The sequence below is a fragment of the Bufo gargarizans genome, unplaced genomic scaffold (assembly GCF_014858855.1).
Source record: "Bufo gargarizans isolate SCDJY-AF-19 unplaced genomic scaffold, ASM1485885v1 original_scaffold_2166_pilon, whole genome shotgun sequence".
Taxonomy (NCBI): domain Eukaryota; kingdom Metazoa; phylum Chordata; class Amphibia; order Anura; family Bufonidae; genus Bufo; species Bufo gargarizans.
The window spans coordinates 1-58937 of NW_025334670.1; the positions used below are offsets into that span (position 1 = coordinate 1).

General features: G+C 48.1%; 1 protein-coding gene across 1 annotated transcript; it reads right to left on the reverse strand.

Annotated features, from left to right (window-relative positions):
• Positions 1-7361: 7361 nt before the first annotated feature.
• Positions 7362-44395, reverse strand: LOC122924040 (microtubule-actin cross-linking factor 1-like; the record flags this gene model as incomplete). Its single annotated transcript, XM_044274957.1, has 17 exons — positions 7362-7681; positions 10089-10209; positions 10324-10502; positions 10828-10945; positions 12938-13012; positions 13090-13244; positions 20486-20648; positions 20724-20893; positions 24416-24527; positions 24667-24855; positions 24934-25077; positions 25146-25271; positions 25353-25550; positions 25999-26158; positions 26230-26399; positions 43915-44037; positions 44189-44395. Coding segments are annotated over 17 exons (2436 nt in total), but the record flags the coding sequence as incomplete, so codon positions are not given.
• Between the last annotated feature and the right edge of the window lie 14542 nt (positions 44396-58937).

A 58937-nucleotide genomic window follows, 5' to 3' on the forward strand; every position in this document is an offset into this window, starting at 1 on the left:
GTTTAATCAATACTAAAGACGGCCCTGCAGCCCCCTGTGATCTAACCCCCCTTTCCCCCCTCATCCAGTGGGACCTTCGCCTTCAGAAGTCACCTCATTAGCAGAGTCCTGTGTGTAATGTCTTCTCAGTATAACTCCAGCTCAGAGGTCTGTTAGGGAACATTAGTGATCAAACAGCATCATGAAGAACAAGGAACCCACCAGACAGGTCAGGGAGAAAGTTGCGCAGAAGTGTAAAGCAGGGTTAGGTTATAAAATATCCCAAGCTCTGAACATCTCGCGGAGCACTGTCCAATCCATCATCCAAAACTGGACAGAGTATGACACAACTGCAAGCCTACAAGACATGGCCATCCACCTAAACTGACCGCCCAGGAGAGGAGCGCGGTAATTAGAGAAGCAGCCAAGAGGCCCATGGTGACGGTGGAGGCGCTGCAGAGATCCCCAGCTCAGGTGGGAGAATCTGTCCACAGGACAACTATTAGCCGTGTCCTCCACAAATCTGGAAGAAGAAAGTCATAAGAAGTCCTGTCTGCAGCTAAAATCTCAGTAAAATACATTTATGTTTGTGGCTGTAACAGCAAAAATGTGGAAAAGTTCAAGGGGTGTGAATACTTTTTCAAGGCACTTTAAGCAGCACAGTGACTGTGTCTCCCACCGGACCTGCCAGGATCCCAATGCACCTGTACCGCAGCTCGGCCACAACGCTGCAGACCTAACGTTAGATACAGGTGGAGCAGATCTGGTGCAGCCCCGCCCCCTGCTGATGACATCACTGATATAATGACATGTGATCACACACCTTATACTACGGGAACATCTATTACTGCTGACAACCTGCCTGTATATCCTGTCTGAGAGGTAGTCACAGCCCCGCCCCCCGCTGATGACATCACTGATATAATGACATGTGATCACACACCTTATACTACGGGAACATCTATTACTGCTGACAACCTGCCTGTATATCCTGTCTGAGAGGTAGTCACAGCCCCGCCCCCTGCTGATGACATCACTGATATAATGACATGTGATCAGACATGAGGTCACACACCTTATACTACAGGAACATCTATCACTGCTGACAACCTGCCTGTATATCCTGTCTGAGAGGTAGTCACAGCCCCGCCCCCTGCTGATGACATCACTGATATAATGACATGTGATCAGACATGAGGTCCACACCTTATACTACAGGAACATCTATTACTGCTGACAACCTGCCTGTATATCCTGTCTGAGAGGTAGTCACAGCCCCGCCCCCTGCTGATGACATCACTGATATACTGACATGTGATCAGACATGAGGTCACACACCTTATACTACAGGAACATCTATCACTGCTGACAACCTGCCTGTATATCCTGTCTGAGAGGTAGTCACAGCCCCGCCCCCTGCTGATGACATCACTGATATAATGACATGTGATCAGACATGAGGTCACACACCTTATACTACAGGAACATCTATCACTGCTGACAACCTGCCTGTATATCCTGTCTGAGAGGTAGTCACAGCCCCGCCCCCTGCTGATGACATCACTGATATAATGACATGTGATCAGACATGAGGTCCACACCTTATACTACAGGAACATCTATTACTGCTGACAACCTGCCTGTATATCCTGTCTGAGAGGTAGTCACAGCCCCGCCCCCTGCTGATGACATCACTGACACAGCCCTGCCCCCTACTGATGACATAATGCAGCAGACGCTCTGGAGAATATAGAAAAGCTTTATTATACAGATGCGCTTTGTACAAGGAGTAGTTACAGTTCAGGCGTCTACATTCACGGCAGCAGATCCCCCCTCCCCCAGTCCATACATTGCGTGCAATAAGGGTAGAAGCATGGCGGCATCCTCTGCGGGTTATGGGTATCAGGCAGGGAATGCATGTGGACACAGGCACAGTCAGCAGTTCTGTACCAGGGGTGATATAACATCAGGACCAGGCCCCAGACCATTATAATGTACCTGGCAGTGCCCGGAGGTGTCTGCAGCCGGTGTGTGCCAGGGACCTGCAGAGATCAGAAACGACCGCTCGCCGCCATCACCCCATATGACGATTTACAGTAGACACCGCAACACATCCAGAGCTGCAGCCACAAACCTGCTGATGTGTCATGTCTTATACTCCAGTCACATCCAGAGCTGCAGCCACAAACCTGCTGACGCGTCATGTCTTATACTCCAGTCACATCCAGAGCTGCAGCCACAAACCTGCTGACGCGTCATGTCTTATACTCCAGTCACATCCAGAGCTGCAGCCACAAACCTGCTGACGCGTCATGTCTTATACTCCAGTCACATCCAGAGCTGCAGCCACAAACCTGCTGACGCGTCATGTCTTATACTCCAGTCACATCCAGAGCTGCAGCCACAAACCTGCTGACGCGTCATGTCTTATACTCCAGTCACATCCAGAGCTGCAGCCACAAACCTGCTGACACATCGTCTTACTGCTGTACATCAGTCACATTTCTAGCAGTTGTCAATCATCATCCTCCTGTTCTGCCGCACTGCATTGTGGGGGATGTAGTGTATTCCACCCCCAGAGCCTGGTGTACAGACAGCACAGCAGGGCGTGCCCTCTACTGCACCAGCAGGGAAGGAGTGAGAACTTGCAGCTCTGGATGTGACTGGAGTATAAGACATGATGTAACAGCAGAATTATGACTGCAGCTCTGGGTGTCACTGGAGTATAGGATACGACATTAAGAGAATTGTCGCTGCAGCTCTGGCTGTGACCGGAGCATAAGGCATGAGTTTATCGGTTCCGCTGCCCGCGTGATATGATCGGGTCTGATGTATCGGCCCATGACTGGTGAGCACAGATCCCGCTGATCCTTTCATGTAACATATGTGACATCATTGTGTGGGAGGGGCCACTGTCGTAACAATGTTTCCTGTATCAATGCACTGGATCACATGACCCCCCCCCCCCCGATGGATATAGTCCATGGTCTCTGTGCGGTCACCCACCGTCACCTGACTGCAGGGGGCGCTGTATCCCTCCCCCCACATTAATCACACGTCTACTTCCCGCAATCTACTGGCATCACTGATATACAGACATATCTGTGCAGCCCCTCCTCCACAGCGATGGCCGCCACCTCCTGTCCCCTGCAGACAGCGGGATGGGCGTCACCCAATGATACACCCTAAAGATACCGCGCCGCCATGAAGTGTCATTGTCCCTGGATCTGCACAAATTACAACAAAAATGCAACACAGAGTCGCAGCGTGAAATCACTGATGAGTGGAGCTGAACCCTCCTGCAACCTATCACTTTCTGTAACAGTGGAGCTGCGCCCTCCTGCAACTTCATTATCACAATCAGTAACATTGTAATTGTACCCTCCTGCAACTTTACTATCACTTTCTGTAATTGTACCCTCCTGCAACTTTACTATCACTTTCTGTAATTGTACCCTCCTGCAACTTTACTATCACTTTCTGTAATTGTACCCTCCTGCAACCTATCACTTTCTGTAACAGTGCAAATGCACCTTCCTGCAACTTTACCATCATTTCCTGTTTCAGCGTAGCCGCACCCTCCTGCAACTTTACTATTACTTTCTGTAACAGCGTAGCCGCACCCTCCTGCAACTTTACTATTACTTTCTGTAACAGCGTAGCCGCACCCTCCTGCAACTTTACTATTACTTTCTGTAACAGTGTAGCCGCACCCTCCTGCAACTTTACTATTACTTTCTGCAACAGAATCCTTAGGTTTTGCCTCCTGTGACAGGTCATGGCGCTGCTGCGGGGTAAGGCGACGCTCCCACAAACTCCAACCTCACTAAGGCCTCATGCACACGCCCGTTGTGTGGACGCATGGGCCCCATCCGTGAGGCAGCCACGACGCATCCAGACACATTCAACTTGAATGGGTCCATGATCCGTCCGCACCGTAAAACAAGGTAAGAGGCACGGACAGAGTGAATGGGTCCGCACCTGGCTACGCTGCCCCCCGACTGTGCTGTCCCCCACCATCCGGCTGCGCTGTCCCCCACTATCCAGCTGCGCTGTCCCCCACCATCCGGCTGCGCTGTCCCCTGCCACCCGGCTACGCTGACCCCACCCACCCGGCTGCAGTGTCCCCCGCCACCCGGGTGTTTTGTCCCCCGCCACCCGGGTGTTTTGTCTCCCGCCACCCGGGTGTTTTGTCTCCCGCCACCCAGCGGCGCTGCCCTGAGAATACTGCAGTGCTTGCAGTGATGTCCCTGAAGGTGGCCTGTTCGTGGAAATAAGCGTCTACCCAAGTACAGCTACTAACCCCACTACAGAAAGGGCCCCATCACAGAAAGGGGCCCCATCACAGAAAGTGACCCACCGCCATAAGGGGCCGCACTACAGAAAGGGCCCCCATCACAGACAGTGACCCACCGCCATAAGGGGCCCCACTACAGAAAGGGCCCCATCACAGAAAGTGACCCACCGCCATAAGGGGCCCCACTACAGAAAGGGCCCCCATCACAGAAAGTGACCCACCGCCATAAGGGGCCGCACTACAGAAAGGGCCCCCATCACAGAAAGTGACCCACCACCATAAGGGGCCGCACTACAGAAAGGGCCCCCCATCACAGACAGTGACCCACCGCCATAAGGGGCCGCACTACAGAAAGGGCCCCCATCACAGAAAGTGACCCACCGCCATAAGGGGCCGCACTACAGAAAGGGCCCCCATCACAGAAAGTGACCCACCGCCATAAGGGGCCGCACTACAGAAAGGGCCCCCATCACAGAAAGTGACCCACCGCCATAAGGGGCCGCACTACAGAAAGGGCCCCCATCACAGACAGTGACCCACCGCCATAAGGGGCCGCACTACAGAAAGGGCCCCCATCACAGAAAGTGACCCACCGCCATAAGGGGCCGCACTACAGAAAGGGCCCCCATCACAGAAAGTGACCCACCGCCATAAGGGGCCGCACTACAGAAAGGGCCCCCATCACAGAAAGTGACCCACCGCCATAAGGGGCCGCACTACAGAAAGGGCCCCCATCACAGACAGTGACCCACCGCCATAAGGGGCCGCACTACAGAAAGGGCCCCCATCACAGAAAGTGACCCACTGCCATAAGGGGCCGCACTACAGAAAGGGCCCCCATCACAGAAAGTGACCCACCGCCATAAGGGGCCGCACTACAGAAAGAATCCCACAACATATTGACCTTCAGCGCGTGTCAGGACATATTTGTAACTTTCATTATTTTCTAAAGGTCAAGGAGACGATAAAGGCCATTTTTGCTTTTTGCTACATATTAAAACATAACTTTTATTGTTGCTTGTAAACATAAACATCTTCTTTTCCGGCGCTGAGTTCCGTCCTCGGGGCTCAATACCGGAAAATAACGGATCAGTTTTATCCCCATGCATTCTGAATGGAGGGCGATCCGCTCAGGACGCATCAGGACGTCTTCAGTTCCGTCTTTTTGACTGATCAGGACGCAGATTATACAGCAGCGTGCTGCGGTTTTATCTCCGGCCCAAAAAAACGGAACACTAGCCTAAACCGGGTCCGGCATTTGCATACAGTTTGCCTGATCAGACAGAACTTCCTGCCGGAATCAAACAGCGCAAGTGTGAAAGTCCCTCAAATATAAGAACCTAACATTACCAGCGGGGTCACCTGGTTACAGTGTTGCCTTCACAGTGCGATGCAGCTGGTGCAGGGTACAGTGAGCGGCGTCCGTGCGGCGCTGTAGTCTCCCTCTGTCCCTGCGTCTCCTTCCGAGTATTTCCTTATAACCAGTCCACCTGCTGCCTAAGGCTTATTCACATGAACGTGTGCGCTCCGTGGCCGTATTGCAGACCGCATTTGCGGATCCGTAATACACGCCACCGTTCCATGTGCATTCTGCATTCACTTCAATGGGTCCGCAAATACCAGAGATGCGGAATTGTGCGGAACGGAAGCACGGAACGGAACTCTACGGAAACACTACGGACTGCTTCTGTGGGGTTTCTTCCCGTACTTCCGTTCTGCAAAAAGATAGAACATGTCCTATCTTTTTGCGGAACGGCTTGATCGCGGACCCATTAAAGTGAATGGGTCCGTGACCCGCCACGGCTGCACCACGGTGGGTGTTCGTGCATCGCGGCCCGCAGCACGGCCACGGGGCGCATACGTTCATGTACAAGAGGCCTAAAACTGCTTTAAGCACTGACCCCCGACATGTTTCGCGTCTTCAGGGAATTCGGGCAGTGTCACAAGTAACCAGGTGACACCGCCGATCGCGTCAGATTCGCTTATTTAGTCAGTGGATGTTTATGTTTACAAGCAACAATGAAAGTTATGGTTTATTATGTAGCAAAGAGCAAAAAAGGCCTTATGGTCTCCTTGAAAATAGTGAAACCACCACTGTAAGGGGCCCCACCACTGTAAGGGGCCCCACCACTGTAAGGGGCCCCACCACAGAAATGGACCCCACCACTGTAAGGGGCCCCACCACAGAAATGGACCCCACCACTGTAAGGGGCCCCACCACAGAAAAACACCCCATCAAAAAAAGGGACCCGACCATCGCACCACTAAAACCGACCTCACCAAAGAAAAAGACCCCATCACAGAAAAGGGCCCCACCACAGAACGCGACCCCACCATTGTAAGGGGCCCCACCACTATAACCGAACGCAGCACAGACAAATACGCAATCACAGAAAGGGACCCCACAACCATAACCAACCCCAGCAGAGACGTGATCCCCACCGCAGAAACCGACCACACCGCAGCTACTGACCCCCACCGCAGCTACTGACCCCCACTGCAGAAAGTGACCCCACCACCATAAAGGGCCCCCCCACTGTAACTGACCCCGTCACAGAAAGGGACCTGGGAACCCTGTCAGTATCACACGCTGTATTTTACAGGCTGCGTGGATCCAGGTTGCCTAGCAACCACTTGCCTTCCTGTCTGGTGACCACCACAGACTCGCCGTGGTGGTCACTGCCATTTCAGATCCCTCCTAAGGAGAGGACTGCGCAGGAGCCGATGAGGGGCTGCGTTCCGGGGACGAGGCTTGGACACACGCAGGAGGCACAGTTCCCCCATCCGCAGTGACCGGCACATGACCCCCCGAACCCCGAACCTGTGATGTCAGATACAGTATATCTCACAGACTCCTGTCCTTAAAGGGCCAGTGCAGCATTATTTAATACAAAGAATAATGAAAAGTTCTGCAACTGCAGCTGAGGAGCTTGTACTAACACAAGTCTGGAGCCTGGGCCGCATACAACGGTAACAAAACCTCAGCTGTGGGATTAGGACTGCAGACACATGTTTTCAGTCGCTGACAGCAAGCAGAGGTCTTAAAGGGAGAGGAGTTGAAATGTCTGTTAGAGAACTGCAGCGATGAGGCTTCATGGAGACGAGCTTCCTGTGGACAGGGGCCAGGCCTGCAGCATTTTGGGTAATCTGCAGGGCACAGGGGTAACATGGCGGCGCACCACAGCGCCGGGCGCTCAGCCACAGTCTCTGCGCTCACAAGATGTCTCAAAGACCCCAACATTCATGTCGTCCTAAAGAACTTGTCATGGTCGCTCCCGATGGCCGGTGACCTGTGGTCCAGCAGATTCCCAGCGTTAGGGGCCAACCTGGAGATTTCCTGCAAAACGATGAGCTTCCCAGGGGTGGCGGAGACGCGAGGTCAGGTGGGGGGTGTGTCTGTCTTATCTGAAACACAAGAGACAAGGAGGAGATGAGGAGGCCCTGGAGGTGGAGACCCGGGAGGACGGGGAGGTGGAGGCCATGGAGGGAGGGGAGGTGGAGACCCTGGAGGACGGGGAGGTGGAGACCCTGGAGGACGGGGAGGTGGAGACCCTGGAGGACGGGGAGGTGGAGAACCTAGAGGACGGGGAGGTGGAGAACCTGGAGGACGGGAGGTGGAGGACTGGGGAGGTGGGGGCCATGGAGGAAGGGGAGGTGGAGACCCTGGAGGACGGGGAGGTGGAGACCCTGGAGGACAGGAAGGTGGAGAACCTGGAGGACGGGGAGGTGGAGAACCTGGAGGACGGGGAGGTGGAGAACCTGGAGGACGGGAGGTGGAAGACTGGGGAGGTGGGGGCCATGGAGGAAGGGGAGGTGGAGACCCTGGAGGACGGGGAGGTGGAGACCCTGGAGGACAGGAAGGTGGAGAACCTGGAGGACGGGGAGGTGGAGAACCTGGAGGACGGGAGGTGGAGGACTGGGGAGGTGGGGGCCATGGAGGAAGGGGAGGTGGAGACCCTGGAGGACGGGGAGGTGGAGACCCTGGAGGACAGAAAGGTGGAGAACCTGGAGGACGGGGAGGTGGAGAACCTGGAGGACGGGGAGGTGGAGAACCTGGAGGACGGGAGGTGGAGGACTGGGGAGGTGGGGGCCATGGAGGAAGGGGAGGTGGAGACCCTGGAGGACGGGGAGGTGGAGACCCTGGAGGACAGGAAGGTGGAGAACCTGGAGGACGGGGAGGTGGAGAACCTGGAGGACGGGGAGGTGGAGAACCTGGAGGACGGGAGGTGGAGGACTGGGGAGGTGGGGGCCATGGAAGGAGGGGAGATGGAGGCCCTGGCGGACCGGGGAGGTGGAGGCCCTGGAAGACTGAGGAGGTGGAAGCCATGCTGGACTGGAAGGTGGAGATGTAGTGCCCTGGAGCAGGGGTTACTTTGAAGTCTGGCCATTTGTGGACATTTGTCTATTTCCTCTATGAAAAGTTATAAACATCTTACTTTATTTCACTTGAAAGGGTTAACTCTAATGTAAGTCTATGAGAGACTTAAAGTGTAACATTGTATCTGTTTGTGCTGAGTTTCTCCCCTCCACCCCTCCCACTAGAAGGTTCCAGTCTAGCTACAGATGGTATATAAGGAGAGCAGTCAGAGCCCCTAGTGTGCTGCTGTTAGGGACCAGTGCTTGGAGGGAAGACTCTGCCAGACTGCATGAGTGACCAGAAGAAGACACTGAGATGGGGACACTGAGCCACAGACCCTGGGTCACCAGCCCTGTGACCAAGGAGCCACCCGGACTACTGAGCTACAGACTGTGGGCCCTTAAACAGGATGCCAGCCTTCTGAGAGAGAGAGAGAGAGAGAGAGATGGACAGCTAGCTCAGGCCTTTCCTCAGCATCAAACCCTTCTTCTGCCAGAGAGGAGACTGGAGAAGCCGGCCATGTGCCTCGTCTCAGGGAGGAGACTGCAGAAGACAGCCCTATGCCTCGTCTCAGGGAGGAGACTGGAGAAGACAGCCCTATGCCTCGCCTGTATTGTTTTGAACCTGAAGTCTTCCAGGAAAGAAGCACCCTGGTTACTGCAGACCCTGAGTCTCTGGACTTATCTCCCATTGGGGTGCACCACACCTTACCATCCCTTCTGGAGAGAAGCAACACATGGTGACACCTCAACGGTGTCCAGGGGACCCAGCGCAGCATTGGGGCCATCCCAAACCTGGCCACTGTAGAGGACTGGAAGGTGGATGCTATGGAGGGAGGGGAGGTTAAAGAATGGGAGGTGAAGAACCACGGAGATGAAGACCCTGGAGGAGGAGAAGGTGGAGACCCAGGAGGATGGGGAGAGAGGGGCCCTGGAGGGAAGGGGGGGGGGGGTGGAGGACCAGCGAGGTGGAGACCATGATGGACCGGGGAGGCAGAAGACTGGGAAGGTAGAAGCCATGGAGGACTGAAAGTTGGAAGCCACGGAGGACCTGGGAGGTGGAGGCCCTAGAGGTCAGGAGGTGTAAGCTCTGGAGGACAGGGTGGGTAGAGGCTATAGAGGACTGGGGAGGTGGAGGCCATGGAGGAACAGCGAGGTTGAGGAGGGGTCGAGGACCAGGAAGATGGAGGATTGGAGCGATGGAGGCCATGGAGCACCAGGGAGATGAAGGCTATGGAAAACCAGGAACGTGGAGGACCAGGGAGGTGGAGGCCCTCAGAGGTAGAATCCATGGAGGAGGAAGACCTGGGAAGACAGGTTAATACCCCAGAGAACTGGTGGATCAGTGTGTAGAAGATGGCAGCCAGGACGACCAAGGCCTTGGTCCCCAGCAGTACATGGAAGCACTACAGATCTAGATGAACATGGATGTTGTGATGTGATGTCCACTACTGACCAGTTGAGGTGGAGTTGGCACTGTCTTCTGCTGCTGAGAAGTTGAGGTCAATTCCATCTGTAATCACCGATGACCTGGACCTCTGACATCGATCCCCGGAGCGCGTTCTGCGGAGGACAATCTAATGGAGAAGTCACTGATGTTAGAGACCATAGGAATAAGAGGTTGTCATAGCCCCGCCCCCTGCTGATGATATCACTGGATGGGATTCTAGTTACTTCCTGGGGGTCCTCACCTTCCTGCTCTGGGGGCTGTTGGGGGCCGACGCACTGGTGTACAGGCTGAGGCTGGAGTTGGAGTGGCTCGGCGACAACGCTTTGGCTTTCGCCTGGCTCCCGCTGCGGCTGAGGGTGGATGAGAAGGATTCGGGGGTCAGATACTTCTCATTGATCTTCAGATTGGTTCGGCCTTTCACTGCAAAAACAGAACAATAATCAGACACTGTGAAGATCTGAGCAACCTGAGCCAAGGCGGCTCTGGGAAAGTGGTATTGTCAGCGCCCAGCGGGGACGGCCATTTATAAAGCATCATTAAATCTATGACTTCGATCCAGGCCGACTGTAGGCTGAAAGCCGCCATCATTCAGCACCCGTGTCAGCCAGCAGGGGGCGACACTGAGCACAGGAGAACGCTCCTCCCGGTTAGAGGGGGCATGTCAGCTGCCCTGACACATGATGGGACAGATGGACTGTGACAAGAGCGGGCAGAGCGCCCCCCGCACCCGGGGAGTCAGACGTACCTCTACAAGGGTCATTCTTCACCAGGAATTCATCCAGAGCGATCCAGCCACCTCCGACCCGCACCATGAGGGAACTCCGCAGGATCCGGACCATGCGCAGCTGCTGAGACTCCCCAAACTGAGAGAGACACAAACTGACAATCTGACACAGCGACAAGGGGCAACATGGGCACCAGAGGGTACTACAGCCGGAGGGGGTACAGACACAAGGAAGGTCCTACAACGGGGGTACGAACCCTGGGAAATCCCTAAAGCTAGGGTACACCAACACAAGAGCAGGATTATGTCTCGGCTGCTAGTAGGGCAGCCATATATGCAAGATCCTTACAGCAGGGAGTCCCGGCTTCATATATGGGGACGAGGCTACGGATGCAGGAGGCTACAGACAGAGGAGGCTACAGACGCAGGAGGCTACAGAAGGAGGAGGCTACAGACCGAGAAGGCTACAGAAGGAGGAGGCTACAGACGGAGGAGGCTACAGACGCAGAAGGCTACAGAAGGAGGAGGCTACAGACGGAGGAGGCTACAGACGGAGGAGGCTACAGAAGGAGGAGGCTACAGACCGAGAAGGCTACAGAAGGAGGAGGCTACAGACCGAGAAGGCTACAGAAGGAGGAGGCTACAGACGGAGGAGGCTACAGACGCAGGAGGCTACAGACGCAGGAGGCTACAGACGCAGGAGGCTACAGACGCAGGAGGCTACAGACGCAGGAGGCTACAGACAGAGGGGGCTACAGAAGGAGGAGGCTACAGAAGGAGGAGGCTACAGACTGAGAAGGCTACAGAAGGAGGAGGCTACAGACAGAGGAGGCTACAGACGCAGGAGGCTACAGACGCAGGAGGCTACAGAAGGAGGAGGCTACAGACCGAGAAGGCTACAGAAGGAGGAGGCTACAGACGGAGGAGGCTACAGACGCAGAAGGCTACAGACGCAGAAGGCTACAGACAGAGGAGGCTACAGACGCAGAAGGCTACAGACAGAGGAGGCTACAGAAGGAGGAGGCTACAGAAGGAGGAGGCTACAGACCGAGGAGGCTACAGATGCAGAAGGCTACAGACCGAGGAGGCTACAGACCGAGGAGGCTACAGAAGGAGGAGGCTACAGACGGAGGAGGCTACAGATGCAGAAGGCTACAGACAGAGGAGGCTACAGACAGAGGAGGCTACAGAAGGAAGAGGCTACAGAAGAAAGAGGCTACAGAAGGAGGAGGCTACAGATGCAAGAGGCTACAGAAGGAGGAGGCTACAGAAGGAGGCTGCTACAGACACTGGAGGCTACAGACACTGGAGGCTACAGACACTGGAGGCTACAGACACTGGAGGCTACAGACGCAGGAGGCTACAGACGCAGGAGGCTACAGACACTGGAGGCTAGAGACGCAGGAGGCTACAGACGCAGGAGGCTACAGACATTGGAGGCTACGGCTTATATAAGCAGATCCGTGGCTGGTCAGACACATAAGAAGGTGCTGGTCCCTACCACAGGGAGCTTCAGTCAGAGATCCCTACGGATGGGGGGCCTAGTGGGGGAGATACGGGGCTACACCGAGGGGAACCCACAAACCAATATGGCTGCAGACAAGGGCCCACCGCGCACAGGGGAGCACTGAGACACTGCCGACCACAAGAGCAAATACATGACATGCTAGATACAGGAGCTGTGTAATGGGGGGATATGGGGTGTCACGGGTGTGGGGTGACATGCCGGAAGCGACATGCACGGAGGCGCCTCTCTACTGACAAGGTGGGAACAGAAGCTCGGGGGAAAAGAAGAAAGGTCTGCAGGGGGAGAAGCAGAGAAACCAGAATGAAAATCATACAGAAGATCTGTCAGAGAGGAGGATGAGGGGGGCATGGAGGACGTCTGCAGATCAGGGTCAGGAGGGGCCCACTAAAGGCAATGCTATAATGTCTGGGGTGAGTAAAGAGTCAGGAGCCAGGAGAATGCAGGCTGCATAACGGGCACATGTCGGGTGCATTAGGCTTTACATATTGGGGTTCCTGACCTTGGACTCTGTATTCTGGGGCAGTCAGTCAGGTTGGGCCGTTGGGTGAAGATGAGCGGGATCTGGATGAATTATGGTCACAACTAGAAGGATTCTGGACTCACCCGGTATCGGTTGGCGCTGATCTGCTCCACTTGGAACCGCTTTGCACAGTTACATTGAGCCACCTGCCTATTGACCTAGAGAAGGAGGAGATCAGCGTCACAAGCAGAGTCAGGGGCCGATCAGCGGCCAGACACTGAGCTTCGGGTCTCACCTCATCTTGTATTTGGTCGGCGTCAGCGTTTCTCCTCAGGGGGTCTCGGCTCGGGTGCAGGGCGCTGACAAACTCATAGTAGTCGATGAAGCCATCTCCATTAATGTCAAAGATGTTAGCGACAGCCGTCATCTCCAGAGAGTTTGTGGGGAACCCTGCGAGGAGACGGACGCAACGGTTGTGGTGGATTTTATCATCACTGATGTTATGAGATCATTGGTGTGAGCACTGAGATAATAAGTCAGAGCCCTGAGATAATAAGTGAGAGCCCTGAGATAATAAGTGAGAGCCCTGAGATAATAAGTCAGAGCCCTGAGATATTAAGTCAGAGCCCTGAGATAATAAGTCAGAGCCCTGAGATAATAAGTCAGAGCCCTGAGATAATAAGTCAGATCACTGAGATAATAAGTCAGAACCCTGAGATAATAAGTCAGAGTCCTGAGATAATAAGTCAGAGCCCTGAGATAATACGTCAGAGCCCTGAGATAATAGGTCAGATCACTGAGATAATAGGTCAGATCACTGAGATAATAAGTCAGAGCCCTGAGATAATAAGTCAGAGCCCTGAGATAATAAGTCAGAGCCCTGAGATAATAAGTCAGAGCCCTGAGATAATAAGTCAGAGCCCTGAGATAATCAGTCAGATCACTGAGATAATAAGTCAGAGCCCTGAGATAATAAGTCAGTGCCCTGAGATAATCAGTCAGAGCCCTGAGATAATCAGTCAGAGCCCTGAGATAATCAGTCAGAGCCCTGAGATATTAAGTCAGAGCCTTGAGATAATCAGTCAGAGCCCTGAGATAATCAGTCAGAGCCCTGAGATATTAAGTCAGAGCCCTGAGATAATAAGTCAGAGCCCTGAGATAATAAGTCAGAGCCCTGAGATAATAAGTCAGATCACTGAGATAATAAGTCAGATCACTGAGATAATAAGTCAGAGCCCTGAGATAATAAGTCAGAGCCCTGAGATTATACGTCAGAGCCCTGAGATTATACGTCAGAGCCCTGAGATTATACGTCAGAGCCCTGAGATAATAAGTAAGAGCCCTGAGATAATAAGTCATTGCACTGAGATAATATATCAGTACTCTGAGAGAGTATGTGCTTATGTAAAAAGCTCTCTGAAATAAATGAGATAATAAGTCAGCGCTCTAAGATATTGTTAGGGATCTCGGATAAGTGAGTGCTCTGAGATAATGTCAGGGATCTGAGATAATAAGTGAGTGCTCTGCGATAATAAGTAAGAGCCCTGAGATAATAAGTGAGTGCTCTGGGATATGTCAGGGATCTGGGATAATAAGTGAGTGCTCTGGGATAATAAGTAAGAGCCCTGAGATAATAAGTGAGTGCTCTGGGATAATGTCAGGGATCTGGGATAATAAGTAAGAGCCCTGAGATAATAAGTGAGTGCTCTGGGATATGTCAGGGATCTGGGATAATATGAGAAGGAGCTGTGATAATAAGTGAGTGCTCTGTGTGGCAATGTGAACATTGAGGTGTTGTTTGCACCAGGAGCGTGTCACCAAGGGGCCCGGCCTTGGTGGAGTAAAAGCCCTAGTCCAGGTGTCCACTCAAGTAGTTGGGGACCCAGTGACAGTGCGCCGGCGGCAGGGGCTACCTGCTGGGACGGTGAGTGATAAATCACTGAGGCGAGGAACTGTCTCGGAAGTGGGCGACATTGCAGAAAACGCAGGGTCTGAACAGGCGGGTAAGCCTGTGGCGGTTGCTCCCTTGCAGGACTTTGCGGGGGAGAAGGTTGTTGTGTTGCCCAAAATGCCCGTGACCAAGGCTAGGATGGGGTGGCGAAAATGAGAGAGCCTATGATGGCCCGGGTAAGAGGTAGCACAGTATGGGAACCTGAGATGAATAAGGTGATATATGCTGGACAGACATGCGGGTAATGAGGACCGTCAGGTGGTCCTCACTGAGTGTGAGGCTATAGTGACAGCTGGGACTGAGGGACTTGGTCACGTAACTCCCGCAGAACTGGTACCTAGCCCATTAAATGAAGTGACCATTAGAAACAGTGGAGCTGATAAGGTGCAAAGTGATGGTACCATGTTTGCTGAAATGCATAATGGGAATGTGAAGTCATGTGAAGTATGTGATAATAATGACCGGCCTTTTGCTGTGCAGGCTGTGTTTGGGGCAGAAGCTCCCCCTGTCGGTTAACATGTGTCTGATGTAAAAGTGTTGATGAATGTTGAAGGACCACCGCTAGGAGACCCCATTGTAGACAATGTGGCGGGGCTAGAGTGTGTACCACATGTACCACAAGTGGGTATGCAGTCTCCACGGGGTTCTATGGTTACTGAGGAAATGTCCAATGTGGGGATTAGCTCGTGTGTGCCCCTAGAGGTCAGGGATGATAATGACAAGAGTGGGACACGTGAGATATGTAATGTGGCTGATAGCAGCTCAGAGAGTGAGGCGGCCATGTCAGTTTCTGGAGAAGGTGGTTACTAGTAGCGACCAGATGACAGTTATACCGGACGTGACGAGAGCTGAGTGGGGAGACGGCAGCCTATTGTCTGAGACCCATACCCAGGCAGGGGTAGATGACCTGACAGGTCATCACAGCTACAAACTTGAAGATGTTTTCCCTCGCTTCGCACAGTCCCTAGATACACTAGAGATGGGGCGAGCGGTTCTCGCAGAGCAACTGCAGGAATCTCCAGAGGAGTCACAGGAAGAGACTCGGAAAGAGATGAATGAACTGAAGGATCTAGAGTCACAAATTGAAGCGGAAACTCTCCAACTTCAAGAGGAGCTTCTGAGCGATCCAGACGTCATGCAGAGCAGGAAAGGGATGAGCTGGCGGATGAGGTCTTAAACAGCGCCTCAGAAAAATCTGCTCTCTTGGAGGAGAAAAGACATTTGGAAGCCAGGATGGCTCAACTTGATCAAGAGTTTGACCAGCTCCTGGTTGAAGAGAAATACATATCGGCTCGATATGCCGAAGTCCGTGACCGAAGTCCTCTCCTTGGCCAGAGCCCTTGGAAAAGTGCTTGAGGAGCGAGATAAGTTTAAGAGGCTGAACAGGCAACTCAGAGCAGAGATGGAAAATCTCATGAGCTCAAAAGATGGTCGGGAAGAACATCTATGAGTTGGAGAAATCTAAGCGTGATCTCGAGAAACAGGTGGAAAATGAGAAACCTGAAGAGGAGAGTCCTCTGAAAGACGTCAAGAAGTCTAAGCCACAGCCTGTTAAGAATGGGACTGGAGATGGTGGCGCCGTGGTGCCGACCGAGGCAGAGAAGAAGATGAAAGATGTATCTGGTGAACCAGTTGATGGGGCTGATGTGGATGCAGAAGACAAGAGATTTATGGCAGTGTGTGGCCAGGACCTGGTCATGAAAGACCTTTCCTCTGCTGTCAATGCCCTCCAGAAAGCCAGCAGTCTTCTGGGGAAGAAATACGGGGAGACGGATGACCAGTATGAGGATCCTGTCTACTACGATGGACTAGCTCTACTGAATGTTGCCCGAAAGGAGAGCAATATCCTGGGTGAGCCTATGGAGAAAATGGTGTCCACAGGACCTCCAACCTTGATGAGAGAGGAGGAGGGGTTCAGATTGGAAGTATATGATGCCGTGTCTGAGAAGGATGAGAACGCTAATAAAGTGAATGAAGACTCCAAAGGAGACTCAAAGGCTGAAGAAGCTAAGGCCGATGAGTTGGAGTGGGAGAAATCCTCAGATGTTCCAAAGACCAAGGATACGGCTGAAGAGGGGTCTGACAAAGTGGGGAGAGCCACCGAAGAAGCAGAAGACTCTAAAACTGAATCCAAACCTGAGGTAACCCCTGTGGGGACTAGAGAAAAAAGAGAAGTGCTATCTGGTGATAGAATAAAGAAACAAAGTGAGTGGGAACACCAGGTGACATTAGAGCGGCTGAAGGGTGGTTTAAAACTGACCAGCCGGATCTCCAATAAAAGGAGGAGGCGGGAGCTCCCCGTGGAAAACGCGGCTGTAAAGGTTGCGGAAGTTAAAGGTTGTGGGCCTAAGAAGAAATCTAGAAAAGAAGCAAGCCAGAAAGCGAAGTTCTCCAGCGAAGAGGAGACGGAGGAGGCCCTTAGACACTGTAGTCTAGGTAGAAAGGCAGTGTTTATGACAAACCAAGCTCTGATAGCCTGGGTCTGGCAAAATAAAGGGAAGCCTGTGACGCTGGCCATCTCTTCCAGGGGGAATGTTGAGCGGGAAGATGGCAGTATAATGCTGATGCCCTATCACGAGTGTCCGGTTGGTACATGTGTTCACCCCCACAGGTTTGAACAGATGGGGGGGGGGGGGTATGTGGCAATGTGAACATTGAGGTGTTTGTCACCAAGGGGCCCGGCCTTGGTGGAGTAAAAGCCCTAGTCCAGGTGTCCACTCAAGTAGTTAGGGGACACCATATAGATAGTGTAGCTGGTTCAGCTATTTCAGGGCAGGCTTTTACTTTGAACAGGCAATGTGTTGGGTGGGTGCCTGTTCCCCATGCTCCAGTCCAGGACTTAGGGTATGTTCACCTCCAGGGCTTCCATTTAATCTGGTTTCTGGAATTGGGTGTGTCTCACTCTGGAGTGTCTTGTGAAGCAGAGGCCTGGTGAGGCTCTGTGTGAGTGGTCTCAGCCGGGTGGGCTGAGGGGCCACGAGGCTAGGCAATAGCCTGAACTTTGGGGGACGCGGTGACGCCTGTGAAACAAGGATCACGAGGCCGGAGTTGGGAGGACTACTGGGCCACAATCCCCCAAAAGGTATTGAAGTGTCACAGCCTGGAGGTTGCTGGACTGAATGGCTGAGGAAAGCCATGTGTGAACAGGGCTCTCTAGGTGAGTCAGGGATACACTTGTGTTTAGTTAGAGCCTCGCCGGGCAAGGGATTGATATTTTGTGTGGATGTCACATGGGATAAGTTGAAGCTGCGACTTCAATACCTGTTTTGCTGAAACGTCCGGAATAAAACCCGAGTTTGGACATTCTACCCTTGTCCGGTGAAGTAATTTGTGATGGCGACCCCCTAAAAGTAAACGGTCCCTTACATCTGAGATAATAAGTGAGTGCTCTGAGATTAGTGCGTGAACTGAGATAATGTCAGGGATCTAGGATAATAAGGGAGTGCTCGGAGATAATAAGTGAGTGCTCTGAGATTATAAGGGAGTGCTCTGAGATTATAAGGGAGTGCTCTGAGATTATAAGGGAGTGCTCTGAGATAATAAGTGAGTGCTCTGAGATTAGTGCGTGAACTGAGATAATGTCAGGGATCTAGGATAATAAGGGAGTGCTCTGAGATAATAAGTGAGTGCTCTGACATAATAAGTGAGTGCTCTGAGATTAGTGCGTGAACTGAGATAATGGCAGGGATGTAGGATAATAAGGGAGTGCTCGGAGATAATAAGTGAGTGCTCGGAGATAATAAGTGAGTGCTCGGAGATAATAAGTGAGTGCTCTGAAATTAGTGCGTGAACTGAGATAATGTCAGGGATCTAGGATAATAAGGGAGTGCTCTGAGATTATAAGGGAGTGCTCTGAGATAATAAGGGAGTGCTCTGAGATTATAAGGGAGTGCTCTGAGATAATAAGGGAGTGCTCTGAGATTATAAGGGAGTGCTCTGAGATTATAAGGAAGTGCTCTGAGATTATAAGGGAGTGCTCGGAGATAATAGGGGAGGGCTCGGAGATAATAGGGGAGGGCTCGGAGATAATAAGTGAGTGCTCGGAGATAATAAGGGAGTGCTCGGAGATAATAAGTGAGTGCTCAGAGATAATAAGGGAGTGCTCGGAGATAATAAGGGAGTGCTCGGAGATAATGTCAGGGATCTAGGATAATAAGTTAGTGCTCTGAGATAATGTCATGGATCTAGGATAATAAGTGAGTGCTCTGAGATAATAAGGGAGTGCTCGGAGATAATAAGTGAGTGCTCAGAGATAATAAGGGAGTGCTCGGAGATAATAGGGGAGTGCTCAGAGATTATAAGTGAGTGCTCTGAGATAATAAGGGAGTGCTCGGAGATAATAAGTGAGTGCTCGGAGACAATAAGTGAGTGCTCGGAGATAATAAGTGAGTGCTCTGAGATAATAAGTGAGTGCTCGGAGATAATAAGTGAGTGCTCGGAGATAATAAGTGAGTGCTCGGAGATAATAAGTGAGTGCTCGGAGATAATAGGGGAGTGCTCGGAGATAATAGGGGAGTGCTCTGAGATAATAGGGGAGTGCTCTGAGATAATAAGTGAGTGCTCGGAGATAATAGGGGTGTGCTCAGAGATTATAAGTGAGTGCTCTGAGATAATAAGTGAGTGCTCTGAGATAATAAGGGAGTGCTCGGAGATAATGTCAGGGATCTAGGATAATAAGTGAGTGCTCTGAGATAATAAGTGAGTACTCTGAGATAATAAGTGAGTGCTCTGAGATAATAAGGGAGTGCTCGGAGATAATAAGGGAGTGCTCGGAGATAATGTCAGGGATCTAGGATAATAAGTGAGTGCTCTGAGATAATGTCAGGGATCTAGCATAATAAGGGAGTGCTCGGAGATAATAAGTGAGTGCTCTGAGATAATAAGTGAGTGCTCTGAGATAATAAGTGAGTGCTCTGAGATAATAAGGGAGTGCTCTGAGATAATAAGTGAGTGCTCTGAGATAATAAGGGAGTGCTCTGAGATAATAAGTGAGTGCTCGGAGATAATAAGTGAGTGCTCGGAGATAATAAGTGAGTGCTCTGAGATAATAAGTGAGTGCTCTGAGATAATAAGTGAGTGCTCTGAGATAATAAGGGAGTGCTCTGAGATAATAAGTGAGTGCTCTGAGATAATAAGGGAGTGCTCTGAGATAATAAGTGAGTGATCTGAGATAATAAGTGAGTGCTCTGAGATAATAAGGGAGTGCTCTGAGATAATGTCAGGGATCTAGGATAATAAAGGAGTGCTCGGAGATAATAAGTGAGTGCTCGGAGATAATAAGTGAGTGCTCGGAGATAATAAGGGAGTGCTCGGAGATAATGTCAGGGATCTAGGATAATAAGTGAGTGCTCTGAGATAATGTCAGGGATCTAGGATAATAAGTGAGTGCTCGGAGATAATGTCAGGGATCTAGGATAATAAGTGAGTGCTCTGAGATAATGTCAGGGATCTAGCATAATAAGGAAGTGCTCTGAGATAATAAGTGAGTGCTCTGAGATAATAAGTGAGTGCTCTGAGATAATAAGTGAGTGCTCTGAGATAATAAGTGAGTGCTCGGAGATAATAAGTGAGTGCTCGGAGATAATGTCAAAGCTGTAATGTAATCAGTGAGCCTCCAGTTATGAATCAGCGCTCAGAGGCGCTCATACAATACAGCCCAAGGCATGAAGCTGCCTCACTAGAAAACCCTGTGGCCCCTTTTCTTGTAGCCTGTGGCCCCCAGAGTCAGCGGGCCACTCACTAGAGGACAGGACACTTTCCATGAACTCCCGCTGACTGATCCTGCCGTCCTGATCCCGGTCTATTCCTCGGAAGACGTCCAGAATGCGGGATTTCATCTGCCCGATCCACTGCATGTATCGCTTCCGCCAGACGGCAAAGTCAAAATGTGCAAATTCCTGCAACTGTAAGAGAAAGGGTCACAATGAGCCGGACGTCCCCCGAGGATCCAGAGGCCGAGGTGTGAGGCGCGCACTGACCTCGTGCAGCCTCTGGGCCGCGCTCTGAAGGCGACACTGGCGGTCTAAGGCCAGGAACCACAGCTGCTGCCAGCGGTTCAGCAGCTGCACCATGTGCGGGCTCCGAGGTGCCAGGTCTTGAAGAGGAATTGAGGGGCCCGTCTGCGGAGATTTCACTGAGGTTTGTCTTTCTGAAACAGCAACAAGGAGCAATATAAGCTTATAATGTATAATATATGGATGCAGGGAGGGGACACTAACCACTAGACAGCAGGACTGGAGACACTAAATACTGGATACAGGAGGGGACACTAACCACTAGACACCAGGACTGGAGACACTAAATACTGGATACAGGAGGGGGCACTAACCACTAGACACCAGGACTGGAGACACTAAATACTGGATACAGGAGAGGACACTAACCACTAGACACCAGGACTGGAGACCCTAAATACTGGATACAGGAGGGGGCACTAACCACTAGACACCAGGACATGAGACCCTAAATACTGGATACAGGAGGGGGCACTAACCACTAGACACCAGGACTGGAGACACTAAATACTGGATACAGGAGGGGGCACTAACCACTAGACACCAGGACTGGAGACACTAAATACTGAATACAGGAGAGGACACTAACCACTAGACACCAGGACTGGAGACACTAAATACTGGATACACCAGAGGACACTAACCACTAGACACCAGGACTGGAGACACTAAATACTGGATGCAGGGAGGGGACACTAACCACTAGACACCAGGACATGAGACCCTAAATACTGGATACAGGAGGGGACACTAACCACTAGACACCAGGACTGGAGACACTAAATACTGGATACAGGAGGGGGCACTAACCACTAGACACCAGGACTGGAGACCCTAAATACTGGATACAGGAGAGGACACTAACCACTAGACACCAGGACTGGAGACACTAAATACTGGATACAGGAGGGGGCACTAACCACTAGACACCAGGACTGGAGACACTAAATACTGGATACAGGAGGGGACACTAACCACTAGACACCAGGACATGAGACCCTAAATACTGGATACAGGAGAGGACACTAACCACTAGACACCAGGACATGAGACCCTAAATACTGGATACAGGAGGGGACACTAACCACTAGACACCAGGACATGAGACCCTAAATACTGGATACAGGAGAGGACACTAACCACTAGACACCAGGACATGAGACCCTAAATACTGGATACAGGAGGGGGCACTAACCACTAGACACCAGGACTGGAGACACTAAATACTGGATACAGGAGAGGACACTAACCACTAGACACCAGGACTGGAGACCCTAAATACTGGATACAGGAGGGGGCACTAACCACTAGACACCAGGACATGAGACCCTAAATACTGGATACAGGAGAGGACACTAACCACTAGACACCAGGACATGAGACCCTAAATACTGGATACAGGAGGGGACACTAACCACTAGACACCAGGACATGAGACCCTAAATACTGGATACAGGAGAGGACACTAACCACTAGACACCAGGACATGAGACCCTAAATACTGGATACAGGAGAGGACACTAACCACTAGACACCAGGACTGGAGACCCTAAATACTGGATACAGGAGGGGGCACTAACCACTAGACACCAGGACATGAGACCCTAAATACTGGATACAGGAGAGGACACTAACCACTGGACACCAGGACTGGAGACCCTAAATACTGGATACAGGAGAGGACACTAACCACTAGACTCCAGGACTGGAGACACTAAATACTGGATACAGGAGGGGGCACTAACCACTAGACACCAGGACTGGAGACACTAAATACTGGATACAGGAGGGGACACTAACCACTAGACACCAGGACTGGAGACCCTAAATACTGGATACAGGAGAGGACACTAACCACTGGACACCAGGACTGGAGACACTAAATACTAGATACAGAAGAGGACACTAACCACTAGACACCAGGACTGGAGACACTAAATACTGGATACAGGGAGGGGACACTAACCACTAGACACCAGGACATGAGACCCTAAATACTGGATACAGGAGAGGACACTAACCACTGGACACCAGGACTGGAGACACTAAATACTGGATACAGGAGGGGGCACTAACCACTAGACACCAGGGACTGGAGACACTAAATACTAGATACAGGAGAGGACACTAACCACTAGACACCAGGACTGGAGACCCTAAATACTGGATACAGGAGGGGGCACTAACCACTAGACACCAGGGCATGAGACCCTAAATACTGGATACAGGAGAGGACACTAACCACTAGACACCAGGGACTGGAGACACTAAATACTGGATACAGGAGGGGGCACTAACCACTGGACACCAGGACTGGAGACACTAGATACAGGAGAGGACACTAACCACTGGACACCAGGACTGGAGACACCAAATACTAGATACAGGAGAGGACACTAACCACTAGACACCAGGACTGGAGACCCTAAATACTGGATACAGGAGGGGGCACTAACCACTAGACACCAGGGCATGAGACCCTAAATACTGGATACAGGAGAGGACACTAACCACTAGACACCAGGGACTGGAGACACTAAATACTAGATACAGGAGAGGACACTAACCACTGGACACCAGGACTGGAGACACCAAATACTAGATACAGGAGAGGACACTAACCACTGGACACCAGGGACTGGAGACACTAAATACTGGATACAGGAGGGGGCACTAACCACTAGACACCAGGGACTGGAGACACTAAATACTAGATACAGGAGGGGGCACTAACCACTAGACACCAGGACTGGAGACCCTAAATACTGGATACAGGAGGGGGCACTAACCACTAGACACCAGGGCATGAGACCCTAAATACTGGATACAGGAGGGGGCACTAACCACTAGACACCAGGGACTGGAGACACTAAATACTAGATACAGGAGGGGGCACTAACCACTAGACACCAGGGACTGGAGACACTAAATACTGGATACAGGAGGGGGCACTAACCACTGGACACCAGGACTGGAGACACTGGATACAGGAGGGGGCACTAACCACTGGACACCAGGACTGGAGACACTGTATACAGGAGAGGACACTAACCACTGGACACCAGGACTGGAGACACCAAATACTAGATACAGGAGAGGACACTAACCACTAGACACCAGGGACTGGAGACACTAAATACTAGATACAGGAGGGGGCACTAACCACTAGACACCAGGGACTGGAGACACTAAATACTGGATACAGGAGGGGGCACTAACCACTGGACACCAGGACTGGAGACACTGGATACAGGAGGGGGCACTAACCACTGGACACCAGGACTGGAGACACTGGATACAGGAGGGGGCACTAACCACTGGACACCAGGACTGGAGATACTGTATACAGGAGAGGACACTAACCACTGGACACCAGGACTGGAGACACTAAATACAGGAGGGGGCACTAACCACTAGACACCAGGACTGGAGACCCTAAATACTGGATACACCAGAGGACACTAGCCACTGGACACCAGGACTGGAGACACTGGATACAGGAGAGGACACTAACCACTGGACACCAGGACTGGAGGGCACTATTATAGACACTGGTGGTACATATGACATAGGGCTCTCACGTCAGACCCCCGGCAGATGGCAGCGCTGACACAGACCAGGGAGCAGGCGGCCGGCTGGGCTGGGGGGTCACTTACTTGCTGAGACCTTCCTGCAGGCTGTAGGTCTTGGTTCCGTGACTTTCCGCTTACAGTTCTTGGTCGCCTTCTCCACCTCGGGCTCCTTGCGGCTCAGCTCCTCCATAAACACCTGAAAGGGATGATGAGAATCAGTCAGAGACGATGCAGAGGCTGCAGCCGGGGGGAGATCAGCGGCACAGAGGGAGGAGGATAAGCAGCTGCCAGGAAGGATATGACACTGATCCGGGGGACGTATTAGGGAACCCTACTGTGTGCTGCGCTGTGACCTCCTCCAGAGCGGCCATGTCCTCCGGGAGGGGCTCTTGGTCCCGTAAGCTGAGAGCCTCCTCTGCGGCTGTGATCCAGTCCAGTAGTCGGGCGACCTCCTCCCGCTCGGTGGTCAGAGCCTGAATCTGAGCCTGGATGCGCTGCCCCTGCTGCTGAGCCCAGGACGTCACCTGCAGGCACAGGAACCCATAGTGACTAGAGGCCACGCACTTACGCCCCCCCCTGGTGGCACGCGGCGGTGGACTCACCTCCTGGTAGCGGGTATTGCTGATATTCAGCCAGGACTTGATGGTGATGATGGAGTCGGGGTGACAGGCGGCCAGGATCTCCTGCCCCAGGGACACAATGCACTCCAAGGCCATCTGCTGACACTGCAGGGTGTTCATCAGCTCCTGGACAGAAGGGCAGGGTTATACCATATACATATGGAGGCGCCCCCCCCACCACCAGGTGCACCTACCTGCTGCTGCGCCTGGCACTCCTGCAGCGCCTGCTCCTCCTCAGGGATCACCCCGTACTTCAGTGTCCGCTCAGACTCACTCAGACCCGCCAGGAAAGAATTTACCAAAGAGTGGAACTCCTCCGCCTGTGCGGGAGACACCCAAATATCAGGTGACAACCAGCCCTCTGAGAGGTTGTCACAGCCCCGACCCTTCCGGCCACTGACCTGCTGTAGAGAGGTCTCCAGTTTTGCCTGCTTGCTGACGGACAGCTGACACACGAGGTCCCAGCGGTGGCTCAGCTCCTCCATCTGTCTCTGCAGCCAGTGGGAGTCCGTCCCGACCCCTCCTCTGCTCAGGTCCCGAACAGAGTGTTTCAGGGTCTTCATGGAGCCCGCTCTTTTCCCCAGTTCTTTCTGGAAAGCCTGAACACAGCACAGAGCGTGATAAAGCAGTATGGCGGTATAACACTCCGCAGGAAAGAGGACACTTTACAAATAACATTAGCGACTGCAGTGTCCACATTGGCCACTAGATGTCAGCAGACAGCGTCTCAGCGTCTCAGTTTCCAGCATGCTGTGAAGACTGTGACTTGGCCCTGGACAGGAGGCTTTATGGTCTGCCGTACAGATCACCAGTTAGTTTTGGTCTGCATCCGATCCGCATTTTTTGCGGATTTCAATGGGTCAGAAATAATGTGAACGGCACACCGTGTACTGTCCGCATCCGTATGCCCGTTCCGTAGATGGACTATGTCCTAATCTTCTCCGTTTTGCAGACAAGGACAGGCATTGTTACAACGGATCAGCAGAAATAGTGAATTTGCGCCGATACTGGACGGTTCCCGTCCTGGGAGTGATGTCACGGGCTCACCTTGTGTTTGTCTAACAGGTCAGTGACCAGGTCTCTGTCTCCCCCTAGTGGTATCTCCTCAGAAAGCTGGGGCTCCGCTCTATACAGCCAGTCCATCAGGGCCTGGAGAGCCTCCGTAAACTTCCCGGAGAACAGGAGGGACTCCTCCAGCTTCTGCTGCCTGGGGGGTAACATCGGGATCAGATACATGGCCCTGGCGTAGAGTTCCCCAAATCTGTACGAGGTCTGTACCTCTCAGTGGATCTAGAGCAGACGTGCTCCCAGCGCTCCCTCAGCTGCCCCAGCGACTCGTCCATCTGCTGCTCATCCTCCGGCAGACGGATCTTCTCCCTTAGGGCCCGTCCGCTCCGCAGAGTCGCCTCATATATGGGACGCTTCGCCCGGAAGATCTTCTGAAAATCCTGCAACAACATGTCCAGAGCAGGAGGTGATGTCACCGTGTAACCTGAAGTCAGTGATGTCACCGTGTAACCTGTATCCTGAAGTCAGTGATGTCACCGTGTAACCTTAAGTCAGTGATGTCACCGTGTAGCCTGTATCCTGAAGTCAGTGATGTCACAGTGTAACCTGTATCCTGAAGTCAGTGATGTCACCGTGTAACCTGAAGTCAGTGATGTCACCGTGTAACCTGTATCCTGAAGTCAGTGATGTCACCGTGTGACCTGTATCCTGAAGTCAGTGATGTCACCGTGTAACCTGTATCCTGATGTCAGTGATGTCACCGTGTAACCTGTATCCTGATGTCAGTGATGTCACCGTGTAACCTGAAGTCAGTTATGTCACCGTGTAACCTGTATCCTGATGTCAGTGATGTCACCGTGTAACCTGTATCCTGATGTCAGTGATGTCACCGTGCAAACTGTATCCTGAAGTCAGTGATGTCACCGTGTACCCTGAAGTCAGTGATGTCACAGTGTAACCTGAAGTCAGTGATGTCACAGTGTAACCTGTATCCTGATGTCAGTGATGTCACTGTGTAACCTGTATCCTGAAGTCAGTGATGTCACCGTGTAACCTGTATCCTGAAGTCAGTGATGTCACCGTGTAATCTGTATCCTGATGTCAGTGATGTCACTGTGTAACCTGAAGTCAGTGATGTCACCGTGTGACCTGTATCCTGAAGTCAGTGATGTCACCGTGTAACCTGTATCCTGATGTCAGTGATATCACCGTGTAACCTGTATCCTGATGTCAGTGATGTCACTGTGTAACCTGTATCCTGATGTCAGTGATGTCACCGTGTAACCTGTATCCTGAAGTCAGTGATGTCACCGTGTAACCTGAAGTCAGTGATGTCACTGTGTAACCTGTATCCTGAAGTCAGTGATGTCACCGTGTAACCTGTATCCTGATGTCAGTGATGTCACCGTGTAACCTGAAGTCAGTGATGTCAGTGATGTCACTGTGTAACCTGTATCCTGAAGTCAGTGATGTCACCGTGTAACCTGTATCCTGATGTCAGTGATGTCACCGTGTAACCTGTATCCTGATGTCAGGGATGTCACCGTGAAACCTGTATCCTGAAGTCAGTGATGTCACCGTGTAACCTGTATCCTGATGTCAGTGATGTCACCGTGTAACCTGAAGTCAGTGATGTCACCGTGTAACCTGTATCCTGAAGTCAGTGATGTCACCATGTAACCTGAAGTCAGTGATGTCACCGTGTAACCTGTATCCTGATGTCAGTGATGTCACCGTGTAACCTGAAGTCAGTGATGTCACAGTGTAACCTGTATCCTGAAGTCAGTGATGTCACCGTGCAAACTGTATCCTGAAGTCAGTGATGTCACCGTGTAACCTGTATCCTGAAGTCAGTGATGTCACCGTGTAACCTGTATCCTGATGTCAGTGATGTCACCGTGTAACCTGAAGTCAGTGATGTCAGTGATGTCACTGTGTAACCTGTATCCTGAAGTCAGTGATGTCACCGTGTAACCTGTATCCTGATGTCAGTGATGTCACCGTGTAACCTGTATCCTGATGTCAGGGATGTCACCGTGAAACCTGTATCCTGAAGTCAGTGATGTCACCGTGTAACCTGTATCGTGATGTCAGTGATGTCACCGTGTAACCTGAAGTCAGTGATGTCACCGTGTAACCTGTATCCTGATGTCAGTGATGTCACCGTGTAACCTGAAGTCAGTGATGTCACCGTGTAACCTGTATCCTGAAGTCAGTGATGTCACCATGTAACCTGAAGTCAGTGATGTCACCATGTAACCTGTATCCTGATGTCAGTGATGTCACCATGTAACCTGAAGTCAGTGATGTCACCGTGTAACCTGTATCCTGATGTCAGTGATGTCACCGTGTAACCTGAAGTCAGTGATGTCACCGTGTAACCTGTATCCTGAAGTCAGTGATGTCACCGTGTATCCTGATGTCAGTGATGTCACCGTGCAAACTGTATCCTGAAGTCAGTGATGTCACCGTGTAACCTGTATCCTGAAGTCAGTGATGTCACCGTGTAACCTGTATCCTGATGTCAGTGATGTCACCGTGCAAACTGTATCCTGAAGTCAGTGATGTCACCGTGTACCCTGAAGTCAGTGATGTCACAGTGTAACCTGAAGTCAGTGATGTCACAGTGTAACCTGTATCCTGATGTCAGTGATGTCACTGTGTAACCTGTATCCTGAAGTCAGTGATGTCACCGTGTAACCTGTATCCTGAAGTCAGTGATGTCACCGTGTAACCTGTATCCTGATGTCAGTGATGTCACCGTGTAACCTGAAGTCAGTGATGTCAGTGATGTCACTGTGTAACCTGAAGTCAGTGATGTCACCGTGTAACCTGTATCCTGAAGTCAGTGATGTCCCCGTGTAACCTGTATCCTGATGTCAGTGATGTCACCGTGCAAACTGTATCCTGAAGTCAGTGATGTCACCGTGTACCCTGAAGTCAGTGATGTCACAGTGTAACCTGTATCCTGATGTCAGTGATGTCACTGTGTAACCTGTATCCTGAAGTCAGTGATGTCACCGTGTAACCTGTATCCTGATGTCAGTGATGTCACCGTGTAACCTGAAGTCAGTGATGTCAGTGATGTCACCGTGTAACCTGAAGTCAGTGATGTCACCGTGTAACCCCATGTATCCTGATGTCAGTGATGTCACCGTGTAACCTGTATCCTGAAGTCAGTGATGTCCCCGTGTAACCTGTATCCTGATGTCAGGGATGTCACTGTGAAACCTGTATCCTGATGTCAGTGATGTCACCGTGTAACCTGAAGTCAGTGATGTCACCGTGTAACCTGTATCCTGATGTCAGTGATGTCACCGTGTAACCTGAAGTCAGTGATGTCACCGTGTAACCTGTATCCTGAAGTCAGTGATGTCACCATGTAACCTGAAGTCAGTGATGTCACTGTGTAACCTGTATCCTGATGTCAGTGATGTCACCATGTAACCTGAAGTCAGTGATGTCACCGTGTAACCTGTATCCTGAAGTCAGTTATGTCACCATGTAACCTGATGTCAGTGATGTCACCATGTAACCTGAAGTCAGTGATGTCACCGTGTAACCTGATGTCAGTGATGTCACCGTGTAACCTGTATCCTGAAGTCAGTGATGTCACCGTGTAACCTGTATCCTGAAGTCAGTGATGTCACAGTGTAACCTGTATCCTGATGTCAGTGATGTCACCGTGTAACCTGAAGTCAGTGATGTCAGTGATGTCACCGTGTAACCTGAAGTCAGTGATGTCACCGTGTAACCTGTATCCTGATGTCAGTGATGTCACCGTGTAACCTGTATCCTGATGTCAGGGATGTCACCGTGAAACCTGTATCCTGAAGTCAGTGATGTCACCGTGTAACCTGTATCCTGATGTCAGTGATGTCACCGTGTTACCTGAAGTCAGTGATGTCACCTTGTAACCTGTATCCTGATGTCAGTGATGTCACCGTGTAACCTGAAGTCAGTGATGTCACCGTGTAACCTGTATCCTGAAGTCAGTGATGTCACCATGTAACCTGAAGTCAGTGATGTCACCGTGTAACCTGTATCCTGATGTCAGTGATGTCACCATGTAACCTGAAGTCAGTGATGTCACCGTGTAACCTGTATCCTGAAGTCAGTGATGTCACCGTGTAACCTGTATCCTGAAGTCAGTGATGTCACCGTGTAATCTGTATCCTGATGTCAGTGATGTCACTGTGTAACCTGAAGTCAGTGATGTCACCGTGTGACCTGTATCCTGAAGTCAGTGATGTCACCGTGTAACCTGTATCCTGATGTCAGTGATGTCACCGTGTAACCTGAAGTCAGTTATGTCACCGTGTAACCTGTATCCTGATGTCAGTGATGTCACCGTGTAACCTGTATCCTGATGTCAGTGATGTCACCGTGTAACCTGTATCCTGAAGTCAGTGATGTCACCGTGTAACCTGAAGTCAGTGATGTCACTGTGTAACCTGTATCCTGAAGTCAGTGATGTCACCGTGTAACCTGTATCCTGATGTCAGTGATGTCACCGTGTAACCTGAAGTCAGTGATGTCAGTGATGTCACTGTGTAACCTGTATCCTGAAGTCAGTGATGTCACCGTGTAACCTGTATCCTGATGTCAGTGATGTCACCGTGTAACCTGTATCCTGATGTCAGGGATGTCACCGTGAAACCTGTATCCTGAAGTCAGTGATGTCACCGTGTAACCTGTATCCTGATGTCAGTGATGTCACCGTGTAACCTGAAGTCAGTGATGTCACCGTGTAACCTGTATCCTGAAGTCAGTGATGTCACCATGTAACCTGAAGTCAGTGATGTCACCGTGTAACCTGTATCCTGAAGTCAGTGATGTCACCGTGTAACCTGAAGTCAGTGATGTCACTGTGTAACCTGTATCCTGAAGTCAGTGATGTCACCGTGTAACCTGTATCCTGATGTCAGTGATGTCACCGTGTAACCTGAAGTCAGTGATGTCAGTGATGTCACTGTGTAACCTGTATCCTGAAGTCAGTGATGTCACCGTGTAACCTGTATCCTGATGTCAGTGATGTCACCGTGTAACCTGTATCCTGATGTCAGGGATGTCACCGTGAAACCTGTATCCTGAAGTCAGTGATGTCACCGTGTAACCTGTATCCTGATGTCAGTGATGTCACCGTGTAACCTGAAGTCAGTGATGTCACCGTGTAACCTGTATCCTGAAGTCAGTGATGTCACCATGTAACCTGAAGTCAGTGATGTCACCGTGTAACCTGTATCCTGATGTCAGTGATGTCACCGTGTAACCTGAAGTCAGTGATGTCACAGTGTAACCTGTATCCTGAAGTCAGTGATGTCACCGTGCAAACTGTATCCTGAAGTCAGTGATGTCACCGTGTAACCTGTATCCTGAAGTCAGTGATGTCACCGTGTAACCTGTATCCTGATGTCAGTGATGTCACCGTGTAACCTGAAGTCAGTGATGTCAGTGATGTCACTGTGTAACCTGTATCCTGAAGTCAGTGATGTCACCGTGTAACCTGTATCCTGATGTCAGTGATGTCACTGTGTAACCTGTATCCTGATGTCAGGGATGTCACCGTGAAACCTGTATCCTGAAGTCAGTGATGTCACCGTGTAACCTGTATCGTGATGTCAGTGATGTCACCGTGTAACCTGAAGTCAGTGATGTCACCGTGTAACCTGTATCCTGATGTCAGTGATGTCACCGTGTAACCTGAAGTCAGTGATGTCACCGTGTAACCTGTATCCTGAAGTCAGTGATGTCACCATGTAACCTGAAGTCAGTGATGTCACCATGTAACCTGTATCCTGATGTCAGTGATGTCACCATGTAACCTGAAGTCAGGGATGTCACCGTGAAACCTGTATCCTGAAGTCAGTGATGTCACCGTGTAACCTGTATCCTGATGTCAGTGATGTCACCGTGTAACCTGAAGTCAGTGATGTCACTGTGTAACCTGTATCCTGAAGTCAGTGATGTCACCGTGTATCCTGATGTCAGTGATGTCACCGTGCAAACTGTATCCTGAAGTCAGTGATGTCACCGTGTAACCTGTATCCTGAAGTCAGTGATGTCACCGTGTAACCTGTATCCTGATGTCAGTGATGTCACTGTGCAAACTGTATCCTGAAGTCAGTGATGTCACCGTGTACCCTGAAGTCAGTGATGTCACAGTGTAACCTGAAGTCAGTGATGTCACAGTGTAACCTGTATCCTGATGTCAGTGATGTCACTGTGTAACCTGTATCCTGAAGTCAGTGATGTCACCGTGTAACCTGTATCCTGAAGTCAGTGATGTCACCGTGTAACCTGTATCCTGATGTCAGTGATGTCACCGTGTAACCTGAAGTCAGTGATGTCAGTGATGTCACCGTGTAACCTGAAGTCAGTGATGTCACCGTGTAACCCCATGTATCCTGATGTCAGTGATGTCACCGTGTAACCTGTATCCTGAAGTCAGTGATGTCCCCGTGTAACCTGTATCCTGATGTCAGGGATGTCACTGTGAAACCTGTATCCTGATGTCAGTGATGTCACCGTGTAACCTGAAGTCAGTGATGTCACCGTGTAACCTGTATCCTGATGTCAGTGATGTCACCGTGTAACCTGAAGTCAGTGATGTCACCGTGTAACCTGTATCCTGAAGTCAGTGATGTCACCATGTAACCTGAAGTCAGTGATGTCACTGTGTAACCTGTATCCTGATGTCAGTGATGTCACCATGTAACCTGAAGTCAGTGATGTCACCGTGTAACCTGTATCCTGAAGTCAGTTATGTCACCATGTAACCTGATGTCAGTGATGTCACCATGTAACCTGAAGTCAGTGATGTCACCGTGTAACCTGATGTCAGTGATGTCACCGTGTAACCTGTATCCTGAAGTCAGTGATGTCACCGTGTAACCTGTATCCTGAAGTCAGTGATGTCACAGTGTAACCTGTATCCTGATGTCAGTGATGTCACCGTGTAACCTGAAGTCAGTGATGTCAGTGATGTCACCGTGTAACCTGAAGTCAGTGATGTCACCGTGTAACCTGTATCCTGATGTCAGTGATGTCACCGTGTAACCTGTATCCTGATGTCAGGGATGTCACCGTGAAACCTGTATCCTGAAGTCAGTGATGTCACCGTGTAACCTGTATCCTGATGTCAGTGATGTCACCGTGTTACCTGAAGTCAGTGATGTCACCTTGTAACCTGTATCCTGATGTCAGTGATGTCACCGTGTAACCTGAAGTCAGTGATGTCACCGTGTAACCTGTATCCTGAAGTCAGTGATGTCACCATGTAACCTGAAGTCAGTGATGTCACCGTGTAACCTGTATCCTGATGTCAGTGATGTCACCATGTAACCTGAAGTCAGTGATGTCACCGTGTAACCTGTATCCTGAAGTCAGTGATGTCACCGTGTAACCTGTATCCTGAAGTCAGTGATGTCACCGTGTAATCTGTATCCTGATGTCAGTGATGTCACTGTGTAACCTGAAGTCAGTGATGTCACCGTGTGACCTGTATCCTGAAGTCAGTGATGTCACCGTGTAACCTGTATCCTGATGTCAGTGATGTCACCGTGTAACCTGAAGTCAGTTATGTCACCGTGTAACCTGTATCCTGATGTCAGTGATGTCACCGTGTAACCTGTATCCTGATGTCAGTGATGTCACCGTGTAACCTGTATCCTGAAGTCAGTGATGTCACCGTGTAACCTGAAGTCAGTGATGTCACTGTGTAACCTGTATCCTGAAGTCAGTGATGTCACCGTGTAACCTGTATCCTGATGTCAGTGATGTCACCGTGTAACCTGAAGTCAGTGATGTCAGTGATGTCACTGTGTAACCTGTATCCTGAAGTCAGTGATGTCACCGTGTAACCTGTATCCTGATGTCAGTGATGTCACCGTGTAACCTGTATCCTGATGTCAGGGATGTCACCGTGAAACCTGTATCCTGAAGTCAGTGATGTCACCGTGTAACCTGTATCCTGATGTCAGTGATGTCACCGTGTAACCTGAAGTCAGTGATGTCACCGTGTAACCTGTATCCTGAAGTCAGTGATGTCACCATGTAACCTGAAGTCAGTGATGTCACCGTGTAACCTGTATCCTGAAGTCAGTGATGTCACCGTGTAACCTGAAGTCAGTGATGTCACTGTGTAACCTGTATCCTGAAGTCAGTGATGTCACCGTGTAACCTGTATCCTGATGTCAGTGATGTCACCGTGTAACCTGAAGTCAGTGATGTCAGTGATGTCACTGTGTAACCTGTATCCTGAAGTCAGTGATGTCACCGTGTAACCTGTATCCTGATGTCAGTGATGTCACCGTGTAACCTGTATCCTGATGTCAGGGATGTCACCGTGAAACCTGTATCCTGAAGTCAGTGATGTCACCGTGTAACCTGTATCCTGATGTCAGTGATGTCACCGTGTAACCTGAAGTCAGTGATGTCACCGTGTAACCTGTATCCTGAAGTCAGTGATGTCACCATGTAACCTGAAGTCAGTGATGTCACCGTGTAACCTGTATCCTGATGTCAGTGATGTCACCGTGTAACCTGAAGTCAGTGATGTCACAGTGTAACCTGTATCCTGAAGTCAGTGATGTCACCGTGCAAACTGTATCCTGAAGTCAGTGATGTCACCGTGTAACCTGTATCCTGAAGTCAGTGATGTCACCGTGTAACCTGTATCCTGATGTCAGTGATGTCACCGTGTAACCTGAAGTCAGTGATGTCAGTGATGTCACTGTGTAACCTGTATCCTGAAGTCAGTGATGTCACCGTGTAACCTGTATCCTGATGTCAGTGATGTCACTGTGTAACCTGTATCCTGATGTCAGGGATGTCACCGTGAAACCTGTATCCTGAAGTCAGTGATGTCACCGTGTAACCTGTATCGTGATGTCAGTGATGTCACCGTGTAACCTGAAGTCAGTGATGTCACCGTGTAACCTGTATCCTGATGTCAGTGATGTCACCGTGTAACCTGAAGTCAGTGATGTCACCGTGTAACCTGTATCCTGAAGTCAGTGATGTCACCATGTAACCTGAAGTCAGTGATGTCACCATGTAACCTGTATCCTGATGTCAGTGATGTCACCATGTAACCTGAAGTCAGGGATGTCACCGTGAAACCTGTATCCTGAAGTCAGTGATGTCACCGTGTAACCTGTATCCTGATGTCAGTGATGTCACCGTGTAACCTGAAGTCAGTGATGTCACTGTGTAACCTGTATCCTGAAGTCAGTGATGTCACCGTGTATCCTGATGTCAGTGATGTCACCGTGCAAACTGTATCCTGAAGTCAGTGATGTCACCGTGTAACCTGTATCCTGAAGTCAGTGATGTCACCGTGTAACCTGTATCCTGATGTCAGTGATGTCACTGTGCAAACTGTATCCTGAAGTCAGTGATGTCACCGTGTACCCTGAAGTCAGTGATGTCACAGTGTAACCTGAAGTCAGTGATGTCACAGTGTAACCTGTATCCTGATGTCAGTGATGTCACTGTGTAACCTGTATCCTGAAGTCAGTGATGTCACCGTGTAACCTGTATCCTGAAGTCAGTGATGTCACCGTGTAACCTGTATCCTGATGTCAGTGATGTCACCGTGTAACCTGAAGTCAGTGATGTCAGTGATGTCACTGTGTAACCTGAAGTCAGTGATGTCACCGTGTAACCTGTATCCTGAAGTCAGTGATGTCCCCGTGTAACCTGTATCCTGATGTCAGTGATGTCACCGTGCAAACTGTATCCTGAAGTCAGTGATGTCACCGTGTACCCTGAAGTCAGTGATGTCACAGTGTAACCTGAAGTCAGTGATGTCACAGTGTAACCTGTATCCTGATGTCAGTGATGTCACTGTGTAACCTGTATCCTGAAGTCAGTGATGTCACCGTGTAACCTGTATCCTGATGTCAGTGATGTCACCGTGTAACCTGAAGTCAGTGATGTCAGTGATGTCACCGTGTAACCTGAAGTCAGTGATGTCACCGTGTAACCCCCTGTATCCTGATGTCAGTGATGTCACCGTGTAACCTGTATCCTGAAGTCAGTGATGTCCCCGTGTAACCTGTATCCTGAAGTCAGTGATGTCACCGTGTAACCTGTATCCTGATGTCAGTGATGTCACCGTGTAACCTGAAGTCAGTGATGTCAGTGATGTCACCGTGTAACCTGAAGTCAGTGATGTCACCGTGTAACCCCCTGTATCCTGATGTCAGTGATGTCACCGTGTAACCTGTATCCTGAAGTCAGTGATGTCCCCGTGTAACCTGTATCCTGATGTCAGGGATGTCACCGTGAAACCTGTATCCTGAAGTCAGTGATGTCACCGTGTAACCTGTATCCTGATGTCAGTGATGTCACCGTGTAACCTGAAGTCAGTGATGTCACCGTGTAACCTGTATCCTGATGTCAGTAATGTCACCGTGTAACCTGAAGTCAGTGATGTCACCGTGTAACCTGTATCCTGAAGTCAGTGATGTCACCATGTAACCTGAAGTCAGTGATGTCACCGTGTAACCTGTATCCTGATGTCAGTGATGTCACCATGTAACCTGAAGTCAGTGATGTCACCGTGTAACCTGTATCCTGATGTCAGTGATGTCACCGTGTAACCTGAAGTCAGTGATGTCACCGTGTAACCTGTATCCTGAAGTCAGTGATGTCACCGTGTATCCTGATGTCAGTGATGTCACCGTATAACCTGTATCCTGAAGTCAGTTATGTCACCGTGTAACCTGATGTCAGTGATGTCACCATGTAACCTGAAGTCAGTGATGTCACCGTGTAACCTGATGTCAGTGATGTCACCGTGTAACCTGTATCCTGAAGTCAGTGATGTCACTGTGTAACCTGAAGTCAGTGATGTCACAGTGTAACCTGTATCCTGAAGTCAGTGATGTCACCGTGTAACCTGATGTCAGTGATGTCACCGTGTAACCTGTATCCTGAAGTCAGTGATGTCACTGTGTAACCTGTATCCTGAAGTCAATGATGTCACCGTGTATCCTGATGTCAGTGATGTCACCGTGCAAACTGTATCCTGAAGTCAGTGATGTCACCGTGTAACCTGTATCCTGAAGTCAGTGATGTCACCGTGTAACCTGTATCCTGATGTCAGTGATGTCACCGTGAAAACTGTATCCTGAAGTCAGTGATGTCACCGTGTACCCTGAAGTCAGTGATGTCACAGTGTAACCTGAACTCAGTGATGTCACAGTGTAACCTGTATCCTGATGTCAGTGATGTCACTGTGTAACCTGTATCCTGAAGTCAGTGATGTCACTGTGTAACCTGTATCCTGAAGTCAGTGATGTCACCGTGTAACCTGTATCCTGAAGTCAGTGATGTCACCGTGTAACCTGTATCCTGAAGTCAGTGATGTCCCCGTGTAACCTGTATCCTGATGTCAGTGATGTCACCGTGCAAACTGTATCCTGAAGTCAGTGATGTCACCGTGTACCCTGAAGTCAGTGATGTCACAGTGTAACCTGAAGTCAGTGATGTCACAGTTTAACCTGTATCCTGATGTCAGTGATGTCACTGTGTAACCTGTATCCTGAAGTCAGTGATGTCACCGTGTAACCTGTATCCTGAAGTCAGTGATGTCACCGTGTAACCTGTATCCTGATGTCAGTGATGTCACCGTGTAACCTGAAGTCAGTGATGTCAGTGATGTCACCGTGTAACCTGAAGTCAGTGATGTCACCGTGTAACCCCATGTATCCTGATGTCAGTGATGTCACCGTGTAACCTGTATCCTGAAGTCAGTGATGTCCCCGTGTAACCTGTATCCTGATGTCAGGGATGTCACTGTGAAACCTGTATCCTGAAGTCAGTGATGTCACCGTGTAACCTGTATCCTGATGTCAGTGATGTCACCGTGTAACCTGAAGTCAGTGATGTCACCGTTTAACCTGTATCCTGATGTCAGTGATGTCACCGTGTAACCTGAAGTCAGTGATGTCACCGTGTAACCTGTATCCTGAAGTCAGTGATGTCACCATGTAACCTGAAGTCAGTGATGTCACTGTGTAACCTGTATCCTGATGTCAGTGATGTCACCATGTAACCTGAAGTCAGTGATGTCACCGTGTAACCTGTATCCTGAAGTCAGTTATGTCACCATGTAACCTGATGTCAGTGATGTCACCATGTAACCTGAAGTCAGTGATGTCACCGTGTAACCTGATGTCAGTGATGTCACCGTGTAACCTGTATCCTGAAGTCAGTGATGTCACTGTGTAACCTGAAGTCAGTGATGTCACAGTGTAACCTGTATCCTGATGTCAGTGATGTCACAGTGTAACCTGAAGTCAGTGATGTCAGTGATGTCACCGTGTAACCTGAAGTCAGTGATGTCAGTGATGTCACCGTGTAACCTGAAGTCAGTGATGTCACCGTGTAACCTGTATCCTGATGTCAGTGATGTCACCGTGTAACCTGTATCCTGATGTCAGGGATGTCACCGTGAAACCTGTATCCTGAAGTCAGTGATGTCACCGTGTAACCTGTATCCTGATGTCAGTGATGTCACCGTGTTACCTGAAGTCAGTGATGTCACCGTGTAACCTGTATCCTGATGTCAGTGATGTCACCGTGTAACCTGAAGTCAGTGATGTCACCGTGTAACCTGAAGTCAGTGATGTCACCGTGTAACCTGTATCCTGATGTCAGTGATGTCACCATGTAACCTGAAGTCAGTGATGTCACCGTGTAACCTGTATCCTGATGTCAGTGATGTCACCGTGTAACCTGAAGTCAGTGATGTCACCGTGTAACCTGTATCCTGAAGTCAGTGATGTCACCGTGTATCCTGATGTCAGTGATGTCACCGTACAAACTGTATCCTGAAGTCAGTGATGTCACCGTGTAACCTGTATCCTGAAGTCAGTGATGTCACCGTGTAACCTGTATCCTGATGTCAGTGATGTCACCGTGCAAACTGTATCCTGAAGTCAGTGATGTCACCGTGTACCCTGAAGTCAGTGATGTCACAGTGTAACCTGAAGTCAGTGATGTCACAGTGTAACCTGTATCCTGATGTCAGTGATGTCACTGTGTAACCTGTATCCTGAAGTCAGTGATGTCACCGTGTAACCTGTATCCTGAAGTCAGTGATGTCACCGTGTAACCTGTATCCTGAAGTCAGTGATGTCACCGTGTAACCTGTATCCTGATGTCAGTGATGTCACCGTGTAACCTGAAGTCAGTGATGTCAGTGATGTCACCGTGTAACCTGAAGTCAGTGATGTCACCGTGTAACCCCCTGTATCCTGATGTCAGTGATGTCACCGTGTAACCTGTATCCTGAAGTCAGTGATGTCCCCGTGTAACCTGTATCCTGATGTCAGGGATGTCACCGTGAAACCTGTATCCTGAAGTCAGTGATGTCACCGTGTAACCTGTATCCTGATGTCAGTGATGTCACCATGTAACCTGAAGTCAGTGATGTCACCGTGTAACCTGTATCCTGATGTCAGTGATGTCACCGTGTAACCTGAAGTCAGTGATGTCACCGTGTAACCTGTATCCTGAAGTCAGTGATGTCACCATGTAACCTGAAGTCAGTGATGTCACCGTGTAACCTGTATCCTGATGTCAGTGATGTCACCATGTAACCTGAAGTCAGTGATGTCACCGTGTAACCTGTATCCTGATGTCAGTGATGTCACTGTGTAACCTGAAGTCAGTGATGTCACCGTGTAACCTGTATCCTGAAGTCAGTGATGTCACCGTGTATCCTGATGTCAGTGATGTCACCGTGTAACCTGTATCCTGAAGTCAGTTATGTCACCATGTAACCTGAAGTCAGTGATGTCACCGTGTAACCTGTATCCTGATGTCAGTGATGTCACCATGTAACCTGAAGTCAGTGATGTCACCGTGTAACCTGATGTCAGTGATGTCACCGTGTAACCTGTATCCTGAAGTCAGTGATGTCACTGTGTAACCTGAAGTCAGTGATATCACAGTGTAACCTGTATCCTGAAGTCAGTGATGTCACCGTGTAACCTGATGTCAGTGATGTCACCGTGTAACCTGTATCCTGAAGTCAGTGATGTCACCGTGTAACCTGTATCCTGATGTCAGTGATGTCACCGTGAAAACTGTATCCTGAAGTCAGTGATGTCACCGTGTACCCTGAAGTCAGTGATGTCACAGTGTAACCTGAACTCAGTGATGTCACAGTGTAACCTGTATCCTGATGTCAGTGATGTCACTGTGTAACCTGTATCCTGAAGTCAGTGATGTCACTGTGTAACCTGTATCCTGAAGTCAGTGATGTCACCGTGTAACCTGTATCCTGAAGTCAGTGATGTCACCGTGTAACCTGTATCCTGAAGTCAGTGATGTCCCCGTGTAACCTGTATCCTGATGTCAGTGATGTCACCGTGCAAACTGTATCCTGAAGTCAGTGATGTCACCGTGTACCCTGAAGTCAGTGATGTCACAGTGTAACCTGAAGTCAGTGATGTCACAGTTTAACCTGTATCCTGATGTCAGTGATGTCACTGTGTAACCTGTATCCTGAAGTCAGTGATGTCACCGTGTAACCTGTATCCTGAAGTCAGTGATGTCACCGTGTAACCTGTATCCTGATGTCAGTGATGTCACCGTGTAACCTGAAGTCAGTGATGTCAGTGATGTCACCGTGTAACCTGAAGTCAGTGATGTCACCGTGTAACCCCATGTATCCTGATGTCAGTGATGTCACCGTGTAACCTGTATCCTGAAGTCAGTGATGTCCCCGTGTAACCTGTATCCTGATGTCAGGGATGTCACTGTGAAACCTGTATCCTGAAGTCAGTGATGTCACCGTGTAACCTGTATCCTGATGTCAGTGATGTCACCGTGTAACCTGAAGTCAGTGATGTCACCGTTTAACCTGTATCCTGATGTCAGTGATGTCACCGTGTAACCTGAAGTCAGTGATGTCACCGTGTAACCTGTATCCTGAAGTCAGTGATGTCACCATGTAACCTGAAGTCAGTGATGTCACTGTGTAACCTGTATCCTGATGTCAGTGATGTCACCATGTAACCTGAAGTCAGTGATGTCACCGTGTAACCTGTATCCTGAAGTCAGTTATGTCACCATGTAACCTGATGTCAGTGATGTCACCATGTAACCTGAAGTCAGTGATGTCACCGTGTAACCTGATGTCAGTGATGTCACCGTGTAACCTGTATCCTGAAGTCAGTGATGTCACTGTGTAACCTGAAGTCAGTGATGTCACAGTGTAACCTGTATCCTGATGTCAGTGATGTCACAGTGTAACCTGAAGTCAGTGATGTCAGTGATGTCACCGTGTAACCTGAAGTCAGTGATGTCAGTGATGTCACCGTGTAACCTGAAGTCAGTGATGTCACCGTGTAACCTGTATCCTGATGTCAGTGATGTCACCGTGTAACCTGTATCCTGATGTCAGGGATGTCACCGTGAAACCTGTATCCTGAAGTCAGTGATGTCACCGTGTAACCTGTATCCTGATGTCAGTGATGTCACCGTGTTACCTGAAGTCAGTGATGTCACCGTGTAACCTGTATCCTGATGTCAGTGATGTCACCGTGTAACCTGAAGTCAGTGATGTCACCGTGTAACCTGAAGTCAGTGATGTCACCGTGTAACCTGTATCCTGATGTCAGTGATGTCACCATGTAACCTGAAGTCAGTGATGTCACCGTGTAACCTGTATCCTGATGTCAGTGATGTCACCGTGTAACCTGAAGTCAGTGATGTCACCGTGTAACCTGTATCCTGAAGTCAGTGATGTCACCGTGTATCCTGATGTCAGTGATGTCACCGTACAAACTGTATCCTGAAGTCAGTGATGTCACCGTGTAACCTGTATCCTGAAGTCAGTGATGTCACCGTGTAACCTGTATCCTGATGTCAGTGATGTCACCGTGCAAACTGTATCCTGAAGTCAGTGATGTCACCGTGTACCCTGAAGTCAGTGATGTCACAGTGTAACCTGAAGTCAGTGATGTCACAGTGTAACCTGTATCCTGATGTCAGTGATGTCACTGTGTAACCTGTATCCTGAAGTCAGTGATGTCACCGTGTAACCTGTATCCTGAAGTCAGTGATGTCACCGTGTAACCTGTATCCTGAAGTCAGTGATGTCACCGTGTAACCTGTATCCTGATGTCAGTGATGTCACCGTGTAACCTGAAGTCAGTGATGTCAGTGATGTCACCGTGTAACCTGAAGTCAGCGATGTCACCGTGTAACCCCCTGTATCCTGATGTCAGTGATGTCACCGTGTAACCTGTATCCTGAAGTCAGTGATGTCCCCGTGTAACCTGTATCCTGATGTCAGGGATGTCACCGTGAAACCTGTATCCTGAAGTCAGTGATGTCACCGTGTAACCTGTATCCTGATGTCAGTGATGTCACCATGTAACCTGAAGTCAGTGATGTCACCGTGTAACCTGTATCCTGATGTCAGTGATGTCACCGTGTAACCTGAAGTCAGTGATGTCACCGTGTAACCTGTATCCTGAAGTCAGTGATGTCACCATGTAACCTGAAGTCAGTGATGTCACCGTGTAACCTGTATCCTGATGTCAGTGATGTCACCATGTAACCTGAAGTCAGTGATGTCACCGTGTAACCTGTATCCTGATGTCAGTGATGTCACTGTGTAACCTGAAGTCAGTGATGTCACCGTGTAACCTGTATCCTGAAGTCAGTGATGTCACCGTGTATCCTGATGTCAGTGATGTCACCGTGTAACCTGTATCCTGAAGTCAGTTATGTCACCATGTAACCTGAAGTCAGTGATGTCACCGTGTAACCTGTATCCTGATGTCAGTGATGTCACCATGTAACCTGAAGTCAGTGATGTCACCGTGTAACCTGATGTCAGTGATGTCACCGTGTAACCTGTATCCTGAAGTCAGTGATGTCACTGTGTAACCTGAAGTCAGTGATATCACAGTGTAACCTGTATCCTGAAGTCAGTGATGTCACCGTGTAACCTGATGTCAGTGATGTCACCGTGTAACCTGTATCCTGAAGTCAGTGATGTCACTGTGTAACCTGAAGTCAGTGATGTCACCGTGTAACCTGTATCCTGAAGTCAGTGATGTCACTGTGTAACCTGATGTCAGTGATGTCACAGTGTAACCTGTATCCTGAAGTCAGTGATGTCACCGTGTAACCTGTATCCTGAAGTCAGTGATGTCACCGTGTAACCTGATGTCAGTGATGTCACCATGTAACCTGTATCCTGAAGTCAGTGATGTCACCGTGTAACCTGTATCCTGAAGTCAGTGATGTCACCATGTAACCTGTATCCTGAAGTCAGTGATGTCACCGTGTAACCTGATGTCAGGGATGTCACCATGTAACCTGTATCCTGAAGTCAGTGATGTCACTGTGTAACCTGAAGTCAGTGATGTCACAGTGTAACCTGAATACTGAAGTCAGTGATGTCACAGTGTACCGTGGCTCCTGATGTCAGTAATGTCACAGTGTATCGTGGCTCCGGAAGTCAGTGATGTCACAGTGTACTGTGGCTCCTGATGTCAGTGATGTCACAGTGTAGAGTGGTTGCAGATGTCAGTGATGTCACAGTGTATCGTGGCTCCTGATGTCGGTGATGTCACAGTGTACCGTGGCTCCTGATGTCAGTGATGTCACAGTGTACCGTGGCTCCTGATGTCAGTGATGTCACAGTGTACCGTGGCTCCTGATGTCAGTGATGTCACAGTGTACCGTGGCTCCTGATGTCAGTGATGTCACAGTGTACCGTGGCTCCTGATGTCGGTGATGTCACAGTGTACCGTGGCTCCTGATGTCAGTGATGTCACAATGTACCGTGGCTCCAGATGTCAGTGATGTCACAGTGTACCGTGGCTGCAGATGTCAGTGATGTCACAGTGTAGAGTGGCTCCTGATGTCAGTGATGTCACGCTCTCCTATGATGTCATGGCCGGTGTGTTCTTCTGGTACCTTGTGCTTTCTCAGCTGCTGTTTGATATGCTCCTGGCTGACGCTCGTGTCAACCTTCTGTGAGTCCAGAGCTCCATCCACCTCATCCAGCCATTCCAGAAGCTTCTGCCGAGACTCACTGTACTGTGGGGAGGACAGCATTGTATTATAGAGGCAGCCCCCTGATGACCACCTCACCGCCTGCCCGCTCTATGGAATTATCCTGCCACCAGGGGGCGCTGCTCAGCACCGAGTATGGTCCACCCCGAGGATCAGCGCCGGACTGTGAGCTCACCTGCTTGGCTTGTCTCCGGGACTCCTCCAGACCGCGGCTCCTCTCCGCCGCCCGCTCCTGCACTTTGCCCAGTCTCTCCCGGGCGCTCTGCACCACGCTCTGGGTCAGGTCACTCTCCTGCTTCCGACTCACGTCCTTCAGTCGGCAATAGACAGACTCCAGGTCACACAGCTTTGTGTCGTAGGTCTCAATCTCCTGCAGCAAACTCTGAAAGATGGAGGCAAAGCAGTCACTGCCATGTCAGGACCACAGCAAACCTGCTCCAGTCACATCCAGAGCTGCAGTCACACATCTGCAATGACATCAAGTCCTGTGCTCCGGTCACATCTAGAGCTGCAGTCACACATCTGCAATTACATCAAGTCCTGCGCTCCAGTCACATCCAGAGCTGCAGTCACACATCTGCAATGACATCAAGTCCTGTGCTCCAGTCACATCCAGAGCTGCAGTCACACATCTGCAATTACATCATGTCCTGTGCTCCACTCACATCTAGAGCTGCAGTCACACATCTGCAATGACATCAAGTCCTGTGCTCCACTCACATCTAGAGCTGCAGTCACACATCTGCAATTACATCATGTCATGTGCTCCAGTCACATCCAGAGCTGCAGTCACACATCTGCAATTACATCATGTCCTGTGCTCCAGTCACATCTAGAGCTGCAGTCACACATCTGCAATTACATCATGTCCTGTGCTCCAGTCACATCTAGAGCTGCAGTCACACATCTGCAATTACATCAAGTCCTGTGCTCCACTCACATCTAGAGCTGCAGTCACACATCTGCAATTACATCAAGTCCTGTGCTCCACTCACATCTAGAGCTGCAGTCACACATGCAGTCAATTAGTGATGTGTGAGGAGGACTATGACATAGTGGGAAAAACTGAGACACGGCTGGATGATAGCTATGACAGTGGGAATAACTGAGACACGGCTGGATGATAGCTATGACAGTGGAAATAACTGAGACACGGCTGGATGATAGCTATGACAGTGGGAATAACTGAGACACGGCTGGATGATAGCTATGACAGTGGAAATAACTGAGACACGGCTGGATGATAGCTATGACAGTGGGAATAACTGAGACACGGCTGGAGGATAGCTATGACAGTGGGAATAACTGAGACATGGCTGGATGATAGCTATGACAGTGGGAATAACTAAGACACAGCTGGATGATAGCTATGACAGTGGGAATAACTGAGACACGGCTGGATGATAGCTATGACAGTGGGAATAACTGAGACACGGCTGGATGATAGCTATGACTGTGGGAATAACTGAGACACGGCTGGATGATAGCTATGACAGTGGGAATAACTGAGACACGGCTGGATGATAGCTATGACAGTGGGAATAACTGAGACATGGCTGGATGATAGCTATGACAGTGGGAATAACTGAGACATGGCTGGATGATAGCTATGACAGTGGGAATAACTGAGACACGGCTGGATGATAGCTATGACAGTGGGAATAACTGAGACACGGCTGGATGATAGCTATTACAGGGGGAATAACTGAGGCACGGCTGGATGATAGCTATGACAGTGGGAATAACTGAGACACGGCTGGAGGATGGCTATGACAGTGGGAATAACTGAGACATGGCTGGATGATAGCTATGACAGTGGGAATAACTGAGACATGGCTGGATGATAGCTATGACAGTGGGTATAACTGAGACAGGGCTGGATGATAGCTATGACAGTGGGAATAACTGAGACATGGCTGGATGATAGCTATAACAGGGGGAATAACTGAGGCACGGCTGGATGATAGCTATGACAGTGGGAATAACTGAGACACGGCTGGATGATAGCTATGACAGTGGGAATAACTGAGACACGGCTGGATGATAGCTATGACAGTGGGAATAACTGAGACACGGCTGGATGATGGCTATGACAGTGGGAATAACTGAGACACGGCCTGGATGATAGCTATGACAGTGGGAATAACTGAGACACGGCTGGAGGATAGCTATGACAGTGGGAATAACTGAGACACGGCTGGAATGATAGCTATGACAGTGGGAATAACTGAGACATGGCTGGATGATAGCTATGACAGTGGGAATAACTGAGACACGGCTGGATGATAGCTATGACAGAGGGAATAACTGAGACACGGCTGGATGATAGCTATGACGTGGGAATAACTGAGACACGGCTGGATGATAGCTATGACAGTGGTATAACTGAGACACGGCTGGATGATAGCTATGACAGTGGGAATAACTGAGACACGGCTGGATGATAGCTATGACATTTGTAATAACTGAGACACGGCTGGATGATAGCTATGACAGTGGGAATAACTGAGACACGGCTGGATGATAGCTATGACAGTGGGAATAACTGAGACACGGCTGGATGATAGCTATGACAGTGGGAATAACTGAGACACGGCTGGATGATAGCTATGACAGTGGGAATAACTGAGACACGGCTGGATGATAGCTATGACAGTGGGAATAACTGAGACACGGCTGGATGATAGCTATGACAGTGGGTATAACTGAGACACGGCTGGATGATAGCTATGACAGTGGGTATAACTGAGACACGGCTGGATGATAGCTATGACAGTGGGAATAACTGAGACACGGCTGGATGATAGCTATGACAGTGGGAATAACTGAGACACGGCTGGATGATAGCTATGACAGTGGGAATAACTGAGACACGGCTGGATGATAGCTATGACAGTGGGAATAACTGAGACACGGCTGGATGATAGCTATGATAGTGGGAATAACTGAGACACGGCTGGATGATAGCTATGACAGTGGGAATAGCTGAGACACGCTGGATGATAGCTATGACAGTGGGAATAGCTGAGACACAGCTGGATGATAGCTATGACAGTGGGAATAACTGAGACACGCTGGATGATAGCTATGACAGTGGGAATAACTGAGACACGGCTGGATGATAGCTATGACAGTGGGAATAACTGAGACACGGCTGGATGATAGCTATGACAGTGGGAATAGCTGAGACACGGCTGGATGATAGCTATGACAGTGGGAATAACTGAGACACGGCTGGATGATAGCTATGACAGTGGGAATAACTGAGACACGGCTGGATGATAGCTATGACAGTGGAATAACTGAGACACGGCTGGATGATAGCTATGATAGTGGGAATAACTGAGACACGGCTGGATGATAGCTATGACAGTGGGAATAACTGAGACACGGCTGGATGATAGCTATGACAGTGGGAATAGCTGAGACACAGCTGGATGATAGCTATGACAGTGGGAATAACAGACACGGCTGGATGATAGCTATGACAGTGGGAATAACTGAGACACGGCTGGATGATAGCTATGACAGTGGGAATAACTGAGACACGGCTGGATGATAGCTATGACAGTGGGAATAACTGAGACACGGCTGGATGATAGCTATGACAGTGGGAATAACTGAGACACGGCTGGATGATAGCTATGACAGTGGGAATAACTGAGACACGGCTGGATGATAGCTATGACAGTGGGAATAACTGAGACACGGCTGGATGATAGCTATGACAGTGGGAATAACTGAGACACGGCTGGAGGATAGCTATGACAGTGGGAATAACTGAGACACGGCTGGATGATAGCTATGACAGTGGTAATAACTGAGACACGGCTGGATGATAGCTATGACAGTGGGAATAACTGAGACACGGCTGGATGATAGCTATGACAGTGGGAATAACTGAGACACGGCTGGATGATAGCTATGACAGTGGGAATAACTGAGACACGGCTGGATGATAGCTATGACAGTGGGAATAACTGAGACACGGCTGGATGATAGCTATGACAGTGGGAATAACTGAGACACGGCTGGATGATAGCTATGACAGTGGGAATAACTGAGACACTGGCTGGATGATAGCTATGACAGTGGGAATAACTGAGACATGGCTGGATGATAGCTATGACAGTGGGAATAACTGAGACATGGCTGGATGATAGCTATGACAGTGGGAATAACTGAGACACTGGCTGGATGATAGCTATGACAGTGGGAATAACTGAGACACGGCTGGATGATAGCTATGACAGTGGGAATAACTGAGACACGGCTGGATGATAGCTATGACAGTGGGAATAACTGAGACACGGCTGGATGATAGCTATGACAGTGGGAATAACTGAGACACGGCTGGATGATAGCTATGACAGTGGGAATAACTGAGACACGGCTGGATGATAGCTATGACAGTGGGAATAACTGAGACACGGCTGGATGATAGCTATGACAGTGGGAATAACTGAGACACGGCTGGATGATAGCTATGACAGTGGGAATAACTGAGACACGGCTGGATGATAGCTATGACAGTGGGAATAACTGAGACACGGCTGGATGATAGCTATGACAGTGGGGAATAACTGAGACACGCTGGATAGCTATGACAGGGGGAATAACTGACACGGCTGGATGATAGCTATGACAGTGGGAATAACTGAGACACGGCTGGATGATAGCTATGACAGTGGGAATAACTGAGACACGGCTGGAGGATAGCTATGACAGTGGGAATAACTGAGACACGGCTGGAGGATAGCTATGACAGTGGGAATAAAAATACCAAAACTACAAAAAAGCTAAATTTAGCCAACTAAGAGCAGCCATAGGCTGTACTAATTGGGATAAAGTCGTCAAAAATAAAAATACAGCAAAAAAAAAAAAAAAACGAAATTTTTAAAAGCATCCTACAATCTCATTGTGAGAGGTACATACCGTACGGGAATAAAAGGTTAAGGAATAAGAAGAAACCAATGTGGATAAACAGAACTGTAAAAAAAGCAATAAATGGAAAAAAAATAAAAAAAGCATTTAAATCACTAAAACAGGAGGGAGGCACAGAAGCACTGAAAAACTAAGGAAAAAAAATAGACAGTATACTGTATATATACTACAGAGGACAGTATATTGTGTATATACTACAGAGGACAGTATACTGTATATATACTACAGAGGACAGTATATTGTGTATATACTACAGAGGACAGTATACTGTATATACACTACAGAGGACAGTATACTGTATATATACTACAGAGGACAGTATACTGTATATATACACTACAGAGGACAGTATACTGTATGTATACTACAGAGGACAGTATATTGTGTATATACTACAGGAGGACAGTATACTGTATATATATATACTACAGAGGACACTATACTGTATAAATACATACTACAGAGGACAGTATACTGTATATATACTACAGAGGACAGTATACTGTATATATACTACAGAGGACAGTATACTGTATATATACTACAGAGGACAGTATATTGTGTATATACTACAGAGGACAGTATACTGTATATATACTACAGAGGACAGTATATTGTGTATATACTACAGAGGACAGTATACTGTATATATACTACAGAGGACAGTATATTGTGTATATACTACAGAGGACAGTATACTGTATATACACTACAGAGGACAGTATACTGTATATATACTACAGAGGACAGTATACTGTATATATACACTACAGAGGACAGTATACTGTATGTATACTACAGAGGACAGTATATTGTGTATATACTACAGGAGGACAGTATACTGTATATATATATACTACAGAGGACACATACTGTATAAATACATACTACAGAGGACAGTATACTGTATATATACTACAGAGGACAGTATACTGTATATATACTACAGAGGACAGTATACTGTATATATACTACAGAGGACAGTATATTGTGTATATACTACAGAGGACAGTATACTGTATATATACTACAGAGGACAGTATATTGTGTATATACTACAGAGGACAGTATACTGTATATACACTACAGAGGACAGTATACTGTATATATACTACAGAGGACAGTATACTGTATATATACACTACAGAGGACAGTATACTGTATGTATACTACAGAGGACAGTATATTGTGTATATACTACAGGAGGACAGTATACTGTATATATATATACTACAGAGGACACTATACTGTATAAATACATACTACAGAGGACAGTATACTGTATATATACTACAGAGGACAGTATACTGTATATATACTACAGAGGACAGTATACTGTATATATACTACAGAGGACAGTATATTGTGTATATACTACAGAGGACAGTATACTGTATATATACTACAGAGGACAGTATATTGTGTATATACTACAGAGGACAGTATACTGTATATATACTACAGAGGACAGTATATTGTGTATATACTACAGAGGACAGTATACTGTATATACACTACAGAGGACAGTATACTGTATATATACTACAGAGGACAGTATACTGTATATATACACTACAGAGGACAGTATACTGTATGTATACTACAGAGGACAGTATATTGTGTATATACTACAGGAGGACAGTATACTGTATATATATATACTACAGAGGACACATACTGTATAAATACATACTACAGAGGACAGTATACTGTATATATACTACAGAGGACAGTATACTGTATATATACTACAGAGGACAGTATATTGTGTATATACTACAGAGGACAGTATACTGTATATATACTACAGAGGACAGTATATTGTGTATATACTACAGGAGGACAGTATACTGTATATATATACTACAGAGGACACTATACTGTATAAATACATACTACAGAGGGCAGTATACTGTATATACACTACAGAGGACAATATAATGTATATACACTACAGAGGACAGTATACTGTATATATACTACAGAGGACAGTATAATGTATATACACTACAGAGGACAGTATACTGTATATATACTACAGAGGACAGTATGCTGTATACATACACTACAGAGGACAGTGTACTGTATATACTACAGAGGACAGTATGCTGTATATATACACTACAGAGGACAGTGTACTGTATATATACACTACAGAGGACAGTATACTGTATATATACTACAGAGGACAGTATATTGTATATATACTACAGAGGACAGTATACTGTATATATATACTACAGAGGACAGTATACTGTATATATACTACAGAGGACAGTATAATGTATATATACTACAGAGGACAGTATACTGTATATATACTACAGAGGACAGTATAATATATATACACACTACAGAGGACAGTATACTGTATATATACTACAGAGGACAGTATGCTGTATATATACACTACAGAGGACAGTGTACTGTATATACTACAGAGGACAGTATGCTGTATATATACACTACAGAGGACAGTGTACTGTATATATACACTACAGAGGACAGTATACTGTATATATACTACAGAGGACAGTATATTGTATATATACTACAGAGGACAGTATACTGTATATATACACTACAGAGGACAGTATACTGTATATATACTACAGAGGACAGTATATTGTGTATATACTACAGGAGGACAGTATACTGTATATATATACTACAGAGGACAGTATATTGTGTATATACTACAGGAGGACAGTATACTATATATATACTACAGAGGACAGTATAATGTATATATACTACAGAGGACAGTATACTGTATATATACTACAGAGGACAGTATAATGTATATACACTACAGAGGACAGTATACTGTATATATACACTACAGAGGACAGTATATTGTATATATACTACAGAGGACAGTATACTGTATATATACACTACAGAGAACAGTATACTGTATATATACTACAAAGGACAGTATACTGTATATATACTACAGAGAACAGTATACTGTATATATACTACAGAGGACAATATACTGTATATATACTACAGGGGACAGTAAACTGTATATATACTAGAGGACAGTATACTGTATATATACTACAGGAGGACAGTATACTGTATAAATATATACCACAGAGGACAGTATAATGTATATATACTACAGAGGACAGTATACTGTATAAATATATACTACAGAGGACAGTATACTATATATATACTACAGAGGACAGTATACTGTATATATATATATATACATATATATATATACACTACAGAGGACAGTATACTGCTACAGAGGGATCTGGATAGATTGGAGGCTTGGGCAGAAAAGTGGCAGATGAAGTTTAAAACTGACAAATGTAAAGTTATGCACATGGGAAGGAATAATGCAAGTCACCCGTACAGACTAAATGGTAAAACACTGGGTAACACCGACATGGAATAGGATCTAGGAATTTTAGTGAACAGCAATCTAAGGGTCCATTTACATGTCCGCAAAATTGGTCCCCATACGTTCCCCAATTTTGAGGAACAGGTGCAAACCCATTAATTTTCAATGGGGGCGGAATGTGCTGTCCGCAAAAAAAATAGAACATGTCCTATTCTTGTCCACAAATGCGAAAAAAGACAACTGAGAAGAGATCTAATAACTATGTATAAATATATCAGGGGTCAGTACAGAGATCACTCCCATCATCTATTTATCCCCAGGACTGTGACTGTGACGAGGGGACATCCTCTGCGTCTGGAGGAAAGAAGGTTTGTACACAAACATAGAAGAGGATTCTTTAAGGTAAGAGCAGTGAGACTGTGGACTCTATACTGTAAGAGCAGTGAGACTATGGACTCTATACTGTAAGAGCAGTGAGACTATGGACTCTTTACTGTAAGAGCAGTGAGACTATGGACTCTTTACTGTAAGAGCAGTGAGACTATGGACTCTATACTGTAAGAGCAGTGAGACTATGGACTCTGTACTGTAAGAGCAGTGAGACTATGGACTCTATACTGTAAGAGCAGTGAGACTATGGACTCTTTACTGTAAGAGCAGTGAGACTATGGACTCTATACTGTAAGAGCAGTGAGACTATGGACTCTTTACTGTAAGAGCAGTGAGACTGTGGACTCTATACTGTAAGAGCAGTGAGACTATGGACTCTGTACTATAAGAGCAGTGAGACTATGGACTCTATACTGTAAGAGCAGTGAGACTATGGACTCTATACTGTAAGAGCAGTGAGACTATGGACTCTATACTGTAAGAGCAGTGAGACTATGGACTCTATACTGTAAGAGCAGTGAGACTATGGACTCTATACTGTAAGAGCAGTGAGACTATGGACTCTATACTGTAAGAGCAGTGAGACTATGGACTCTATACTGTAAGAGCAGTGAGACTATGGACTCTATACTGTAAGAGCAGTGAGACTATGGACTCTATACTGTAAGAGCAGTGAGACTATGGACTCTTTACTGTAAGAGCAGTGAGACTATGCACTCTCTACTGTAAGAGCAGTGAGACTATGGACTCTATACTGTAAGAGCAGTGAGACTATGGACTCTTTACTGTAGGAGCAGTGAGACTATGGACTCTATACTGGAGGAGCAGTGAGACTGTGGACTCTATACTGTAAGAGCAGTGAGACTATGGACTTTTCACTGTAAGAGCAGTGAGACTATGGACTCTTTACTGTAAGAGCAGTGAGACTATGGACTCTTCACTGTAAGAGCAGTGAGACTATGGACTCTTTACTGTAAGAGCAGTGAGACTATGGACTCTTTACTGTAAGAGCAGTGAGACTATGGACTCTTTACTGTAAGAGCAGTGAGACTATGGACTCTTCACTGTAAGAGCAGTGAGACTATGGACTCTATACTGTAAGAGCAGTGAGACTATAGAAACATAGAAACATAGAATATGTCGGCAGATAAGAACCATTTGGCCCATCTAGTCTGCCCAATATACTGAATACTATGGATAGCCCCGGCCCTATCTTATATGAAGGATGGCCTTATGCCTATCCCATGCATGCTTAAACTCCTTCACTGTATTTGCCGCTACCACTTCTGCAGGAAGGCTATTCCATGCATCCACTACCCTCTCAGTAAAGTAATACTTCCTTATATTACTTTTAAACCTTTGCCCCTCTAATTTAAAACTGTGTCCTCTTGTGGTAGTTTTTCTTCTTGTAAATATGCTCTCCTCCTTTACCGAGTTGATTCCCTTTATGTATTTAAAAGTTTCTATCATATCCCCTCGGTCTCTTCTTTCTTCCAAGCTCTACATGTTAAGGTCTTTTAACCTTTCCTGGTAAGTTTTATCCTGCAATCCATGTACCAGTTTAGTAGCTCTTCTCTGAACTCTCTCTAGAGTATCTATATCCTTCTGGAGATATGGCCTCCAGTACTGCGCACAATACTCCAAGTGAGGTCTCACTAGTGATCTGTACAGCGGCATAAGCACTTCACTCTTTCTACTGCTTATACCTCTCCCTATACATCCAAGCATTCTGCTGGCATTTCGTGCTGCTTTATTACATTGTCTTCCCACCTTTAAGTCTTCTGAAATAATTACTCCTAAATCCCTTTCCTCAGATACTGAGGTCAGGACTGTGTCGAATATTCTATATTCTGCCCTTGGGTTTTTACGCCCCAGGTGCATTATCTTGCACTTATCCACATTAAATTTCAGTTGCCAGAGTTCTGACCATTCTTCTAGTTTTCCTAAGTCCTTTCCATTTGGCGTTTCCCTCCAGGAACATCAACCCTGTTACATATCTTTGTGTCATCAGCAAAAAGACCCACCTTACCATCGAGGCCTTCTGCAATATCACTTATGAAGATATTAAACAAAATTGGTCCCAGTACAGATCCCTGTGGAATCCCACTGGTAACATGACCTTGTTTTGAATGTTCTCCATTGACTACAACCCTCTGTTGCCTGTCACTCAGCCACTGCCTAATCCACTCAACAATATGGGAGTCCATGCTCAATGACTGCAGTTTATTGATAAGTCTTCTATGTGGGACAGTGTCAAAAGCCTTACTAAAATCTAGATATGCGATGTCTACTGCACCTCCACCGTCTATTATGGACTCTATACTGTAAGAGCAGTGAGACTATGGACTCTATACTGTAAGAGCAGTGAGACTATGGACTCTTTACTGTAAGAGCAGTGAGACTATGGACTCTTTACTGTAAGAGCAGTGAGACTATGGACTCTATACTGTAAGAGCAGTGAGACTATGGACTCTTACTGTAAGAGCAGTGAGACTATGGACTCTATACTGTAAGAGCAGTGAGACTATGGACTCTTACTGTAAGAGCAGTGAGACTATGGACTCTACTGTAAGAGCAGTGAGACTATGGACTCTTACTGTAAGAGCAGTGAGACTATGGACTCTTACTGTAAGAGCAGTGAGACTATGGACTCTTACTGTAAGAGCAGTGAGACTATGGGCTCTTTACTGTAAGAGCAGTGAGACTATGGACTCTTACTGTAAGAGCAGTGAGACTATGGACTCTTACTGTAAGAGCAGTGAGACTATGGACTCTTACTGTAAGAGCAGTGAGACTATGGACTCTTACTGTAAGAGCAGTGAGACTATGGACTCTACTGTAAGAGCAGTGAGACTATGGACTCTACTGTAAGAGCAGTGAGACTATGGACTCTTACTGTAAGAGCAGTGAGACTATGGACTCTTACTGTAAGAGCAGTGAGACTATGGACTCTTACTGTAAGAGCAGTGAGACTATGGACTCTTACTGTAAGAGCAGTGAGACTATGGACTCTACTGTAAGAGCAGTGAGACTATGGACTCTATACTGTAAGAGCAGTGAGACTATGGACTCTCTGTAAGAGCAGTGAGACTATGGACTCTTACTGTAAGAGCAGTGAGACTATGGACTCTACTGTAAGAGCAGTGAGACTATGGACTCTACTGTAAGAGCAGTGAGACTATGGACTCTTACTGTAAGAGCAGTGAGACTATGGACTCTTACTGTAAGAGCAGTGAGACTATGGACTCTTACTGTAAGAGCAGTGAGACTATGGACTCTTACTGTAAGAGCAGTGAGACTATGGACTCTATACTGTAAGAGCAGTGAGACTATGGACTCTTACTGTAAGAGCAGTGAGACTATGGACTCTTACTGTAAGAGCAGTGAGACTATGGACTCTTACTGTAAGAGCAGTGAGACTATGGACTCTATACTGTAAGAGCAGTGAGACTATGGACTCTTACTGTAAGAGCAGTGAGACTATGGACTCTTACTGTAAGAGCAGTGAGACTATGGACTCTTACTGTAAGAGCAGTGAGACTATGGACTCTTACTGTAAGAGCAGTGAGACTATGGACTCTTACTGTAAGAGCAGTGAGACTATGGACTCTTACTGTAAGAGCAGTGAGACTATGGACTCTTACTGTAAGAGCAGTGAGACTATGGACTCTTACTGTAAGAGCAGTGAGACTATGGACTCTTACTGTAAGAGCAGTGAGACTATGGACTCTTACTGTAAGAGCAGTGAGACTATGGACTCTTACTGTAAGAGCAGTGAGACTATGGACTCTTACTGTAAGAGCAGTGAGACTATGGACTCTTACTGTAAGAGCAGTGAGACTATGGACTCTTACTGTAAGAGCAGTGAGACTATGGACTCCTATACTGTAAGAGCAGTGAGACTATGGACCTTTAATGTTACGAGCAGTGAGACTAGGACTCTTTACTGTAAGAGCAGTGAGACTCATGGACTCTATACTGTAGAGCAGTGAGACTATGGACTCTATACTGTAAGAGCAGTGAGACTATGGACTCTATACTGTAAGGAGCAGGTGAGACTATGGACTCTATACTGTAAGAGCAGTGAGCTATGACTCTTTACGTAAGAGCAGTGGAGGACTATGGACCTCTTACTGTAAGAGCAGTGTAGACTATGGACTCTTTACTGTAAGAGCAGTGAGACCTATTGGACTCCTATTACTGTAGGAGCAGGTGAGACTATGGACTCTATACTGTAAGAGGCAGTGAGACTATGGACTCTTTACTGTAAGAGCAGTGAGACTATGGACTCTTTACTGTAAGAGCAGTGAGACTATTGGAACTCTACTATACTGTAAGAGCAGTGACCGACTATGGACTCGTATACTGTTAAGAGCAGTGAGACTAGGACTCTAGTACTGTAAGAGCAGGTGAGACTATGGACTCTTTACTGTAAGAGCAGTGAGACTGTGGACTCTTTTACTAGTAAGAGCAGTGAGACTATCGAACTCTTTACTGTAAAGAGCAGTGAGGACTATGGACTCTTATACGGTAAGAGCAGTGAGGACCTATGGCCTCTATACTGTAAGAGCAGTGAGGACTATGGACTCTTGTACTGTAAGAGCAGTGAGACTATGGACTCTTTACTGTACGACTATGGACTCTTACTGTAAGAGCAGTGAGACTATGGACTCTTACTGTAAGAGCAGTGAGACTATGGACTCTATACTGTAAGAGCAGTGAGACTATGGACTCTACTGTAAGAGCAGTGAGACTATGGACTCTTACTGTAAGCAGTGAGACTATGGACTCTTACTGTAAGAGCAGTGAGACTATGGACTCTTACTGTAAGAGCAGTGAGACTATGGACTCTACTGTAAGAGCAGTGAGACTATGGACTCTTACTGTAAGAGCAGTGAGACTATGGACTCTTACTGTAAGAGCAGTGAGACTATGGACTCTTACTGTAAGAGCAGTGAGACTATGGACTCTATACTGTAAGAGCAGTGAGACTATGGACTCTTACTGTAAGAGCAGTGAGACTATGGACTCTTACTGTAAGAGCAGTGAGACTATGGACTCTTACTGTAAGAGCAGTGAGACTATGGACTCTTACTGTAAGAGCAGTGAGACTATGGACTCTTACTGTAAGAGCAGTGAGACTATGGACTCTTACTGTAAGAGCAGTGAGACTATGGACTCTATACTGTAAGAGCAGTGAGACTATGGACTCTTACTGTAAGAGCAGTGAGACTATGGACTCTACTGTAAGAGCAGTGAGACTATGGACTCTTACTGTAAGAGCAGTGAGACTATGGACTCTTACTGTAAGAGCAGTGAGACTATGGACTCTTACTGTAAGAGCAGTGAGACTATGGACTCTTACTGTAAGAGCAGTGAGACTATGGACTCTACTGTAAGAGCAGTGAGACTATGGACTCTTACTGTAAGAGCAGTGAGACTATGGACTCTTACTGTAGCAGTGAGACTATGGACTCTTACTGTAAGAGCAGTGAGACTATGGACTCTTACTGTAAGCAGTGAGACTATGGACTCTTTACTGTAAGAGCAGTGAGACTATGGACTCTTACTGTAAGAGCAGTGAGACTATGGACTCTTACTGTAAGAGCAGTGAGACTATGGACTCTTACTGTAAGAGCAGTGAGACTATGGACTCTTACTGTAAGAGCAGTGAGACTATGGACTCTATACTGTAAGAGCAGTGAGACTATGGACTCTTACTGTAAGAGCAGTGAGACTATGGACTCTTACTGTAAGAGCAGTGAGACTATGGACTCTACTGTAAGAGCAGTGAGACTATGGACTCTTACTGTAAGAGCAGTGAGACTATGGACTCTTACTGTAAGAGCAGTGAGACTATGGACTCTTACTGTAAGAGCAGTGAGACTATGGACTCTTACTGTAAGAGCAGTGAGACTATGGACTCTTACTGTAAGAGCAGTGAGACTATGGACTCTTACTGTAAGAGCAGTGAGACTATGGACTCTTACTGTAAGAGCAGTGAGACTATGGACTCTTACTGTAAGAGCAGTGAGACTATGGACTCTTACTGTAAGAGCAGTGAGACTATGGACTCTTACTGTAAGAGCAGTGAGACTATGGACTCTTACTGTAAGAGCAGTGAGACTATGGACTCTTACTGTAAGAGCAGTGAGACTATGGACTCTTACTGTAAGAGCAGTGAGACTATGGACTCTTACTGTAAGAGCAGTGAGACTATGGACTCTTACTA